Source organism: Pungitius pungitius, chromosome 20, assembly GCF_949316345.1.
Source record: "Pungitius pungitius chromosome 20, fPunPun2.1, whole genome shotgun sequence".
NCBI classification, from domain to species: Eukaryota; Metazoa; Chordata; class Actinopteri; order Perciformes; family Gasterosteidae; genus Pungitius; species Pungitius pungitius.
The window spans coordinates 14,025,370-14,097,458 of NC_084919.1; positions in this window are offsets into that span (position 1 = coordinate 14,025,370).

Here is a 72,089-nt window from a genome sequence, read left to right on the forward strand (position 1 = left end):
CAGCCCATAAAACGTGTGTGTCGGCGCTCGGCGCCACAAAACGGCACGACCGTTTTTACATAAAGTATCAAGCTGATGCAAAATTTCGAAGTGATTTTTAATTATCTTGAACATTTCTCTTAAAGGTCAAACAATAAAGTTATATTAATAGTTGTGAAAGGACACGTCATTCCATTTAGTCATTTGGAAAAGTTAAGTAAAAAAAATGTCAGTATCAAAGGTGAATTTAACTGGCTTCATAATTAGTGTGCATTGAGTGCTACAGCACTGAAGCCTAAAACAAAGTAAATAATCTGCATTTTTACACATCGTTTTAGTTGACATCACTTTTAAATGTGTTTATGGTTTTGTGCATGAAAAAGGCTCAGTGGTTAACTAAAGCTGAAGAGAATGCTGTTATTTGACATTAAATTCATTAGTAATTATCTCAAACAAGAATTTAGAAGTATTGAGGTGACTTAACAAAAGCGTCTCCTAACGAGTGGCTCCATGTGACTAGAACATCATAACGCCGATTTCCTTCTTCTCACCTTCTGTAATTTGTTTAAAGCCATTGTCTTTTTACTTCTGCTGATGGCATTCAAATTTCCTTAAAATACCTAAAAGGGGTTTATCAGTGAAGATGATCTTACTAAACAAAACAAGTTTATTTCATGCAATAATCCAATGAAAAAATCCTATCGACTGTTTGACAGATTGAACCAGTGTGTATTGGTGAATCATTTAGAACACAACCAAAGCGTTACAACGCTGGTGACCAGTGAATGGTTGATGGGTTTCTCTGTGGCTACTGCTCCACCCGGCTCAGTGAACCCAGTCGGTCCAGACTCACAGCTACATGGGAGAAGAGTCCCTGAGACTCTTTTCAAGTGACAGGAGCGAAGGGGCTCTAAGGAGAGCATTGCTGCTGAGGGTGAAGGGGTCTCGAGAAGAAGTAGACACAGAGATTTTGGGCTTTCTCGGAAGAGTGAATTGCAGTTTTTTTTTTTTTTACCACACCATCAAAGCAGTGAACCTGCAGTAAAACTGCTCTGTGCACAAGTATGCAGTGAAATGTTGAAATTGCTCCATGAAATGTTGTTTTCAAAGAACACAACATTTACTGAATAAATTACTATAAAAAGTTAAAAAGCACTAAAAAACACCATCAGCAAGATAGTATTTTACAAATAGATGTCTCGACAACTACAGCAGTGCCAGAAGAACAGAAACAGTAACGAGCCTAAGGCTTAAAGGGATGTTACAAATCTGAAATGCATCCATCAAATGTAGGGATTTGCAAACACACACACATACACAACCTCAGACCTAATTGTGTTAGCTGTGCCAAACACTACCACCCCACGCTGTAAATGGAACAATTAATCAGTCAAGACATGCCAAATGGGCCAGCTCACATTAGCTGCTTTACACACTGTTAACTTACTAACTCAAGTAACTGCACAATTATGATGGACATTCTCAACTATTTGATAGATGGTTTCATAACTCATATTAAAAAAAAATGTTTTCAACCAGTTGTGTGTTTCTTGTAAATAGAATGTCAAAAGTTTGACCTCCCTCTCTCTCTATCTCTCTCTCATAAAATGATCTTATTTATATTTATTTATTTATCATCCTGTAACTTACTAAATTTTGCCTAGTTGATGTAATCATTTGCATGATATCTGGTAAAAGGGTGGGTTTCTGTTCACAGCTAATGCTTAGTCTATTCTCGCAGTAGTCAAGCGGCATACGACTCCGTGGTTACCGTGGGTGGCGCTGAGCGGCTTCATTCCACCTCCAGACATGAGCGACTTGTGGCGAGGTCACTCAGCAGCGCCACGTTTTTCATATCAGTCCTCGTGTTTTCCTACTCACGTGTCTGAAAATAATCTGATAATGACTGGACTCCAAATGTCCGGGTATTATCCTTAGAACATATACACTGGCAGCATTCCTTCTGAACTATTGACTGTGTTTATTTTAGAGGAATCAAAGCACTATTGGCAGAACGTAGGTTGACGTCCAGATGTATATTTAAATATAGGGTCCTTTCTTTATAGACACTTAACTCCAATTAACCTTCATTCTCCCATGCGCCTGTAATCACATTATCCTCTGGCATTTTCAGTCTATTTTTCTTTCATCCAAGAGAGGCCGCGTCCTCCTGCTATGCCCAGAGAACGCAGAGGCAGTCAAGAACAAGCTTCTACTTGTGCTGGTTCTCCCAGCCTATGGTGCACTTTCCCTCACTCTTTCTCTCCCTGAATTTTCCCCTCCTCCTCCTGCGATCTTTCTCAATGCCCTCCTCACGCTCCCTTGCAGCAAATCTGAGTTATGCCCCCAGGCCATGTCCAGCATCAGACAACGTCCGATTCATGATGTCTGGGCCGGTAAAGGCATGGAGCACTTTAGGGCTGTTTAGGGCTGCCCTAAAGTGCCCCACAGTAGGTCTATAGGCCTGTAGGACTAAACTACTGTAGTAGGTCTATAGGCCTGTAGGACTAAACTACTGTAGTAGGTCTATAGGCCTGAATTAGCTCTATATGTCGTCATTGACATCCTGCAGACAGTTGACAAATCAGAAAAAAGGAAGGGTAAAGGAATGGTAACATAAGCTGATTGTGGGTACCCCGATATCCTGTTATATTACAGGAGAGACCTTGCACTTTTCAAAAACAGGATACAATCATATGTTGTTTTTTTTTTTACAACACAGTGCATTATAGTCAAGACTTTACCTTGACTAAATCACTAAGAAATTGTAGCACTTAATTTGTACTTGTAATGGCACATATCTATAACAAGTTGCAAATTGGCTCATTTGATAAAATTGCACTTTTGTTTCTAGTTCTGAGTTTGTATCCTTATGGTTAAAATGCACTTATTGTAAGTCACTTTCGATAAAAGCTTCAGCTAAATGACATGTGTAATGTCATAGTGTAGCCTTATTGTATGGCTTAACAACTCACTGCTACTCAACATTAAGCTGTTTGAATGAGCTTGAGGACAGGGGGTCTTGCCGTGGGACGGTTCCCTCAGCAGGGAGGTATGATGATCCAGCCAACAAGCTGTCAATGTACCGCTGGAAGCGGCAGTCGTGCATACCCAGATCCTGTAGAAGTTGGTGAAATTCACCGAGCTGTCTGCAGCTACGGGTGCTACTTTGTACCAAAAAACGACAGTGTTTGGTGGTCCCATGTGAGAAGCCCCCTCTCCGCCAAGTCTCCCACGTTTGGCATACTTCAGAATGTAATCTGGACTTTAAGCCTTTCCGAAGTTTTTAAAACAGTATACTATTATATTATACAATTTTAAATGATAATGTGTACTCAACCTTTTGTTTTGTGCCTTCTGTAGGCCACCCATTAAAATCCTCACGCTGTTTAAAGATGTGCTTCAGAGGGATTTGTCAACCAAAGGGTTGACAAGACAAGTGCACAAGGTCAGAGAGAGACACGGCGAACAACAGGCAGTAAACTAGAAAGAAACACGGCGTCCATGAATAATGCATTGCTAAAAGGTTTATCTAATGGCACTCTTTAAACTTTTAGAAGTTGATTTTCACTTCCAGCTGGAGATGCTATTGGTTTAAAAGTTCCCTTTTTTTCCATCTGACTGCAGTCATCCTCCAAACTCAGCTTGAGAGAGAGACACTGATTGGTTTAATTATGTTTGCGGTGATTATGCGTCTTAATGGTACTCATCACAATACGAGATGTGAATTATAATGATTTTGTGATGAAATTTGAGCTGCAGCACTGGAAAACAGTATATTTTTATTTTATTTTTCTACTGCAGTTCTTCTTTTTTTTTACCGACATATTTTAACATACAGAAATAGCCACACAAATGATGCACACACACAAAAACTGGCAGACAATTTTAAAGAAGAAGGGACACTGACCGTCTTTGGGCGCTCGGTGGTCATGGCAGGGTCAGGGCAGAGCAGAGACAGAGAGCGCGACCTCTCAGCGTTACACCCCCATCCCGGGCCCGGCTCACGGACCTCAAGGGCAACACCAACGGGGCTCGTTAACTTGAAAGCGCCGGCGGAAGGCGGCGGAGCGTGTCGACAGGAAACTGCTGGCAGCAAACAATCAGGCCGCCAAGAGGCAGCGCGAGGAGGAAAACGAGACAGACAAAAGCAGAGCCGAGTCCAAGACGCAAGCACTTTCGTCTTCCTCTTCCTCCTCGCTCTCTCCGTTGTAATTTAACCTCCCCCCCCCCCGAGGAGAGTCGGTACGCAGACGCACACAGGACCAGTTCCAGACCTGTGCTGCACGCCCCCCTTCTCTCTCTGTTCTCTCTTCCCCGTCTCAGTTTTTCGGTATCATGTAGCTCCAGATTCGGCGGGGCTGGTGATGAGCTCACAGAGGGGCTCAGGTTTCAGCTCCTTCACTGGAATGTGGGGGCAGCCACGCGGAGATGCAGAGGTGCTGGGAAGGTCAAAGGCCACCGGGCTGGTGTGATGGAACAGAGAGGAGAGGAGTGTCTGTCATCTAGGGGAGTTCCAGTGGAAGGATATCTGAGGGGCCTGGAGTGCCGAGAACAAAACAGGAGTCACGGGGGTCATGGGTTACGGATGTCTCAGGGCCGGGAAACATTTGACAGCTCTGGAGGCGATGGGTTTGAGGACACGGAGTACATTTACATTCCCAAAGACACACACACACACACACACTACTTCTCCTAAGTGCTAGATTTATTGCTCACTTAGAGAGCGGTGTGTTTTCCTCTGGGAGAAAAGCTTTTTTTTTCCCCTTTTGTGGAGTTTTCACATTTTTAGCAGTCAGCGTACATGACTACAGAGGGTGAACACAGGCACAGGCATACTAATACTTGTATTTGCATGGAGCCGATTTAGCACAGAGGTAGTAGCGGCTTTGCCTTGATGATACAACTGCAGGGAAATGGATAATTAGATTTAATGCAATTGTGAAAAGAGACTAATAGGTTTTGAGTCAAAGAATTTGTCAAGGACAACAGCAAAAGTGCCTTGAAGGAAGACAGAGGGGGTTCTACACGATTCATTCATAAAGAGAGCTGGATACAGCGGTGCACGGGGGGAGGGGGCACTCTTTGATTTTCCTCAGTGGAGCATTAAGGCTGAAATCATTGCTGGGTTGTGTATAAAATCAGCCGGACCTTGCTCACCCGTAATGCCCTGAGAACTACGTGGACCTGCTACATAGTGTAAGAAGTGTTGAACACACTGGGAAAACTTTTCCTAGAGACAGTGGGCTCTGTTTTGTATTCAGGGGGACACTGGCACCAATGGATAGGGCTGTTCCTGTTCCATTTTCTAATTCAATGTTTCAAAGCTTTGAGCGCAACAAACACAATGTCAATGGCATTCGGAGTAAGAAGTGTGCGACGTGGATATCCACTGACATTTGCCCTTTTGAAGTGGCCCCTTTATTTTGCTATTGGAGCTTTTGTGTTGTTTTGTCAGCACTGCATTGTGTTGGAGGTGTTCCGGGTGGTCTACTGTACACGCAGCCACTCGTTATGAATTAGGTCCCGACTGACAATATTTTTAAAGAAATCCCAACAACTTTAAGCAGGCTGTTTCCGCGTTTGAAACAATTTTCAGGATTCTTCTTTGGCATTTCTGCTTCATTTGATATTAGACAGACGGACAGGAGAGGGGAGAAAATGCAGGAACAGGCTCGCGACCGACTCTTATCCAGAAAACATATCCTATACAGAGATTTGTATGTTATACCGAAAGCCTGATTCTATATTGGTTTTCCTACAATGGTCCAACAACCGGATTCCTCTCGTCACATGCACACAGTATATTCAAAAGAAACATCCACTGGGATCAACTTTGTTGTTGTCTTTAAGGGGTTTTGCGGCCATTTTACTCTGGCTCATGATTACGTCGAATACAAATTTATTTTGTATTCGTATCTACTAATTACAGTTTATTTAGGTACAGCTACGAACTGCTGACCATGCAGTTTCACATCGATTTGTGGGTTGTTATTTAAATGTTTAACTGGTCACTCACACCTGATTAGAGTTGTTCTCCTCCACCATGAAGCACTGCAAAACCACTGAAGGAACACTCCGGACTAGTTTTATGCTGTCTGTGCAGCAGAGGTGTGAGGAGCGATGCTAATCCCACCGATGGCCACATTGACAATCAAGTCATTTCACCCTCCCAAAAGGCAGAAAACAGAGCCATGCCTTTGAAGATGCCAATGGCAAACAGACTTTCCCTCTCTCTAACTAAACATTTGTTTGCTTATCGACCAGCCGGTCGACTTCCTGCTTCTTCCCCTCTCCTCTCTGCTGGCCCGCCACGGCTCCAGCCGCTGGCGATGTGTGGTCTTTATTAAGGGGTGGAAGTGAGTGAATGAGCACTGCAGGCCCAACATCTCAGGAATCTTGATCCTTTTTCCCCTCGTGGCATTTTTCACAAGCGGAGCCAGCTAATCGCTTACACTGATAGCAGGGTTCTGCATGAGGCCCCAGGTCTCTGAGAAAGAGAAACTCCTCCGTTTACCCACCTTCTGGTTAGGGCAGCCTGCTGGGGATCGGCTTACATAGTGTTTATGCAGATGAGTGTTGGAGCAGGCACACCCTCTGCGGGCCTGTTCCCATGGGAACGGCTGTGATAGCGAACAGCTTGTTTTTGTGTTTTTTGGCAATGTTGGCACTACTGGAATTCTGACAGGCACTGGGGAGGTCTGATGTGCAAAAGCGTTGCCAGGTAGACTTAATATGAGAAGAATGTTTCGTTTCGTCCACGCTGAGCTATTTGGTCCTACAGCTCCAGTGGAATGCACCTATCTGTGTGGATCAAGGCGAGTTTTGGTTTCCATGCCACAAGCCGACAGGCTGAACTTGTTCTTAAGGGTTCACAATCCTCTGGTGGATCACTAGATCCGTTTTAGTCAAACGACTTCAGGTTAGTATTACACGTCTCTGCACGCTTGGCCCACAGACACTTGGCTTTGCTTTTGACCCTTTGCGTCTCCGAGGGAAATCCACGCCGGCTAAACAGGAAAATACTTTTTTTCCAATCGCCCCTTCCCAGCAAAATTCAATTGATAACATCTCTCTATGGGATAGCCGACTTTGTTAGCATACTTGTAATTGTAAACCTCATGTCCTTGACTTTAAAAGAAAGGCTCCTTGATGGGTGCAGAGCAGTGTAGTTTTGTATTGACATTGGACACTCGTTATGCTGTGAACAAGCAATGTGTGCGATTCAAGATGCTGATCTAAAACTGTGAGAAATGCCTAAGTATGCTGCCAAAGCTTTATACAAACAAAGAAAAGTGAACTAATGTGTAACACCCCCTGCCGCCCTTCATACATCAAAGAGAACCTTGTCATATTTTTCTCTGTTTTGTTTTCATACATTTTAGACACAGGGCATGGGAAGCCCGATACAAAATGAAAATCCACATTTATTGTGCAAACAACTAACTGACTTTATGGTGTTTGGACTCCTGAATGAAAACACACTTCAGGAAATCAGTCACAGGCTTCTCGCTGAGAGAGCAGACCCCCCCCCACTGCCCTCTCGCCTGGGACGCCGGGGTAATTACATCATTTGGAGACGGAATGAAAGCACTTTACAAGCGAAAGTACGCGAAATGCTTTATTGCTCATGGAATTGGCAATTAAAAAGCAGCACCTGGAACGCACAGGCTCAGCTGAAAAGGGTCCTATCCCACACCGTGGCAGGCTTGGAACCAGTCACCCCCATCCCCTCACACCGCCTCAACCACCGCTCCACAGAGGCCCCTGGAGAATGTTTTTCTTTCCATCTTTTTTTTTCTTTATTTGTGAAAAGTTGCTGACAATGCACCTTCACATTGGTTCACTTAGCCCATAAGTCACCGGAGCCTGACGTGCCCTTAAACATATTAATAAAGCCCATTTCCTACAAAGCATATGGCGAGGCTATAACATCAACCTGCACGGGCCACGCTACCGAAAAAGAAAACAGTCATGATTCTCTCCAGCACCCAGTCCATACTACAGTATGGGCCCCTCATCCAACACATTTAGACCCGTCTGGACTTGGCTCTTCAGTTCCAGATGTGTCCTACGCTCGGTTTCCCCCAGGAGACAGAAGCAAACCAAACTGAACAAACAGAAAGGTGGAAGGAGAAAGAAAGACTTGTTTCATATTCTGACACTGCTCTTACACAACACCATTTGACGACCATCAAAGCGTTACAAGGGACTCTTGTCCTATGATACCATGTTATACCTCTGGATGAATAACATTAGTTAGAGGCTCCTGCAGGACCCAAGCAGACATTTAGTCCATCTTTGCTGGTGCTCTTTCCAACAGGTTGTTTTAGTTTGAGAACATAATCAGACCAACTTGGACATCTGACCAACTTCGACATCTAAAGAAGTACAGCTAAAAAGGAAAATAAATCTGTGAATTATACATTTTTTGTTTTAACAAAAAAAACCTTTTTTTTCAAATATCCGGGGTCTGTCCTGGTCCTCTGCCTAAACAGTAGCCGACTGAAATGTTACCACACCCCTTGCCCCACTCTGCCTGACCACAAACTGTCCCACCCGCAGAAGAGATTAACATCAGCCCACACTTCCATGACAACACCAGCAACAATAAAGCCAACGAGCAGTACCATGGCGACAGCAGTCCCTGGCGCATGTTCGTGGTGTCAGAAAGGAGGCCTTATTTGCTTTGCAGATGTCGTTACGAGCGGCTCTGGCTTAATGCTTTTGAGCCTGACTCACAAAGTCATCTGGAAAATAAATTGGCAGAACCCCTCTTAATGCCTGGCAAATTACTCACAATGCTGGTTGAGTCCCTGAGGAGAGACTTGAAGAGAGATGGATACGCGACAAGAACACGTAGTGTTATAAATGAGAGTCAAGGGGATGTATGAAACACTGAGCGAGGCAAGGATATCGTGCCACTAATATCCAAATTATGGCTGCTGTGCTTTGCACATGCCTATGAGATCCTTGCTACACAGTTTAGTCCAATGTTCTCACTTGTTAAGCCTGCGTGGATTTGGGGAATTTATACAAAAGACTAGTTACGTTTCCTCCTTTACCTAATGTCTTCGGGGGAAGAAGTAAACGCTTTTATGTGTGTTTTTTTATGCAAGTATTTGTACAGCAACTGGTTCAAGGCAATTTCTGTCTTCTGCTTTCGAATTGTGGGAAGAAAGGTCTCAACTGGAATACAGGAATTGAAAGAGGAGCTTATCTGTCGATGAGCCATATGAGGACTCGATTCCCTAGAACCCCCTGGGTGACACACAAGCAGCTGGTGCAAGGATGTGAGTAACCTGCCGTCTAGCTTCAAGTCGGCGTCAGCGCACTGGCTATACCATAGTTTAATCATACATAAGCAGGGGGGCTCAGGGATGGGATTTTGAGTGTGTAGTGACACGAGGACAAACCATATTAACATGCTGCAATTGCGGGCCGTGGCTAACTGGGGGGGGGGGGGGGGGGGGACACAAATGCTCATTCATGCAAAGCAATACTGTGCTAACATTAAGCTAAACTTAATAGCTAGTCCAGATCCATCTGTTTATAAACATAAGCAAACGTGAAATGGTGTAAACCAAATGAGGGTGTCATGGAGATGAATATACATGTGGAAGCTGCCGTCAACCTTCAAAGTTCTCTTTAACTGCAATCGAATCTTTTTGGTGTGACTTCTGACTGATCAGAAGAGAAAAGGGCCTCAGGTGACCCAGGCCTGTAACGTTTCGATACATTACCCCTGAGCTCAGAGAAAGCCTGGCACTAATACCACACCTGTAGCTCGTGGCCTGTGCCAGCAGGTGTGACGCAGCAGTAATATCCATCCTGACTTGCTGAAAAATTCATTGGCACACCTTGGGTGCACCAGGGGAGGTGTATAGTGTGTCAAAAAATGAAATGGCAGCAGCATTCGTGGAAATGCAGGCTAATCGCAGTGAACCATCGTAAAAGTGAGCTCACACTGTGTCATCACTACAAATGAAGAAAATAGGGAGGAATTTGATTGAGCTGCAGACTCTTTTGTTACGGGCTGTTTGAACCCCAAATCAAAAGATTTTGGATGGATTTAATTGCCATGAACAGCCCAAATGGATGCAAAATTGTATTAAGACTGAATTCCTGTTGCGTTGGTTCTCTCTGCAGGGTGAGCAAATAAGCAAATAATTTTTTAATGACATGTTTTCTCAAGGGAGTGCGCATCGATCGGTGCAGCAAGACGGCAGAGTAAATAAGACTAATCTTTCAGGCGATTTGAAAAATGTCAACGCTGTCAATGCAAAATGTCTTTTCACTGACTTTGCATGTAATTTGTGAGAAAGATCTAAGACCTACTATATCTGGTCTTATCTGTTCTATGCCTAGCCAAGCACAAGTAAAAACGTAAAAACTAAGTTAAATGTATTTTGAAATGTATGCATAGAATGAGTGGAATGGGGGAGACCGACTGTGGGGGCAACAGCAATACATATTTTAGTCATCCAAAAGTCTTAACCTTTTCACAGCATCATCTCACCAGCAGACAAACCTCTCTGACAGGGAAGTGAACTAAAAGGGGACACAAGGGGTTACCAAAGTTCTGAAAAGGAACTAGGCATGTGATGAGCATAAAGTTGTTAAGCCGTCCGTGTCACGTCTTTGACACGTCCATGACACATCCCAGACACGTCTTTGACATGACCATGACGCGTCAAAGAACCACTGACTGAAATAGTTAATGAGTTAGAAGCAACAACCCCTAGAAAAAAACCTAGATCACAGAGATTCATTTCTGGGTAAATAATACTAGTTGCATATTGAATTATTGTGTTTTGTAGGATTTCACCGAGATATATTGCAAAAGTCTGTCCATCTTTGAGTTTTTAATAGTTATCTGGCCGTGGATGATAAGAGAAACCATCAACTCTCTCTTTCCTACTTTTGCTTTGTGTGTCTGTTGAATTGTTCTTCATCAATATCATTAAGGTTCCTGATAATATGTCTAAATGTTTCACTCAACACCTTTTCAACACCAGGCGGTTCTTCCATGCTTGGCCTCTTCCCCTCTTACATAATACTGCCGTGCAAAGGAGTGTAACTTATTCACTTGCCTTTTATCACATATTTCTTTGCAAAGTTGCTTCACTACCTTTCTGATCATCTGACTACCTCTCGCCTTGATGCGTCAGATTTAATTGTAGATGATCTGTTATCATGGATAAAAGTGATGAACAAAAGTACACAAGTGCTTTTAGCAGGGGGCATGACACATTGAACAACAAGTAACGTATGTGGGTACTTAAAAGAAGCTAATTCCTTCTGCTACTTAATTTGACATTTGAAAAGTGATGTTTGTGCACCTTTTTTTAATTGTTGGTTTGTGTAGCTACATTAGGATTGGACTTGGCCTCCGATTATCAATCATTCAGACACATGTGTGTGATTCAGCCATGGCACACATGTGTATTTGACCATATAAATGTGTCCCAGTCAGATTGGTCACAGTTCTGACTGGATACCACTCGGCATCCACCTGGCATGTGCTGTCCAAATGTTGATCTCTTTCTTTGTTCAGCTGTCTTGTCGTCCCTGCAGAGTGTCCGTACTTACACACACACACACACACACACACACACACACACACACGGTGCAATGGGTACACTGAGCTTCTGATGTGTGAGGAGAGATGGCATCTCAAGCAGACAGCAGGATGATTTACACAGTGTTGTGCCTGAACGCGTTCATTGAACAACAGTTCATGAACTCGTTCATATTTTGGGCAAACGTGAAATGAACGTACTGTATTAACGCCCGATGAACGTTACTGTGAACTCGTTCATTCTGGTGTCTGTGAACGGCACGTTCTGTCAGGTTAACATCGTTCAATGGGGTGCCAGATTTCTATAGAAAAAACACTGTAAACGCGCCTTAATAAGTAGCGGGAAAAAACACCCGATCTGGCAACACCAGCCACCAGCGTCGCACCGCGCATGCGTCATCAAAAAAAAAGAAATGCATGGAGGCGACATCTGCGTGTAGCAAAGAGGCAGCGTATAATAATTCAAATGAGTTTTATGAAGTAACTGACAAGGTCGGTGAGGATGGGAGGAATCTGACCTTTCTTTGCAAACCTTTGCACCTTAATGATAACTGTCCTGTTTTTCTTTTAATAATTCCTTATTTAATAAAGACCATTGAAGCAGCATGTTTGAGAATGAACTGTAGGGGTGAACGCTGCATCTGCTGCTGGTGTGGAGTGAATGGACAGCAACATTAAAGCAACAATGTGGAAATGCTGTCCCCTCAATGCTAATGTAAACCCTGGTTGGATAAGGATTCAAAATTGATATAAAGATTAAATCTGATGCATAGCTTCAGTGTTAAAACTGATAAAATAATTGCTGTGATTCTGTGATTCTATATGGGCTGTGGCAATCATTTTGAAAAGTAATAGCTTGCAGCAACATATGGAAAAAAGAACTGAACTAGTTGGAACTGTGAACTTAGTTCAAATATTTTGAAGTTTGAACTATGAACTGAACTAGTTCATTTTAAAATTTGTGAACTGAACTTTGAACTAGTTAATGTAGAAAGTGAACTTTCCCAACACTGGATTTACATGTGAGTAAAACAGCTCTTTAGGAAACTCCGTCTTCACATGACATACTCTGTACTTAAACTCAACCGAACCAAAGCTTTGTGCACAACGCAACACTCCAAAAAGCACTGGAGAGGAGAGGGGTTAGAACATCTGGCTGTGGAGGAGTGTCTTCATTACAGAGTCCCCGTGAAGAGCATGCAAGAGGTTTAAGGTCTTTTAAGACAAAGGTCATTTCCCTCTCTCATGTCCTCTGGTGTCTATAAACATTCAGAGAGCATGCAGCTTTCCATCACCTGGCGAGGCTGGGGTCAATATTATGTGAACACAACAAGGAACTGTAAGAAAAAAAGGGATACCGTCCACTTTTTCTTTTTTTAGGTGCTGTGTAGTAAAGCATGAACACCTGAAAACAGAGCAATGAACCGAAGTTGGCTTGTCGTCTCCTTCCTAAAACCTAGAGTATGTGTTTGATGTTTTCTTCTGCTATGCATTATACCAGTGGTTCTCACCTGGTCTGGCTCCGGGACCCACCATCACCCCTTAATGACAAGACGCGGCCCAAATCGATCGGTCAAGGGGGGGGGTGTGCTAGCGGTGTCGGTCGCGACCCACCAGTTGAGAATCACTGCATTATACAGTAGTTTGACCAAGATGGGACGCTGCTAGCTGTGCCTCAAATGGGATTTCAGGTTAGGTTGACAATGAACGATGACGGACCCTTGAGCACCGTTTTTGACTGCGTGCCTGTTTTTCCAGATATGCGCCGTGTCCCGTGTTTCCGCGGCCCGATAGACAGACGACCTCGCTGCTCCACACCCCTCCCACGTCCAACCTGGGCTTGGCACCACCAGCTGTTGAATGCATCAGACCCCAAAATGGCTCCTCAGCTGTCGCTGCTGTGCAGGGAGAAAAGTCGGACGGACGGAGCAGCTGCGGGGCTGATACAATGCAAGGTCACCCTCAGAATGCAGCACATTGCTACTACCTGCTCAAATCATCACATTGTTTTTTTTATATTTTCAGACTGCAATCTAAGGATAACTTAGGATCCCAATCACTACGTCTTGAGCTCATCAATCGTGTCACAAGTATGTTGCAAAGAATCTTTGTGGCCCTTTTGTTGTAATATGATTAGCATGATTTCTAATGAGATTGATGTGATTACTTTTGCTTCTAGCTACCCTCCAACCCCATTTGGCCTCAGCGGCAGTGCAGAGAGGAAGAGCGGGCAGCTGATTTATTGTTGCTGTTCACACAGTGAATGTTGCCCTGCGGCAGCGTACAACTGCATCATCCCATATTAAAGTCTTAAGACACAGCTGTGTCTAATAAACCAATCAATGGTGTCAAGTTATTGGAACATGTGGCAAGAAGTGATTTGATGATCACTGAGCTACGCACAGGGTGAGGCTGAGTGTCAGATTCAGTTTACTCAGTTGGTGGATAGATTAGTGAGGGAAGGCTTAAGGCAAGGAGTAAGGTGTTAAATACTTCAACAATAAAAAATCATATAGAAAGTATGAATTGATTGGATTTGGAAAATTAACATACTTACCAAAATAATGGGTCATTAGTTAGAATGCTTAGCCATAAGAAGGGGGGAATTTGCTGTAATAATATAACTAAATAATTAGTGAATGGTAGAATAGCTAAAAGACTGGGTACATGGTTGAAATAAATAGCTTCAGTAATAGATTGATACAAGTTAGTACAAGAAATACCTGAGTTAACTTAGCTGGGCATAAGTATAAGTAAGTAAAGCTTTAGACCGACTGACCCAGTTATTAACGAACACCAAAAAGTATTCCTCGGAAAGGCCTAATCCTTGGTAAGTCCCTTTGATTGACTTCAACAGCCCTTCCCACCCATCCACTCCAACACTAAAAGGCTGTTTCCTGACAAGTGAGGTTGTTTTACATTTACACGTTAAAGTTTTAAGGCCAAGGCTTAAGTTCAAAATGTATTGGCTGTTGTATAATGTTTCATGCAAGAGTCAAGGCGACTTTGCCTTGTGTTTAGCCCTCGGCCTGCTCTCAGGAAAAGGCTGATGTATTTTGATAGCAGTGAGAGTTGAAGCTGTCAAAGACTCAGCCTGAGGGAAGCTCACCTTTTGCATTTCTGACTGATTACGTAAACGTCTGTCACACAACAAAAGCGGCTCTGTGAGGTCCTGCGGTGGGCTCTATAATTAACTCTGACTTTGCCCGGGCAGATTATTTTAACATGAGATTTTTACAAGTTCGCAATTTACAGGACATTATGTCTCACGGTGCAAATGAACACGTACAATTTATGTTCTTGCACGTCACACCAACCTATTGAGGTTGGGGGGAAGTTAGTGAAATCATCTTAGTCGTCCTTCAGGGCTTTAGATGGCAAAGACAAGCTGGAAGCCGCAGTTTGCATGACTCTTACTTTAATAAAGATATTTGATTGAATCTTTTGATTTGGCGGCATGGACAGGTATGAGCAATGCAGGAATGTGAATGGCTGTTCTGTTACTCTATTGTCCCCTCCGGCCCCCACCATGTTGCTGAGGATGTGTGCGTGCTGTTATCGCCTCCTTGGCCTTGTTCAACAGGTTCACGTTGGCTCTGATAAGTATTTCATCTGGATGTACTTATACAGTACTTGTTTTCTATCGGTGCTCCTATCTTCTCCACAGAGTATTTCCTTTCACTCTGACTTCTGACAACTTCTCCCCCTTTGTTCCCATCACTCTCCTCCATCTCACTCCCAGCAGAGCTCACCAGGGGGAACTATGAGAAAGTGCCCTGCAGCTTTTCCTGTCTATGCATTCTCGCAATAAACTCTCAATGTCAGTGTTAACAAAAAGTCCACAAACATTCACCCGTCCATCACAGACAGACACTCAGTACGAACACAGCTTGACCTCCTGATCCAGCGTGACGCAATGGTGACTCACATGGGCGGCGGTTTGTGTGTCACCACCAATTAGTTGAGTCAGGAAAACACCTCTTGTTAAAGTCGGATGAAATAGAGATTCAAGTCTCCCCCGGTCACACCATCTAGATAACCAGGAAATCAGCTTCTGTGGTTTCAGAAAATGTGGAACGAAGCCCAGCTGATCTGTAATTTTGTTTTATGCAGCGCTGCACAAGGCTCTCCGCCAGACGCCCATTTTGGTTTTTGTAGGCCTTAGACTTTGTTTTACAAGCTCCCTGCTTCATTTTTGGCATTCAGGTCTACTTGCAGATTTTCTTGTATTATTTTATTACTGTCACCCTTCATAGCTGAGTTCTGCATTTTGCACTTTTGGCACTCTGATAAACCATTTAAAAAGCTTTGATCTGCAACACACACAGACATACCCACAGACACACACAGGATAAAGTTACATGTGTGCATGCTCCTGTGTACGCACTTTTGACAGTTTTTACATTGTAAACTTTTTGTTGTTGATTCGGATAGAGGTTTCTGCTGCTAAGTGCTTCTTTGTGAGAGAAAGAAGTAAATAACATTGGTCTATTAGAAAAGCAGGTACAAAAAGTTAGGATCATGACAGATTTTTTTTACAATCAGATTCCAACTTTGGACACAAACAGTTGTCTGTTTCTTAACGCTTCTCAGCTTCTCTCCTTACCTCATCCCAGCCAACTCACTCTTACATCCCAGCAGGTTGCACCGCCTCCCACAGATGGAGAAGAAATGCTGAGACAGGTCGTAGCAACTGGGGGCCCTGAGTCACACGCAGAGCTTCCAAAAGCAGCATCATTACGGTCGGTAACCCACCGTTAAGCAGACCCACCGTGTGTATCCTGTTCCTGATGATGGGCAACGTTGTGAGGCTGAACCATCCCAGAGATGGTGCACGGGCTCAGCGCTCAGTGCCGGGCGGGGAACCCGTCCACCATCGCTGCACTGCAAGTTTGTGGAAAATGTGAATGATACAACGTTGGAGGGTAACATGCACTGGAGGGTGTCCCTGGTGATGCCCTCCAGTTGGGCAAAGTCATATCATGTAAAAGCCCATGGGCTTTCCAGCTTATAACATCTTTAGAATTCTGTTTTTTTCCCAGCCAGAGATAAATAAGAAATAAAGAAGAAGGCACACAATTTGCTGTGCTTGCGTTCAGTGTAGTTTAAAGGTTGACTCACAAATAAAACCTCCTCTGCCACTGATTCGTGCTAACTTCATAATGTTAGCTTGCTAACATACCCAGACTTTTCAAATGCAAAACATAATAATAATAATAATTGTTGGACGTTTATGAGTGAAATTCAATTCAGACAACACTCACTCTCCTACCATCGAGTCACCCGTTAACCCATTGGATGCCAAACCTCTTCTGATGAAGGCCCCTGGTGCCCCCAAGTAATTAGTCTTAGAGGACTATATACACACTAAATACAGTTTGAGTAATGCTTGTTTGATGTGATCCAGCCAGATATACATTAGCAAAATGATACATGCTAAATACTCCCAGGGTAACATTTTAATCAGGACCTTCAAACAAGTCCAAAGTGAAAGCAATGGGGAGTCCTTTATTCTCGGAACTACCCCCTTACTTTGAAAAGGCCTTATTATTAATTCATCAACCTGCCAGGCTGGTTTTCAACATTAATACGTTTTGAGATCGATATATCTTAAGATTTTGAATGATAAATAATTCAGGAGAGGTGAGGGCATCATCTTGGTCCACTACACTCTCTAGTCGGAGAGGAGGTAGGGGGCTGTAAGAATATGAACCCATGGAAATAGTGATTTACAATTTCAAATGATTTGAACATTTTGTAAGTTTATTTGTACAAACCTGGACGTGCTGGGTGATAGAGCCCTGGGACAAAGCATCATGGGAAAGTAGAGGTGACTACAGTAGGACGACTGGGGCTGCTGTATAAAGTAGTGCGTCTTTGACAATGCCGCAGAATCAAATTTGGTTGCAAAGGCTTCTGAGCTGTAGAGTAACTTTAACCAGGTGGATGGAGAGGGAGACAAAAGCCCTCCGAGACAAGGTACAATAAAACAAACAGGTATTAACACGCAAATAAACAGCGAACGAGTGCTTTCGCAGATTACTTGATCACAAGTCTGCAAAACATTTATTGTTTTATCTCACATGCAGCACACAGGGCTGTCCTTACACTGGAAGCAACCATACCTCCTCACTCTGAACTTTATAGACAAAAGTTAAAAAAAAGACATTCTGAAGGTCGTTGTGTAACAGGCTAGGTGATAACGGTGGTCTTGGCGCGTGTGTCTGACGCCCGGGCTTTCATCTCAGGTGATGTGATCCCTTCATCCTGCTCAGCCCCTATGTGGCTAACCCTCCACCTGTTCTTTGATGTCCTCATGTGTCGGCAACTGTCAAAAAAGAACTCAGGCAGCCATGTTCCCAGTTTTGTGAGTCACCTTAAGAGAGACAATTCCAAGACATGTAAGCTTCTGGTAAAGTGTGTGTGTGTTTTTTTTATTGGTTATATTTTCAACAGCACACCTGAAGAAGAGCTTGTCATTGGAAAATGTCAAAGCCGAGAGCAGACTGAGCTTAGTCTTAAAGCAACAAGCTGAGACTCGCCCTCCGGTTTTTAGTTTCACAAAAAACTCAATGTTCTCGAAGCTCTGAAGTGCCAAGCTGACAGAGTTGATGTAAAGTACAAGTCCAAACAGAAGACCAGAGGTGATTTAACACAGTGCCTGAGATCGGTTAGAATTTGACATTCACAATCCACTTGAAGCTTTCACCTGTGCCTGAACCTCACATCACTCTTGTGCAATATTCCAGGCCCTTGAACTTGTTTCAATAGGTCTCATAATTCTCAGGCCTTTAGCAATCAGAGTTGTAAAGTAAATTTGGTATTGCATATTTCTGTCCTTTTTTAAGAACTGGGACAAAAGCTTAGTCTGTATGAAATGTGTGAAAAGTTAAATTCATGAGAATTAAAACTATAATACATAAACATTTAGAATAATAGTTTATGGTCCCAATCTATAGTCTCAAGTCTTCTTCAATACAACATGATGCTCATTTAATAAGTTATCCTCTAAGAAGACTATGCTTTACGGTTCGGTCTCACCCACTGTGTGGAATTGTCTTTGCATACAACCCTTCAGTTTTTTTCACTTAATGAAAAAATTGTAACACTGTGTGGAATTGTCTTTGCAAATACTGTTGAAATCTGTCATTCACAATTCGACAAGGGATGTTGCAGGGTCTGTCCGTTTATTAATCATAACTACAATGTACAGTGGCTTGCATAAGTATTCACCCCGTTGGACTTTTTCCCATTTTGTTCTGTTACAAACTGGAATTTAAATAGACGTTTCCCCACCTGATCAACACAACGTAGAAGATGCAAAACAAATTTTATTGTGACACAAACAATACTGTAATAATAATAATAATAATTTTATTTTATTCCAATACCTGGTAGAATTCCCTGTTGCTGAATTTACAGCTGCAAGCCTTTTGGGGTATGTCTCCAACGGCTTTATACATCTAGACATGGAAATGTTCATCCAAAAAAGCTCGAGCTCGGTTAGATTAGATGGACACTGTCTTTAAAAAGAAATTTTCAAATCCTGCCATAGATTCTCAATTGAATTGAGGTGTGGGCATTGACTGGGCCATTTTAAAATATTAACATGCTTCGATCCAAACCCTTCCAATGTAGCTCTGGCTGTGTGTTTATTATATTATAAATTATAAATAATAATCTAAAATCAAATGGGAAAAGCACTGTGTCCGAGACATTTACTGCCAAAATACACTCACCTAAAGAATTATTAGGAACACCATACTATTACTGTGTTTGTCCCCCTTTCGCCTTCAGAACTGCGTTAATTCTACGTGGCATTGATTTATTAAGGTGCTGAAAGCATTCTTTAGAAATGTTGGCCCATATTGATAGGATAGTATCTTGCAGTTAATGTTGATTTGTGGGATGCACATCCAGGGCACGAAGCTCCCATTCCACCAAATCCCAAAGATGCTCTATTGGGTTGAGATCTGGTGACTGTGGGGGCCATTTGAGTACAGCGAACTCATTGTCATGTTCAAGAAACCAATTTCAAATGATTCAAGCTATGTGACATGGTGCATTATCCTGCTGGAATTAGCCATCAGAGGATGGTTATATGGTGGCTATAAAGGGATGGACATGGTCAGAAACAATGCTCAGGTAGGCCGTGGCATTTAAACGATGCCCAATTGGCACTAAAGGGCGTAAAGTGTGCCAAGAAAACATCCCCCACACCATTACACCACCACCACCAGCCTGCACAGTGGTAACAAGGCATGATGGATCCATGTTCTCATTCTGTTTATGTCAAATTCTGACTCTACCATCTGAACAGAAATCGAGACTCATCAGACCAGGCAACATTTTTCCAGTCTTCAGTTGTCCAATTTTGGTGAGCTGTTGCAAATTGTAGCCTCTTTTTCCTATTTGTAGTGGAGATGAGTGGTACCCGGTGGGGTCTTCTGCTGTTTTAACCTATCCGGGTTGTGGCTTCACAAATGCTTTGCTGCATACCTCGGTTGTAACGAGTGTTTATTTCAGTCAAAGTAGCTCCTCTATCAGCTTGAATCAGTCGGCCTATTCTCCTCTTACCTCTAGCATCAACAAGGCATTTTCGCCCACAGGACTGCCGCATACTGGATGTTTTTCCCTTTTCACACCATTCTTTGCAAACCCTAGAAATGTGGCTTAAGCCAACCAGTCGGGCTCTTTTGCCTCCTAGGTATTTACGCTATCAGCTGATTGGGGGCGTGCATATTTTAGTAACCAATCAGATTCTACAACTGTTCCCTGGAGCCAATCACGTTTTTGCTGTCAAACGTTTAAAAGTGTTCTCCTCCCTGTTGGCTGTCAGCTGTCATTTTCAGTGTGTAGCTGAGGCGTCTGGCACCCACAACCATGCCACGCTCAAAATTGCTTAAATCACCTTTCTTTCCCATTCTGACATTCAGTTTGGAGTTCAGGAGATACCTCTAAATGCATTGAAGCAATTGCCATGTTGATTAGATAATTGCATTAATGTGAAATTGAACAGGTGGTCCTAATAATCCTGGTGAGTGTATGTTAGACATGGGAGTAGGGTTGGGTATCGAGAATCGAGAATCGATTGGAATCGGGACTCGCTTTGCGATTTACCCGGTATCGTTCAAAATTTTAAAATTCGATTCCTAGTTTCGATTCTCAGTCCGCCGGCGCCGACCGGATATAGAAACCGCTGAACACCAATGAAGAAGCGTATTTCCTTCAGAAAGAACCTTGGTTAGCTAGCTCATTTAAAATATCTTAAACTTAAACTTTTTTTACCCTGCCTCTTAAATGAATCGGAATCGAGAATCGCTGGGAACCGAAATCGAAACCAGGAAGAATCAGAATCGTTCAAATACAAACGATACCCAACCCTACATGGGAGGAATTTGACATTCTATCAAGCTGACTACAGCAATGTTAACTCTTCCGTTTTGTCCAACTAATATAATTCTTTCGGCATTCAGGGAATTGGTGGCGATAGCGGCAGTAGAGAATATCAAAGCATTTATTGTATTTGCAATAATAGTGATGTATCTCCTAATTGTACGGGTCAAGTGTACAGTCCGGCACACAAACTAAGAGAAAAAACTCTCTTAAGATGAAGTATCACATGGCATCTCGACTAACTTTAACGTAGTACTATATCCTTCAGGGTGCAATAACTTCAGTCACTGTGCCAAGCGATCCTCTTGACACCTAATTAAAACACTATTTCATGTCCTCCACGACATACAGTCTATTGCAGTGGTGTGCTTATGGCCCTGACTGCCACAGAGTTTATTCTGTTCTTAGTGGTAATTAGCTGTTCAGTGTATATGCAGCAGGGCATATGTTGGAGGAAATGAATCGCTTTTTGCTTTTATAAGAATTTATAGTGTTTAAGGAACAAGCTAGAAAATATTGTCATGGTTTTGTCATATTGCTGACCTTTCTAAGACATATCCAAGATATAAAGCCATGATAATGAGCTGCTGATAATACAAAGCACAAACCTAACGTAGATATAGTTGACAACTAAGACTAATGGTGAGTTCACACTGTAAGCAAAGCAAATTTTCGCGCCGTTTTACTGGCGCGAGTTTACTTCCCCACTAGTTGTAGTTATTTCGCTTCATTTACGTCCCCTTCATTCGCGCTGAAAAGCACAAGACAGTTATCATTTTTCAGCACTGAAATAACCACTATTTCTGCTCAGTGCTTGTTGTGGAAATTAAACAAATGTTGGAACCGCAAACGCTGTTGTGTTAGGGTTCATGACATCATCGGTCGTCGCACGCAGCTTGGTAATTTTCACCATCTTCTCCAGGAAGTGCGTTTGGATGAATGCCACTACTTCTGGCTAACCAATGGACCGATGGATGACCTCCGTGAGTTCATCCTCAGACACCAACTTCTAGACGTTCAATCTGAGCTGCGGCGTGCCAGTCTCTTTTTCCGGTGAGTGGCAGTTTCATAAAGTAAATCCATGTTTGCGGTGATCCCAGGCGGAGCATATCGACGCTGATTGGCTTTGTACGAATTTTTCAGCCGAAATTTTTTTGCTTCAACCGCAACCATTAAAGTCTGTGCATTAACCTTGTATGGAATCTACTAAATATTTTACTTCGCTTTTGGTATTAACGTACCATTAACACATATTAATGTTCTAACCTTCTCTTTAACTTGTTTTTGACATCGTGGTAGTATTTCTAGTTTTTTTCCACTGTCAGGAGGCAGTTTATGTCTCCAAAATAACAGCAGTAATTCCAGAGCAAGCTCGCCTGCTTAATAAGAGACTAATCATCCTGCCCTTTTGGGCTGTCAGTCTATACAGATGAGCTAGCAGGTCAGGGAGATTCATCAAGCAGGACCTCTGGTTACTGTTGTACGGGTTCCTCCGAACTACTCCTTAATCAACCCTGAATGTTTGTAACATATCATACATATTAACAATAGATCAAATTACTATCTAGGCAGCCGTGGCCCAGCAATAAGTATTGCTTGAAAAAGCATATTTTGTGCGTTTCACGTTTTTTTAAAAGGGCAATGGACGCGGAACGGACGGCTTCATTTATTTTTTCAAAGCCTCTTTTTGATGTGCTCAACTATTGTATAGAGCTAAGAGTGAGAGACTAAATTTGTGAGAGAGGTGTGTTGACCATACTTATTGACCCATAATCCTGTCAATTAAAAATTATCCAATTCTAGTGCTTCACATAAACCCATTAAAACAATTTGGTCTTGCCATACACTTGGCTTACTACTCGCAATTATTGGAATCATCTTTGTTATAGGAACTGAATGTATTGTACATATTTTACATTGTTCATTCAACACACATGACATCCATTGTAGTCTGTCCATCTTGGGAGAGGGATCCCTCCTCTGACGTTCTCTCCAAGGTTTCTTCCCTTTTTTCCACAAGGAAGGGTTTTTTTTTTTGGTAAGGGTTTCGGGATGTAGCATGTGTACAGACTGTAAAGCCCTCTGAAAATTTTATTTAGCCATTTTGGCCTATGCAAAATAAAGTTAAGTGAATTGAATATAATTATTGAACCTTTGTTTGGTATTACGGTCCCCTGGCGGTAAAGTTATAGATCTGTGCATCATCGGGATATTTATGACAGTTTACATTGCTTCCATAATCTGTGCTAACAAAAGCATATAGATGATGAACTGGAGAGGCCCAAGAATCAGTGGCGGCTGGTGCCATTTATTTTTGGGTAGGGCCAGCCAATCAGTTTCAGCAAACATCCCAGTATGATTTAATGCAAAAAATCAACATTCATTACTTTGCAATTTAAATATTTAATACAGATATTTATTCCAACAGTTTAACATAATCAGGACATCTTATTTATAGAAGTGTGTCTATGTTGAGATATATACTGTATATATATATATATATATATATATATTAGGGCCGGGACTCGATTAAAAATATTAATCTAATTAATTAGAGGCTTTAATTAATTAATCAAAATTAATCGCGTTTTAATTGCATAAATATTTGACCTGAGAACAGTGAGAAGTAATTTTTTTCACATGGATTTTTATTTTTGTTCAACCAATTTCATTAGAAGTATATGTTCCATATGTTAAAACCACACATATTGACTATTTGTATATTATATTATATTATCATATAATAAAATAATATGTAATCTTTATTTTCATATTTTTGTGGCTCAAGGTGCGGCCATGGCCCTCTATGGGCTAGCAGCCACTGCTCAGAATTGATCCTCAGGGAGTTACATGTGTAATTTTAAGCCGCTCTGATTAGAAATTAGCTACAAAACAAAGTATTCTCAGTCCTTCAAATAGGATTCAAACCAGTTCAGTGCCGTGCTGGAAAGTCTCACCAGGATGTTCAGTCTGTCCAATGATATGTTGTGGTCAACCATGTTGAATGCAGCACTGAGATCCAGTAACAACAAGACCGTAGTTCTGCCACTTTCTGTGTTTAAGTAAAAGTAATTGAAAACTATAATATAGTGTTTTCAGAACCCTGGTGTTGTTGAGTTACGGCCAAAAAGTTGTTTAGCTGTGGAGAAAACTTATATATTTTACTTACTAAAGGTAAAGTCTCACATGCCAAAGGTACATGAATATTGCTTGGGCTTGTTTATTATAGGGTTGACTAAAGGTGCGTTCACACCAAACGCAACGCAAATTTTTCGTGCTACAGGATAACATTCAAAGTCCATTCACAAACGCTGGAGTGACCAAAATCTGCGTTTGTTTAAAGTTCAGGCGAAGTCGGCCAAAGTTGCGTCAAACACCAAAAGATGCTGTATGCGCTAGTTTGGTGGTACAAAAAATAATTTCAACAACTATTTGAGCTGTTTTCAGGGTGATAAGCCACGTCCCCTCTCCAGTGAAACATTTGCGTAGTGTTCAATGTGAACCATGACTATTATAATGTGAAATAAAGACAACAAAAGAAAAAAGAGAACTCAACTATTTCATTTTCATTCCTTTTTTCTACATTTTCTAAATTCCTTTTTGGAGTAAAAGAGTAGCAATCAACTATTATCGATATAAACATACAGAGCCAAAAATTCTAGCAGCAGCCGAGAATTGAGTCTCAATTTGAAGGCAGCTTTCTAATGCGGCGAACAAAAAATGAAAAATTGCCTTCCCAAATAAACAGCACTAGAGATAGGTCATAATATGCAATATTTTATTGTATTTTATTCTTCTTCTTTATTTGACATAACTCTGTGCTTTGCGCTTGTAAGCGTTTAGTAATATACTCAGCCGACATAAATCACCAGTGAGGCTAAAAGCACCAATTACTCGCTCGTGAAGTTGACAGACAATGACAATTGGTTGAAAAGGAAACTTAAGTATGGTTTGATTGTCAAAGGGATAATGTTTCTCTTCTGTCGCAGTGTACTGGGTGAACTCTCGACCCCCCCCCCCCTCCTCCTCCCTCTCCTAAATCAGTTGCTGTGATGTGGATCACATTCCTGGCTGTTTACATTATCCTCATAAGCTAGACCCTGCCGCCAGCCCTGCCTTTCACACCTGTCCGGTCAAGTCCTCGGAAGGGAAACTGTGATACATTTTGGGAACAGAAAGTCTTTTGTCTGTGTGTGCGTGTGAGTGATGTGTGTGTGTCTGCGCACAGACAGTCACAGAACTTCAGAATTGCACACATGTCAGGGCTTATACGCAGCTGAGAGATGGCCCACGCATATTCACGCAGAAACACACACTCATCGGGCTGTCAAAGTGTCAGAAGAGTGAGTTATGGAGCGGGTGGATGTGTGTGAACACAGAGGGGAAGACTCCATTGCTGTGAATAAGAGAGAAGTGAGACGTGGAAGGTCCTCTCTCCAAATGAAACGCCACAGTTTCTTAGCGGAAGGACCAGAGAGGCGGATATGTGCCGTCACCTCTGTGTCTTCTTTCATACACAGGTACAGAAGTTTAGAAAAATCTTGATTAATTCTTATTGCATCAAATACTTGAAAATTTGCTGTAACTGATCTCTTTCATGTTTGAAAGGCCTAGAAAATGTGCCTTGAAAGTTGGTGCTCTTGTACTGTGCGTATCCTTGAAATTCAATGGCTTGTCTACAAAAGGCTAAATAGCCATTTTGCGTCTAACTACAGTGAAGGTGTATTGATGTCTGAGAACTACCAAAAGTCAGGTACACTCAATACTGTGCCTCAGGCACAGACAGCCTGCAAGACCTTGTGTGACAAACAAGCACGATTAGGGGAAATCTGCATTTGACACTGCTGTAAGATTTACAGGAATAGGCTTCAGGTTTAGTGTTAATGAGTTAAAGTCAGCCTACTAGCAGACAAATCCAAAATGGTGAACAAACTTCAGTTGACGAATAAACCCCATCAGAACAAACCGCACACTTAACATTCTCAACAGATTTGGCATTGAATGCTACTTTGCATTTTAGCCAAGCTAAAGTGATCATGGTTACGTAGTTCAAAGACAGAACATGACAAATTAACACCCAACTTCTTCTCATGAGGATCATGAGATCCATTTGGTGTGAAATGTGGCTACGAATGAGTGTACACTGCTTTGAAAATGAAGTACCTGAGTATCCAGCACACCTGCAGCCTAGGGACAAAGTTTGCACATTGGTTTGGATGGGAATCGTATATATATTATATTAGGACGACACAATACAGTTGTGGTTGCTGCAGACACACCTTGCTTGAATCTGTATTCTACTTAGGGCACCTTTTAAGTTTAATTAAAGGGATTTCTTCTGATATCCCTCTCTGGACATCTTATACAGTTACACCACCAACTATTTCTGATTATCAGAAAAAATTGCATTGTTTGGTTTTCTTATATTTATTTACAGCTAAGCTTAGGCGCTATTACACTGTGTTTGCTTGTTTAGATCAGGCTTTCAGTTGAACCCTGGTGCTGACCTACCAAACACCTAGCGCAGAAAGTGGACTTTGTGATGCAGAGCAAATGTTTTAATCATTTGTAAATCAGGAATCAGGAATCATTTATTGCCATAATATGTCAGACATACAAGGAATTTGACTTGGCGGTTGGTGCCTGACGGCAAACAGTACGACAATGGACAACCAACAGTGTAGTGCAGGAATAAGATAAAAATAAAATATAATGAAATATATGCTATGGGTTACTAATCTAAAGCTATGGGTTAGTTAAGTTAAGAAATAAAGATACAATTAAAAATGAAAATAGAAATAAAGATAAAAATTAAACTAAAGTACACCAGCCAACAGAAAGTGTATGAACATGTGGAGTTTGAAGAAACAACGAACATTCGCATTGTGGAGATACTTTGATTCTTTGAACACCACCTGGGTCGTGATGATGCGGATAGTGAACACTAGAACCGACCGATCAAGGAGTCTCCTGTTTGTCTGTATATCTTCTTGTTTGCACCTCTTGGTGTCACGGTTTCGGTCTGCTTGTCTTATTTTGTAGCTTTCTTGTGTCTCGTGTCTCTGGGTAACTTCACTTCCTGTCCTGTGATTGCCTGATTGCTTCCACCTGTGTCCAATCACCTGCACCTCCCTTGTGTATTTAAGCCCTGTGTGCCAGTTGTCTTTTGTCGCGTCATTGTCCATGTCAGTCCTCGTTGGAGCACGTCTTTGGTTTGTTTAAGAATAAAGAGCACTTTGATTGGAAAAACTCTGCGCTTGAGTCCTCCCTGCAACCTGCTCCAGCCCGACACTCTGACAGAATGACGCGACCACGTAAGGACTCAGCAGACTCCTGGTGTGACTTGGGCCCGGACTACCTGGATGTGAGGAGCCCGTTTTTTCTTCGTAAGACTGATTTCATTTTTGGCCCTAGAAGTTATCAGAAGGCGTGCCTCGAGCTGCGGGACATCCTCAACCCGAGGAAAAAGAGCTCGGGGAGGAGGAGGACACAAACCCCTCCAGCCCCGGCTCCCGACTCGGCCCCAAGACGCCCGTTCCAGCCTGAGCGGGCCCCAAGACGCCCATTCCAGCCCGAGCGGCCCCCAAGACGTCCGTCCCAGCCCGAGTGGGCCCCCCGACGCCCGTCTTCGCCCGTTCCGGCCCCCAGAGTCTCGTCTTCGCCCGTTCCGGCCCCCAGAGTCTCGTCTTCGCCCGTTCCGGCCCCCCGTTCCGGCCCCCAGAGTCTCGTCTTCGCCCGTTCCGGCCCCCAGAGTCTCGTCTTCGCCCGTTCCGGCCCCCAGACGCCCGTCTTCGCCCGTTCCGGCCCCCAGACGCCCGTCTTCGCCCGTTCCGGCCCCCAGACGCCCGTCTTCGCCCGTTCCGGCCCCCAGACGCCCGTCTTCGCCCGTTCCGGCCCCCAGACGCCCGTCAGCGCCCGTTCCTGCCCCGAGAACCCCGTCAGCGCCCGTTCCTGCCCCGAGAACCCCGTCAGCGCCCGTTCCTGCCCCGAGAACCCCGTCAGCGCCCGTTCCTGCCCCGAGAACCCCGTCAGCGCCCGTTCCTGCCCCGAGAACCCCGTCAGCGCCCGTTCCTGCCCCGAGAACCCCGTCAGCGCCCGTTCCTGCCCCGAGAACCACGCCCCCGCCCGTTCCTGCCCCGAGAACCACGCCCCCGCCCGTTCCTGCCCCGAGAACCACGCCCCCGCCCGTTCCTGCCCCGAGAACCACGCCCCCTCCCGTTCCTGCCCCGAGAACCACGCCCCCTCCCGTTCCTGCCCCGAGAACCACGCCCCCTCCCGTTCCTGCCCCGAGAACCACGCCCCCTCCCGTTCCTGCCCCGAGAACCACGCCCCCTCCCTCCCACCCTCTTGGGACCGCCTGGAAGTCGGTCCTTGAAGGGGGGGTGGGGTCAGGGGTTGGCCCGGAGCCCCACGCCATGCAGCCGGAGCCGCACTGCTCGGCGCCCCCCGCCACGACGACGCCGGAGGCGCACTGCTCGGCGCCCCCCGCCACGACGACGCCGGAGCCGCACTGCTCGGCGCCCCCCGCCACGACGACGCCGCAGCCGCACTGCTCGGCGCCCCCCGCCACGACGACGCCGCAGCCGCACTGCTCGGCGCCCCCCGCCACGACGACGACGCCGCAGCCGCACAGCTCGGCGCCCCCCGCCACGACGACGCCGCAGCCGCACAGCTCGGCGCCCCCCGCCACGACGACGACGGAGCCGCGCCGACCCGGCAGGCCCCCCGAGACCCTGAGGCCCGGTCGCCGACCCGGCAGGCCCCCCGAGACCCTGAGGCCCGGTCGCCGACCCGGCAGGCCCCCCGAGACCCTGAGGCCCGGTCGCCGACCCGGCAGGCCCCCCGAGACCCTGAGGCCCGGTCGCCGACCCGGCAGGCCCCCCGAGACCCTGAGGCCCGGTCGCCGACCCGGCAGGCCCCCCGAGACCCTGAGGCCCGGTCGCCGACCCGGCAGGCCCCCCGAGACCCTGAGGCCCGGCCGCCGTAGCGGTCGGCCCCCCGAGACCCTGAGGTCCGGCGGTCATCCCGGCCGGAGGGACCCGACCCCGTGCCGCCGACCCTTGGAGTCCCCTGGGCGGCCGGGGGTTGTCGGGTTCCCCGCCCTCCCTCCCTTGTCTGTTTTTCTGGGTTCCACCCTCCTTTAGGACCGTCTGGAATTCGGTCCTTGAGGGGGGGGTTCTGTCACGGTTTCGGTCTGCTTGTCTTATTTTGTAGCTTTCTTGTGTCTCGTGTCTCTGGGTAACTTCACTTCCTGTCCTGTGATTGCCTGATTGCTTCCACCTGTGTCCAATCACCTGCACCTCCCTTGTGTATTTAAGCCCTGTGTGCCAGTTGTCCTTTGTCGCGTCATTGTCCATGTCAGTCCTCGTTGGAGCACGTCTTTGGTTTGTTTAAGAATAAAGAGCACTTTGATTGGAAAAACTCTGCGCTTGAGTCCTCCCTGCAACCTGCTCCAGCCCGACACTCTGACACTTGGTCGGTTTGTAAGACGTCAGTGGGGAGAGTAATCATACCAGAAGTAAAAAACAACAATGGATCACTCATTCCCTTGTGGCCAGAACAAGTGCCAAGACCGAACTAAAGGTGTGAAACCACCAAGACTACAGTATTCTCCATCTCTCTGTTTACCAACTGATGAATTGATGATAAAAATAATTTCCAAAGGAATTGGAATGTCCATCATGCAAGGCCGTAACCATGGTCTAGGTATTGGCGGTGTCCAAATGAATACTCTTCCCTTTTTCAAATTGTGTGGGTATTGGGCTGGTTTGGGTAGGTGTGGTGTAACAGTGATCTAGTGTGTTCTCTTTTATGGTTGGGCATTGGATAAACTGTTTGTACTTAGGAAGTTCATTGCAAAGATTTCCTTTGGTAAATTCCCCATGGACAATAACCAAGAAGTCCAGGTTGGTCCGCTCCACACGCGGTATCTGGTCGGCGAGAGTCCGCTGTGCATCCTGCACGTTGCCCGATGGTGGCATGTAATCACCGACGAGTATGAATGAAGGGAACTCACAGGGAGAAAAAGGGTTTACGGTTAATTATGAAAGATTCCAGATCAGGAGAACAGTGTTGTAGGATCACTGTTACGTCGTTGCACCAGCTGATGTTGGAGTAGAAGCTGATTCCTCAGCCCTTCGTCTTCTCAGAGCGTTCTGCGGTCTGCTCTGAGAAGCTGGAAGTCCGCCAGCTGGAGTGCGGGGTCCGGTATCGATTCACAAAGCCAGGTCTCCGTGAAGCGCAAATGTAGAAAAGTCTCTGTCTCTTCTCACCAGCAGCTGAAGTTAGTCCAGTTTGTTGCTCAATAAGCGCACGTTGGAAAGAAAGATGGCCAGCAGCGTTGTGAGAGAACCACACTGCGGAGTCGCACTAACGAGCCAAGAGACTGATCCATAGGTTTCATATATTTTACATATTTTCTGCTGTATTTTGGGGGGGACAGATTGGTATTTTCTCAATATTGGGGGGGACACGACCCCCCCAATGAATGTGTGGTTACGCCCTTGCCATCATGGCCCCAAGCATCCCTGCCTCCCCATAACTAAAATCCATTTCTGATGCAGAGAGCTTGTTTTCCCTGGAAAAAAGGCTTTTGTGAACTGGTGTAAGGCTTGGATTGTGGACTATTAAGGATTAAGGATCAAGAGTAGAAAAAGGTTTCAACATATAATCTTGGAAAAACTCCCCTATTATGTCCTACATATGTATGCCCACTGTGACATATATCTGGCTGACATGAAATACATCCTTTATATCATCACACAGCCTTTATTGGATCAGGTCTTTGTTATCTTGTTCTTTCTTCCTCTCCGTTCCTCTCTACAACTCATACTTCACAGCAATCCATTAAACCACACAATCATGGCTGCCCCTGCATACACACACGCTTTACAGCAGTGCACCCAGCCCACATCATCACCAATCCATTTCTCATGGTCCCCAATAGACACTGAGACATTGGACTAATGGGTCTGATAACACGCCCACTGCTATTGCAGTAATCCCTGGGTGAAGTGTTATAAAGGTTGATCGAAGTGGCAGGAGGAGGAAACTAAAAGACGAGGAGAAAGAGGAGGAAAAAGCAGATGGCGAGAGGAGGAGTAGACGGATGGAAGTGCCATGCGGGTACAGACTGACAGGAAGCACCAGCAGAAGGAAAACATGAAGAGTGCAGCCGCAGTCACACAGCGCTGCATATCTGTCAGCACCCTTGGGGTAAAATATAAACATCAGGAGCCTTTGATTGTGACATTTTTGGTTTCTTTTGTGCTTTTGGATGAGCTCAAAGTAAGTGCTGTTGGACAAAATAAAAAGCAGCTGACAGCAAAAAAACAAAAACACACTTGTCTGGTTGGACTTGAGGGTTCAGAAATGTGAATCCCAAAGCTTGAGTGATTTAAACACTGTCTTTCCCATGCTGTTATAACCGGGTCCATGGCCCTCAGGATGGCATCCGATTCTCCACACCTGACTTCTATTTCTGATACTCAGATGAGTTGACGGATTTATGTCTGCTGGGAATGAATTCTTTTAAATCCGTGCACATGAATACATTGTAGAAGGCTGTGATTGGATTACTGGAAAATGAAGTTTTGGCAAATGCAGTTATTGCTAAATAAAGTAGCGCAGCTAAAATTTCCTTTTGTTCTCTTGATTTAATAAATTGTAATTATTTTCAGGCATGTGTAATAAAAACAAATGTGCCGGTGGGTTTACGGATTGAGTCTTGGAAGTCGAATTATAGGAACATGTTTTTAAGGTTTTTTAGGGGGGAGGCAGGGGATATTGGAACCACAGAATTCTGTGACTGCTGATGAAAAAAAGTCCTCCACTGGTGGATAACAAAAATAGATTTGTTTATTTGGTGAACCTGCGAGGGTGACATTTTTTAATCTTCTTTCTATTTTTGAATGGGTCAGCGCAAACTTATAATTTGAATGTAAATTGTCTCGTTCTGACTCCCGGTCCCATTCATTAAAGCTTATTTCAGTTAAATCCCTTTGGTGGAAAAAAAGCACACAGGATTCAAGCTAATGCAACCAGAAAACATCTGCAGCTGTTTGTGATCTTTTTTAACTAAAGCAAAGAAAAAAAGAGAGACAAAACTGTTTAATGCCTGAATTATTCATGTCGGCCTGACTTGATTGCTGCAAGGGACAAACAGAGCAGTCTTTAAAATCTGAATTCTGGCATGTTTTCTCTTTTTCACCTCCAAAGTTTCGATATCAGCTTTAGCAAATGAGCTATGTTAGATCCCTTTAATTAGCCAGGCCTCTGTGTTTGGCTTCCATCACTTCCTAATTTTTTCTGTGTATTAACCATTCCTCCATAATAATGAACAAATCAACGTTTTGCAATTAAGAAGTGAGGTTCACAGATAGGAGTGATGAATTAACTCTACGAATTAAAACGTGTTTTGCAGGCTGCACTCAGAGTAAAGAGAGTTGCACCACAGGGTTTCTAGGGGTTTGAATGTTTGATTCTGTCTGTGTGTTTGTGGCATTTGCAAGTGCATGAGAGTGTTCATGCCTGTGTATAATTGGATTCATGTTGTCTTTGAAATCAATGTGGATAATTTTCAGTTATCCCTGCTAATGCTTTGCTAATATTTCCTAGTTTGATTCTGATGCGTGCGGGTAGATATATTTTACAGTTGTAGTCGTATTTGTTCACTCAGTGTTAAGCCTGGGGACTGAATAATATAATAGACTGAAAGGTTAGCGAGTGGAGCAGCCAGAGGCACTTGAGACTCTACCTTAAATTGCTGGTATTCATCAACTTAAGTGATGAGTCAGCGTGATGAATGGTCTCTCATTAATATCATTATGCCATTAGGCTGCGTCTCTCTCACCCCGCTCATCATAGAAGGTGCGTTTATCCACTTGCATTATCTGTCTTCTGTTTCGCGATGTGTCCTTTTGTCTCTGCATTATAATGTTCATCTCTTTTTGCTCTGCCAGAGCTAATCGATCCATGAATTGTACAACTCTAATGAGTAGGAATGTCATGTCCATGACCTCAATGAACACTTTTTTCTTGCACTGAAAAGAGTATTTAGCATGAGGAGCGATAACTCATTCTGAAGCAATATGAAAGAAAAGCAGCATTGATCGGTTTAGCTTGCTGCCACTAGCTTAAAGTGTTTATTTATAGACAGTGACTTCAAATGGGTGTCGAGAAGTTTCCTGTTATTGGGGTTGACTTATAACTTTCTGGTATCCTGTTAATGTTATAAAAAAGTGATGTGTAAAAGAATATTTCAACATTGCTGATATTACAAAAAATGACAACCTTTGATGCTTGCCTCTCTTAAACTCACTTTACAAGCTCTTACTTTATGTAAAGTACAATATATACAACATACAATATATAACATCAAGAGGGAGGCTCACGATACGTTGAGAGCTATTTCTGGAGGTGTGGTATTTAGTAGTCAAAGTGCCCTTGCGCAAAACACTGAGCCCTAAATACACAATATACAACACAACGTAAGGGTTTTTGATGCTGTCCATCATTCCACCAGTGGATTGCTCTGAAAGAAGCGCATTGGAACACATCTGGAACACTTTCCAGGGTGGAAGCTATTAAAAAGCCGGTGACCGTGTTGCAGGCTTCTGTTAACAGCCATTTGGGTTCTGTAACGACCATTCAAGGAGAGACACTAAATAAGAACAGATGTGTCAATATTCAGTATTGTGTCATTGCCAGTCAATTTGTCGACAACCTTTTAGAAGAAACTTGAATCCACAGGAAGACCCACTCAGGTGAAGAAATGCATTGTGCACCCTCTTACCCCTCACACACACAAACACACCTAATATACCTATCACAGATGTATTCCCTCCAGATTTACAACCTATAGACCTATTCAGCACCTGCCTCCTGCTGCTGAGCTCCAAGCAGATGTTCTTGAACCCTCACAGGTTGATGCCTTATAATTATGGATATAAACAGATTGTGCACATGGTTTAACCTGCCGTGAGTGATGAATGGCAGCCTGATCCTGCTGCATAAAGTGCCGGTGCCAGAAAAGAGTCCTCTTGGCCACACAGGGTCAAATGCATGAGGAGGATTTAATGAGGGGGGCCATCCAAACAGCTTGGGTGTCCATCTGTCTCCTCGCACTGCTTCTGCATGTCACACATTTGTGAAGCTGGTAGTGGCACTGGAGCAGTAAGTCTGCTCACTGAGGTGTGTAAAAGCATCACCCAACAGCTCCTTTTACCTGAGAAAGTCATGGTTAAAAATCAAACGAGTTTGGGAGAATAAACCAAGAAGAGAGAAAACTTTGAGGGGAGGCTTACTCAACCTGGTTTGCAGCGTGGATCGTTTTTCAGATCTAGACACAAGATCACTGATCAAAAAGGATGTATTTTTTGGTTCAATAGTCCCAAACCATGTAAGCTTCTGTTCATTTAGACAAATGACAGGTGAGACTTGGGGGAGAACGAACATCATGTAATGCAGCTGAGCATGTGTAAAGAAATTATTAAAAAGCTGTTATAAAGTATAAGTACAAATAGACGAATAGACAAATAGTACAAAGTTTGCGATTAAATGGAACTTCACATAGCAGTTCCCTATAGCAGTTACCCTAAACCACAATATTGGGACTGCACAACAAGCCACCCAGCTGTAACAATACCCAATGCACAAGCAGGTTAAATTCATCATTATCATCACCAACCAGTGAAAGCTGAGTTCTCCTGTCCCATACAAGGGAGTTAGCAGCCTTCCCATTGAGACTTCCCACAGTTACTCTGGAATCCTCGCTATTTAGAGTGTGATGATGTCATAGCTGCGATGCATTGTGTTCATGTCTATTAGTCGGCTGTTAAATGCTACAACAACTGAAGAACCAAGCCAAGTGGCTGTGTTTTGCTGGCCGAGGCTAGTGAAGGGGATAAGCCCTGAAGGTAGAAAAAATGCCCTAATCTAACTAGTGGTGGAGTGGCCTTTTAAGACGCACCAGCTATTCCACTTGTCTTACATTTACTATTCATTTGAACTGTTTAAGTGATGGCATTTATAGTTGATAAACATCCATATCCATCATGCATTGTTGATACACTGGCTACAGAAAATTGGCAGAAACCACTGTGGAACTGTAAATGCTCTGCAAACTGCAAACCATTAGTGCAACAGATGCATCACACATACTTGCACCTTTGTTATGGTATTATGAGCCATTAGGTTTTTCTTGCTGAAAATTGGAGGTGGCCGGAGTAAATGTGAAAACACTCAAAAATCAACATAGAGCCCTCAGGTGAACCCTTCATCACAAAGAATGACGATTACGGACGGAAACATTGTGATATCAGACATGATCAATATGTCTGGTGATGTGGATAGTCAGGAGGGATTGTGATGAATGGGGGTGTAATGGAAGTAACGCTGTTAGTAATAATGGCGGGGAACATTATTGCCCGTCTGCTCCGGCTGAGAGAGCCGTCTTTGTGGGTGCTGTGCGAGCAGCTACAACACGGCGAGCAAAGCTCCAGAAAATGCGGAAGGCAATGACACCATAACATAAACATAAAATGGATTTAGCTTTCCTAAAAACATAACTCCAAGTTGTTTAATGATATGTGAGCTGCTGCGGTTTTGTCTAAAAAATCCGCTGGCTTTAATCTCCACTGGGATCACACTGAAAACATTCAGGTTGAAGCCAACAGCATTGTGCGGCCTTTATCAACGGTCTGAGGATGGCCACTACGGTCGGACCAATGCTCCCCTACCTGTATTATTTTCAGACCGAGGATGTATGACATCCCTCGTGGGGATGTGCATGACATTTGGAGGTAGATGTGTAGTTCAGAGAGAATCGGCACACCAACGGGAGAATGATTTAATCTGAAGGGACAGAGATAGAAATAACATATATCGAGTTTTCTGTTTTTTTTAACTGCAAATGACAGTTCCACATACTAGGAATGTGCACAGAAGTCATTATGAAACTAAAGCCTGCTGTTGTTGTGCCTAAGATGAAATGTAGAACATCTTTGGGGCCCAATAGATTTACCCTCTCTCCAGAATCTGTCCAAGCATTTTTTGTGATTCGCTTAATAATTTTCCACCCATTTCCATGTGCCTGTGTTAAAGTATGTAAATGTGATTCTCAGTAATGGGCAGAAAAGACAATGGAGTCTTTGAGTTAGTGTGACTATATAACAAGACTTTCTACTTTTGGTAGCCTCTCCGTTGTCTTTGCTATGTTACCACCTTCCTTAAAAACACAGTTAATAGTGTTAACTGAGGAGGAAATAAAGGCCTCACTTCTGCAGACCGGCCGATCGACGGGGGGAGGGTGGGAAGGGGTTAGGGGTAGTAGTTGCGCACTCTCTGTCCACTCCTACCTTAGAGCACACAGAGCTGTAAGCGCCCTACACAATGCTGTTGTATGTAGCTTTCGATTATAGTCCTGTTCTTGTCATTTATGGCAGACTACAATTCTCATTGAGTAAAAAGCAATTGTTTTGTTTGTTGTAAACTGTCTTAAGTGCCTTCAAATTTGACAGATTAACGCTACGCTCCAGCAGTGCAGTTGGGGGAAAACAAGTACCCACATTAAAAATAAATTTATCTTAGTGGACAACCTCATCATTTCAATCAGGCTACACGAAAATATTGCTTAAGGAAACGATACAACACACATTTTATGCACAGACATGAAATAAAAGTCCAATTTGAATAAAGACCCAAGACTCAAATTATGTAACAAGAATGAATTATGGGGGAACTTGGGATGCTTTTTTGCTCCTGAGTTCTACTTGACAAGGCTACTCTAATGTCTTGCTCAATGTCCAGTGTGTGTCTTTCTTCCGTTTTCAGCTGACCCAGAACTGAGAAGCTACACTCAGGAAGAGGCAGAGGAAGGTTATGCGCTGATCACGTCGCTGCACATGAGGTGGAGAGTCTTACCTCTGTGAATACTTTTTTTTAACATTAGCATCCATTCGTAAATCCTTTAAAAAGGGTTATTTAATAACACAATTTTTGTGTTGATTAATTTAATTTTAAATTCTTTAGGCTATTCAATTTAATTATCCTAAAAACACCAGGCTCCCCCACACCTCGTACCAGGATGGTTTGAACCAACCAATATGCAAAAGGATATATAAGACAACTTACATGGAGTTGAGAAGAAGACTGTGCAAGCCCAGCTCAGCTGGACCCTGGATGCAGCTCGTTGGGAACATTGTGTGCCAGAAACGTGAACATAAAACATTGTGTTGTTTTTTTAACGTATCACTTAGTATATGGATTACTTGGTTAACTGAAGCCATGTTCATTTTAATACCAAGTTAATTGTATAAAGTAGGCTAGCCTTTGTGAGAGTAGGATGTATGTCCACAATAAAGTACACCACTTTCAGTTTCCCACCGCGTCCCCTCCCATCCCTGGAAACCTAGGGAAAATACTGACTGAAAGTAATTACTGCAAATCAAAGACTGAGCAGTAAAAACGTAATAAAAACTATATTTTAAAGATGTATGTAGCAATATGGTATGTTTCTCTGCAAAGGATGTAGCAACATATTGAAAACGATTTTTTCTCTCATCCTGACGTTAACATAGACCATGGCCCTATTCCTCATGCGTGCTTCAACTAAGTCGCATATCCGAGATATTATGTGTATTTGAATCATTTCTGTTGGATGAATTGCACGTATTGTACATATTTGATGTTGTCCATTCTGTACGTCCATCACAGTCTAATCACTTAAAGCAGTGAAAAATGGAACATTGAAAAGTTTATTAAGCGACGGCTCCAGAAGTTCTTCTTGTAAATACATGATTTCTTGTCTTCAGCATCGATGGCGCTCGTACAGGACGTTATCGTGATGTCATATCGGGTCTCTGTGATCTCGGAGAACTCTCTCCCTATAAAACATGAATCTAACTGATATTGCTCCTTCATCAGTGAAGAAGAGAGCTTGGATGGACGGTTTTACAATCTTTAAGACATTTATTTGTATCACTGCTTGAAGTTATGTCCTATTCAGCCAATTAGCTGTTCAGAATTCAAGGGCGCCAGGCGTACCAGTGTGGAGCAAGAGATTTAGAAAACGGAAGAAAAAAACAACACACCACAGTTTAGCGGACACGTACGGAACGTCGTTGTTTCACTGCTCTCCCTCAAATAGAAAAGAACTTTGTTTTGTTGCTAAAACCATAGCAAACAATGGCATACAGTAGGAGTGTGTGCTGCGTGTGGCTGTCCTTGGATTGACTGTGTGGGTGTTCCTGTATATTTACTGTACAGGTACTATGAAAGGCTGTGAAGGGCTGTTTGTGCAGCCTCATGTACTCCTATGTGTGAATGCACAAAGTGTAACGGATACAAATGTGCACATGTTGCTGTCAGTGGCAATTGATGGATAGGGTGGAACATCGTTTATTGACACAACACCTTTATGTTTCACAAGGCCATCAGTCATACAGAATGGCCATCTGCTGCTCCAGGCATGACCGGTAATTCACTCACACTCACACACGGAGCTGCTAAATGTTTTCATACAATTCCTCCCAGTAGTCATGACCTTCACCCGCTCCCCCATTCACTAGGAGAAAAGGTAGGCTCCCACAATAGAGGCCTTTGGGCTTAAAAGAAACCTCATGGGTATTTCCAAAGGACACTTACAGTTACCATCACCATATCAGTCTGGCAAGAACGTAAAATGCCAAAAGGACGTCCTGATCAAAAGAGTCATTTTTTTCAACACAACTTGAGGTCGTTGCTTCTTTTGTTGCCTTTCAATACAACTGTATTTCTTGTTTACTCTGATTTTCCTTTGGAGCCACACTAGTCAACATTTAATATTGACCATAGCTAAAATCACTGTGTTGAGTGAAAAAGGTCGCTTTTGATCCCCCGATGAGCGGTCAGAATGGGTTCTGCAATGACCAGGTTAGAAAGACGATTAGTTCTAATCATGGATTTGTGTTGCTTGGTTTTGTTTTGTGTTAGGTTTATTTAAATACCCTTTTTAATCATCAAAGTATATTAGATGTATGCATTTTTTTATTGTTTAAGTGTGATGATCAGGGGCGGATGGTGTATAGGGGCGATTTGGGCAACGCCCCACCAACTGGGAGAAAGAGTCGTTGTCCAATCAGATTCGTCAGATTCAGGTCACGTTTCAAATGGTCGCTCGCGCCCGCCGCGAGTCCCGCCTCTCTTGGGGCGAATTCATTGACGTGGAAAATTGCCCAAGGATTCACCCGTTGACTCTCATGTTAAAATGTTTTTTTTTAGAAAATCGAGCCTTCAATGCCTTTTCAATGAGGATATGGAGCTCGCACTTACGCGCTTGCGTCATACGTAACTGAGCAAAGAGTGCGAGGGGGATGGGGATATTTTCGATCAAATAGCTACTTAGAATTACATTCTGTTAACTTGTTAGAATGTTAACTTGTTTATAATTCCCAATTTCTATTGATGTATTTGCACTTCATCTTTCTAAATTCTACAAGGCAAAAAAATTAAGTTAAAACTTTTTCCTTGGCCCCATTTGCCTTTGAAAGATGTTCTATTTTGTCTTTATTATTTAGTCAGAATGCACCAGAATGCTTCGTTTGTATGTGAAAAAAAATCTTTATTTAGCCCCCCCTACAATAAAATTCACCAGCCGCCACTGATGGACATGGTAAGGTAGTTTATATTATAATGTTGAGGTAATACTTTGTCTCAATAAGTCCTTTACTGCAGAATGTCCCCCTATAAAATGTCCGGGTCTTGCCGTGGTCTGTGGTCACACTACTAATTGATCCGGTCATTTAAAAAAATGGTTGCAGCCACTCATAGCACCATGAGTTGTGTATCAATTGTAACCGCAAAGCACTCACACAAGCGGAATTAAACTTTGTTGTTAGAGTTTTATAAACCTGCAGCAAGTAAAAAAGACTGTGGGCATTTACATACAATGTAATTTGGTCAGGCAAGAACTATTTCAATGTAAATGCATGTTTTTCTGACTTTTTACCAACGAGGCTGATATAGATAGTTGACAACCTATTTTACATTAAATTACATTTAGCTGACGCGTTTATACAAAGCAACTTACATTGCATTTTGACCTATGATTTACATTTTGCCTGGGGAGCAAATAGGGGTCAGGTGTCTTGCTCAGGGACACTGAGACATGCAGGATTCGAGCCGCCTACTTTGCGGTTCCCAGCGCACCTTGCTACTCCATGCGCCATGCGCCACTGCCACTTTTGGATTTGTCAAACACATTGGAATTTGTATGAAGGTAGATTTGTGTCTTTATTATGCAAACAAACAAAAATGTTTGAGAGCAAATTTCTTGCATTGCAAGCAAAAATAAAGTTTTAAATAAAGATATATGAACTGAGAAATAATTATTTGTTAGTATTGCGTATGACACTAAATATAAATATGTTGGCAAGAGCGTGGTTCTGTGATATGTGTTGTTTTTCTATTCTTTAGTAAAACAAACAAAATGTTCCAAAATAATTTTATACTACAGCTTTTTATGCCACCTTATTACAACGCGAGTGAGAAAAATAAACACAAAACTATCTATTTACTGTGCTTTATTTGTGATTATTTAAAAGTGCATACAGAATCAACACATGAGATGTGCATCAATATGTCAATTGGAAATGTCATCCAAAAACGAAGCCTGTTGAAGGACATGCACGTTGAGAAGAGGAATCTACTGCAGCAGGACCTTCATGGCTGTGGATGAGCACTCAGGTTCCTCATCAAGTTCTGCCTGCAGCATCTGAGACCAAACACATTCATTATGATTATAGCAATTGCCTCATTTTTTCACATAATATAGAGTTTAGACAATCTAATATTAATATCTTCATTTAGGTTGGAGTGATATAGCGAATGAATGAATACCTCACGTCAAATTGCATTTCTTATTGTGCCATGTGTAAGGTACACACAGTACCTCCTGCAGATCTGGTTCTGGCACAGGTAAGTTCCCTGTAGCGTGCCAATCCTCCAAAGGTGACTCGTGTCGACAATAGTACCTCCGTCATAGTACCTCCGTCAGAGAGAACCAAGGATTTATTTAAATTTGTCATTGATGCGTAGCTAACGTGGACACATCCAGGTGTGTGTAACAACTGTTAGCCCACTGCGGGCTAACGTTACATGGACGTAGTAATTTATTCAGGACTGAGGCGGGTGATCCGACAGCGGGGAAGAGTTCACTTTTAAATGTAAGGTAAAGTAATAGAATTCACTTGAAAATCTACAAATACAAATCACATCTTAGTTCATGAAATGGCTTACGTTACGTGACGTTGGTAACCGATGATATTCAAATAAGACGCTAGAATGAACTGCTCTTAGTTATTACACTAACTTCTCCGACTTCATACAGCCCCTGACCCAGACTCTCACCTGAAACCCCCTGGGTCCATGTATTGTTCTTATGAACATCAATGATCAGACATACATTTTTAACAAATACACAAAGAACAAGACTGCTCGGTTCAGCCTATGCGGTTGTTTTTGAGCACCATGTGTACTGCTCAAATAAATAAACAAATTCAAATACAAGTTGTAGGACCTACTGACTGAGAGACAGCTACAGCTTGTGTGTGTAACTGGTTGCAGCCTTTGTCACTGGAAGCATCTCCACACCTGCTGGCAATCAACACTGCTTAAGAGCCCTAGTTTCCTATCCAGTCATCGCCAGATTATTTCGCCTGCTCAGTCGTATTTGAATCTCGGCCGCTCTATGTCGTACCTGATACATTTTTTTCTGACTTTCTAAACATTGCGGATCATATATATACCTTCTCCTTCCCGTTCCTAGGGACTCCCTTGCCGTAATTCAACCAGCGCCGCTCACACGACCTTCCTGCATTCCCTCTCCAACTCCACCGGACATGCCCCACTCCCTCTTCTCCCGCAAACCAACTCTACTGTCTCCATGTCTGCTCTTGGGTCCACCTTAACCGACCCTAACCACTTCCTGAATGTGGCAGTGTCTACTGCTTGGATTAGTTTGGCAGCTAGCAGACGTTTCCATACTTACTACATACTAGCTTCACTTACTAGAGCTTTGCCCTCTAACATGTTTCTTTAGTTTTCAGAGACTTTTCATTGTAAACGGGCGAAATGCCCGCTATTTCATGGTGTGTATTATTTCCTCAGTGAATTCATTACATCAAGAAGGATGGGCGAAATCACAGGGAATGAGCTTTTATTATTTCCAAAATGTTAGTTCTGTCTTTCATACAGACAGAGGACACAACATATTAATACCCTCCGAAGCCTGTATTTCTCTTTTGCCAGGTGTTTTGCAACTGTATGTTAATTAAACACAAGGTTCTTGTGTATAAATAACTCTGTTACCTGCGTAGTTCATTTCAAGAGTGCACCAAAAGAGACAAGTAAAGAGACGTTTTCCTTCACTAGTAAGCTAGCTTTAGTCTCACTAAATGTTGTCTAACTGTATGTATGTTTTGTGTTTTCTGACTCTGTAACACCTTGCATACAGTTTGATATGTTTTTAATATGTGCACTTTAGCAGCTAGTGATGTCTTTCATATCTTCTAAAAGCACGACATAACAAATTGGCCCTCATATTTTGAGTGACAGGTTATTTTTGGCTTGGAAGCAGCATCAAAGAGCCACACATAATCATTCATTAAGAGTAAACAAATGTATGAATTATGTTTTTTAAGTCTTAATCCCTAGACATTTCATACACAGTTAATGTTCACCGAAAAATGTGTCTATATTCAGGTTTCCATTTGCAAGTGTCTATTTGGTGTAAAAATTGTGTCTTCATTTCCAACATTAAAATGAATACAGTGATGCAGTCATCTCCGATTTGCTGTTTAAAATAATAGATTTCCCTTTTACTTTGATGACAAGTATTGTGATTACTACTATAAAAGAATGTATGATGCGCTGCTACAACGGTGCCAGTGACAGTGGTGGGCCTAGACGGACCAGACATCAGCAACAGATGCTGGTTCAGGGGACGTTGAAAATCACCTCTTTGGGGGGTAAGGAGCCAGAGCTTGTTTGGGGGGGGTGGAGAGCAATCAGTTAGAACTGGTGAGGCTTACCTTTACGCACAGCCTTGGCTCTTGAACCGTACTCCTGGATAGAATGTATACTATTGTTATGTTCTAGCTCCCTAGAAGGGAGGGGACCGCTGACACATCGCTGCTCAAGACCCAACTGTATCAATAATGGGGCATGGGGGTCGTGGTGCAAGTAGGACACAAGAGTTGGTTACCGTGTATAGATTATTTTATTTTTCTATAATCACACGGATTGCAGGGAGAAGGGCTGGGCAGAACCAAAGCAATGAAACAAAAATAGACACGCTAGTTCCTATACAGTGCTGTAGCTTTGGCACGCTAACCAAAAAATACAGGTGGTGGTCTGCCCAGTTCTAACCTAGTGTTCCTAGACAGAGACTCACTGTGGGTGATGTATGCCCATGGGCCTCTAGCCTAGCCACAACGGCTCCCTTCCCCCTGGGACGAAAAGGGAAAAGAAGAACATGGTAGTTAGCCCAAATGGATGCAACAATAAAGAAAACACACACCAAAAAAAACTAAAACACCCACAGATCAGTCGAACCACCCACAAGGCAAAACAAATGTCTAACCATAAAGTGTAACCAATGTGGAGCGAGAGCCTGGGGCCTGAAGACTGGCCTTTTGAGCTCCAGCTAGGTGCAGCCACTAACGATCGTGAGGTCTTCAGCCAATCAGGGGCGGGTCAATTTGAGAAGAAAGGGAGATGCACACACACACAAACAACCTCAACAAAACATGCACATACACACTTACAAGGCCCTGCTGTGGAACACAGGGCCGTAACAGCTATTGGAGTGGGCCAGAGTGTGAGGCGACAGGCGGGTGTAGCGAAACTGTTGGCGTTTACCCCCGGTGAAAAAAGAGTTGCCTACCTATGCCTTCGGGTTATGGGGGGGAAACTCTTACTGTTGTCTGAGCATTTGGAGCAAACAGCAGTTTGGGTTTGCTTGGGTCTCCAGTAGTGCACTCCACAGTCCGACTGGGAGACTTCAATGCACATGTGGGCAACAATGGAGATAACTGAAGAGGCAGGATTGGGAGGAACGGCATACTTGATCTGAACCCAAGCGGTCATTTGTTATTGGACTTCTGTGCCAGTCACAGATTGCCCATAATGATCACTAAGGATTTTCATTATTGCACATGGCACCACAGCACCCTAGGCCGATGATCGATTTTGTAATAGTATTGTCTAATCTGAGGTTGCATGATTTGGACCCTCGGGTAAGAGCTGGCAACTGATCATCATCTAGTGGTGAGCAGGGTCAGAGCACTGAACACTGCAGCGTTTTTCAGCTGAGTGTGAAGAAGTTGGAATGAGGATCAGAACCTCCAAATCGGAGGCCATGGTTCTCAGTAGGAAAATGGATTGCCTCTTCAGGGTAGGGACCACTTGTCCTTACCCCAAGTGGAGCAATTGAAGTACCTTGAGTCTGCATTTCGTTGTTTCAGTACCTGTACTCTGTGCAATGACAATATATATAAAATGAAGTTGAATCTAATCTAATATTAGTCTTGTCACAGTGTGGTATCATTGTATCTTCCGACTTCCGAGTGTCTGCTCACTTTTGCTAAAGACAATATTATCGAAACAGAAAAGCCAATATTGACAGCAAGATCAACAACTTAGCAGACTGCCGAGTGCTGTCTCTCTGCACTGCACACACAAGCCTGAAAGATTGGAGGAGAGGAGACACAAAAGTTTCTGCATTGATGCAGAATCCTTTACGTCTAAATCACAATGCATCAATTTCCACACCTGTAATAAATATATAACTCACACAAGCACAGCAATTTTGAGAACCACAAAATAGCAAGAAAGTTTGACTCCAGTTTTTTTCATTATTTTACAACCTTGGGAGATTTTCCCCAACCAATTACTGAGTAATTGTTGTTTCCTCCTTTTGTTTACTGCATATGTGAGAAAAAGACAGTATTACCTTGAATTCCTATGGAAAACTGAGTTGTACACAAATGTCCATTTTCAAGTATCATATTAACTGGTTGGTGGATTATCAAGATAATTTAAATATTTTTGGATGATCAGCTTGTTTTAAATACACAGTGTTATATTGTTTCAGATGGCTTATATATTGTTGCAGTAATGGTCTTTTTACATGGTTCTGCCGTAGTTTTACACGTTGGGGAGCCTTCGCAGCATTACGGTTCAAGAGATAGCTTCTGATCAATCAAAAGACTTATCAAAAATGAATGCCATTGCATCTCAATACTTCTCAATACTCATGCTTTTGGCAACATAGTTCTTTTTTATTTGGTGCAAAGGAAGAGAACAATCGTTTCCATTGCCATTTTACATAGATAGATAAGATCCAATGTAAACTTTCTGTTTTCATTGGCCTCCCTCTGTAGCTCACCTATCTCTGTATGAAATATACACTCCAAACATTGCCAAGGATACTGTCTTAGTTGCAAACACACAAATCAAAAAATGATTGTTCTTCTCTAAAAAAAGAGAGCGGGACCTTGCAGCCTGACTTGTTATAAGTTCTCGTGTGCCCTGCCAAGCTGCCATATCATATTGGGTACGTCACTTAGGTGCTGCATATCACAGTGGTGCAGTATCTAGACCAGTGGTGCCTGCACCTTTTCGGCTCATAAGCTACTTTTCGACAACAACGCTCTATACCACGAGGAGAGAGATACCGTAGTGTATATACTGTACTGTAGATAGTGTAGTTATCCAGCCCATCCCCGTAGACTGGTTCTAGCAACCCAGATGTAGCTTTTGCTATCCCTCCCCCGGGAATCCCAGAGGAGGGAGGCTGGGTGACTGTCCAAAGCAGGGGCGGGCAGCCATCTTTTTTTCCCCTGACATTTTTACTAGGATTTATGTTTTGCTGTTGTCTCGCACTTGAAAACGGCTTCGTCTGCAAGCAGGTGAGGAAAGTGTTGAGTAGACTAGAACAGTGGAGTCAAACTCAATCACAGAGAGCCAAAATTAAAAACTACCATAAATATGAAAATTCTGAACACCTCACTGTGAGCGTGCACTTGGCACGCCCTGCCTCCTTCTCCAGAAGATTTGTTGCGAGGAGCTGTGGCAGTGCCTTCTGGGACTTTTAGTATCATTTAGGGACACCTAAAACAAAGCTAGACTGACAGAGATGAAATGAGTAAAGAAGATGGAAACCATGAGTGTGAATACAGATCGCAAGGAGTAGTATAAACATCAGTCAGATTTAACCATTAAATTTAATGATGCTGTGAAGCAGAGAATGTTGTCAACACGCCGATGCTAGAGGGAGGGCCAGAAGGTGATGGAGGTGGGCCGGTGTTGGACTGGCCCAAAACCCTGTCGGCCCAATGGGGATTTGGTCCAATGTAACCGGAAGTCAAAGCACATGGATTCACCACCAACCAATTCACATTTCAAACCACTTCTCCCCACTCAGCGACACACCCGCAGAGAAGCCAACTGGTCATAGGTAGCTCCATTCTGAGCTCCACACTTGTTCAGTCAAAGGGGCAATAAAAACTCAGAATCGGTCTGTACATACGCTCGAACACTTTCTTAAACTGTAAAGGTACCATGGTCAATATTTCCCATTTCTATCTGAATTTTCAGTTCTTATCAAATGTATTCATAAAACAGGTACAATTTAAATATCAAAGGATAAGTGGTTGTCCACAATGATAGCCTTAGTACTGCATTTATCCCATTATTAGATTAAATTGCAATGGCGGCTGGTGGATTTTTTCTTTGGTAGGGCTTCAGTAAACTGTTTCAGTAAACATCCCGGTGTAATTCAATGCAAAAAAGGGTATCAAACATGCATTATTTCTTAATATTTAACATTTATTACATGATAAGGACATCTCATTCAAACAATTTAGCGCAGCGCAGAACGGCAAAGGGCAAGCCCAAATCTCAATCTATTTTAGGACGCTAAGATTATAATATCAGTCATTAACTTTATCAGTGATTGGCTAACTGCTTCTTAGACCCGCCCCTTTGGGACACGGCCTGAGCCCAGCTAAAACAAGCGGAGAGGACGTGCATATCTTAATTTACAAATGTTTCCGGGTACATAATGCACGTTTCAAAAGCACAAAAATTGACTATTTGTTCGATGTATTTTTTCTCGCTCATTGCCCTCTACGCATCAGCCGCAACTGTTCAATTGTCCGTAAGACCTCGGTAGTATTTACTTCGTATTTGTAGTATGAACTTCTTAATAATAAGATTCTAGATGTTAGTCTTTCTATTATAAATGTTTACCATGGCATGTAAAAAGGTAATTTTAAAGGTCCAATTAGTTTGTTTTGTTTTTGTTTCTTTATAGCGCCAGATTGGTAAACAGTTATGTTTACATTTCTTATATAACCTTGTTCTTTTATTAAATGAACCAAGTTATTAAAAGAGCCTTATGTTATTCATCTTATTTTCACAACAAAATGTAAATTTCTGTCCCTAAAGAAACCTAGGGAATGAATCGTTTATTTGAGGATTCTCCTTCAGGATTTAGAGTGCATCATAGCACAGAAACTTTATCATATTTATCGAACAAGCAAGATGAAGCCAATCAACTCGCTTAACTGCCATTGGAAAAAAAAATCCTGTTGGGTCACCATGCATGCATGGTCGACCGCGGGAGCTAACAGAAACTAATCCTAATTAGCGATCAATTCCGTTTGTGATGCTTCCCATCGCTTCTGACAGACCCCGCCACATCCGCGTCCCCCATCGGCCTGACCATCGCCTATGATTTTATTGGTCTGGCCCACTTGAAATACTGGATTTTCCACAACTTTCTGATGTTTAACTCAGACAATACAGATGTTGTTTGATTAGGCCCAGATCACCTCTTAAGATAGTTGTCTGGTGATATAGTTTCTCTGGATGGAATTGCTCTTGCATCCTTGACATCTTTCCTTTATTTCCTTTATGACCTGGCAACCAATATTAAAGCAACATGGTGGAGGGAGTGGTGGAGCCTGCGCCGCTGTGTGGTCTTGTGGTTGAAAAACAGACACACTTGGGTAGGAAATAGTGGAGGTATGACAGGGGAATGGGAAGAGTGCTGAGAACTGTCGTGTTTTCAAAGCCAGCATGTGTCGCCTTCCTTGGCTCTTCTTTCCTCGCTGCGGTGTCCTCATTACGGCTAATGTGAGGCTGGTGGCAGGGGGCCGCGGCGCTGCCTGGGGATCTCGAGGGAGTAATGATGGGGGCCAGTGGGCAAGGGCCCCGGGAGGGCGGTTTATTGGTGGTGATTCCCTCGTACTTGTGTAGAGGCCACGCAGGTCAACCTCACCCACCCGCACACACACACTCAGACAGCTGCAGCTCCCTCTACTCTCTGTTTGCCCTTGGGAGAAAAATAGGAAGAGGGAAGCAAACAGCGGGGAGTGTTTGCCCAGGCACACAAGACACCCCATCCATCTCCCTCACACACCACACCTCCCCCTACTTGCTGAGAGGACACAATCATTTCTCCCTCTCCTCCCTCTCTCCCAGCCCTTTCCTCCATCCCCTCGGGTGTATTGGTCCAGTCTCAAATATAATCCTTTAACGCCTCTAAATGATCCAGAGGTTGAGTGCTCCTCCTGGGTGCCAATGGGACCTGCTGAGCTCACACCTGCTGGAGCGGGTTAAGATAAATGCCAGCGGCCAGTCGGGCATCTGGCCCCGCATTAATATTTAACAGGCTGACTCTCATCTCCTTCGCGCTGAAGAGGCCAAACCCCAAAGACATATCGCAGCTTAATATGAGATTTGTGCAAACCGAAGAAATGGAAGTGCGGTGATAACACAGCGAGATCCAGACTGCATGTCAAGTGTGGTTGCCCACACGTACCTGGTTGAAATTTATTTCTGTGTGGCACTCAGGGGTAAATATTTAAGAATAATGTCTTTTTTTAACTGGAGACCGTCCAAATCTAGGATCAATTCAGACGGTGTCAGGTTTTTTTTTCAGTTTTTCAGATCATTAGCTTGTCAACAGCTGATGCAGAATATTTCACATGTGCCTGTGTCCAAAAACCAAAACCATGGCTTATGACATTTATCCTCCCAAGAATTAGAAAACTGTCAGCATTCCACGACTAACACAATGTGGAGCTCTAAGAATCCCTTCCGACAGTATTAGTGTAACCAAAGTCAGCTTGTCACTCTGATTCACCACATTGATGAATGTTCCTAATTGCCTCCAGAACATATGTTCATCTTTCTAAAGAGGTTGGAAAGAGGTACACCAGAGGTCACTAAGTCGCTGCCCGGGGTCCGGATCCGGACCCAGAGGCCGCTCCATCCGGACCCGGACAAAAAGACGGTTGTGATTTAGACAGCACGCTTTTAAGCAGCTTTACTCGTCTTTACGATAGTGGCTTAAAGCACAGGCCGATAGCATTGAGTTTAATCATCCCACATGATACCACTCGACCAATCGTTCCCATACTGCGGACAAATGAGAGAGGTAGCGGCAAATTAGAAATAAAAAGGAAGAAAATACATTTTAAAATGTATAAAAAACGAGGAACAAATGGACTGCGGAAGTAGAGCATTTAATCCATAATGGACGGACTGGTTTCTGGTCACACTTCCCACTGCAGCACTAAACCAGTGTCTCATGTGCTCAGAACCCGTTGAAACGACATCATCATGAGGCTCAATGAGCACGTGAGGAGGAGAACAGCCCTGATGCATTCAGGTATTCATTTAGCACGCACCAAAGGCGACCCGCCACCACCCCTGACACCTCCGATCTACAGCAGAACCTGGCACATCAGGAAATTGGAGCAACTTATCACCATCTACCACCATCACCAGTGTCTAGACTCCCAAAGGGGGGGATTTAGCTCGGCTCAGCATCCCGGCCCCTGTTCTATCCTATGGCAGGATGGAGTCCAAGCCACAAACACATTGCAATATATTTATGCATGTTATAATAAAGCAGTGTTCAGACTTCACAAGTCTCTCCGGATTGAAATATTGTCAAAGGAGTTTTAGAATCGTACTGAATTTATTTGATTTGTTGGTGCATTGATTACGTCCAGATGTTGATACAACTCTATTCCTCTATTTAATCACTAACTAACTTGTCACATTATGATCTTTGCTTCTGGAATTTTCACATTTTAGTTGAAGACCCCTGAGTAAAACGGTTCAAATAGTTTCCATACAACATCCCTGAGAAACAACAGTAAGGGTCGAGTTCTGTTGACCTGTAAACTTAACCCTTGTTAAGCCATGATGCAGCTTAACCAATTCAACCAATAATTTATTTCTCTATAGATGTAACACCAGCCCTTGGGATGTTATAACTGATGATCCCCTGAATTGTAAACAGTTTTTACTAATTAAGTGAAAATATTACAACAGGGATCAAATGTACTGGCTGAACATTTGCTGTCACAGATCTGCATTGTATAAGGGCAGAGTGATGAGTAGAGTAAGGAGTGATGCCGGATAGAGTCCTACAACACGGAAAATGAGTCAGCTTATTTGCCCTTCTGTGTGCCTCGTCTCTCCAATGTGTTTTGAGTTAGATGTCAGAAATAAGGTCTATGTTTAACACAACCTAAAGAGATTTTAACATTTTGGTAAAAGTCAGTAAACAGATTAAGTTTTGAAGCTGTCTCAAAAAAGGCAATCAGCGGCTAAACAAGACTTCGAAGCAGAATCTCCTGGTGGAGCTAGTGTTGTTTTTTTCTTACCTATTGTTATAACTTACATTGCAAAAAACATTATCAAGTATTCTTCAAATGTGTAGATTATCTTGCTGAACAAAAAATGGGTGCCTCGTTGGGTTGAAATTTTTGGTCCTTTTATTGGGATGGGACTTTTGGCTTCTAGGGTTTACAAACAAAAATACACTACTAGAGTCATACTTTAGTTCTTACTTGTGAAATAAATCGGTGTTTCTGTATGTTTTATATCAATAAATACACCATGCTCTTATTTACAACTGCTACAACAAGCTTTGTAGAAGACCAATTTCTCTTCAGTAGAGATGTCAAGTAAAATGTTATCATGATGGGATGTAAAATTGGCAAATTATAAGAAAGATATCTAGGATGATAAACCCTGCTATTTATTTCTTTTAATGTCTTTTCTTGCACCCCCTCAGCTGTCAAAAGACAATACGCTGTCAACCTGATAACATATGTGATGTGTCTTTGCTTCATATGTGATGTGTCTTTGCTTCAGCCTGATGTCACATGATAGCTGCTATCAGGTCCAATCTGGATAGATTAGGGTAGTTCAAGTGCCAGCAGGGTAAAAGCGGGTACGAGCAGTGTGAGTTAGATTTGACATCATATGGCCTCGCTACAGGGATCAGAGCGTGAAAACCCAGGCAAAAGCCATTTTCACACAGAGCTTGTCGTTTGTCGCTGTACATTACCTTAGACTGGAAAAAAAGGGAATGTTTAAAACCACAGCAGGTGAATTGGTGCTCTCTAAGCTGCACAAACAGCATCCAATCTGATCCAGGTTGATCATAGTTCAATCAAATAAGATTAGTCTTCTGAATAGAAATTGAGCTTTCTATGATTCATGCATATCTAGGCCGGGACCGAAGAGGGCACATTTAGTCTTTTTTATGTCAAAGCAATGTATTCCTTTCAGTCCAGCCGAGCTGATAGCGGAATCCTAAGGGGTGCCTTTTAGCACCATATGACAGTTTGGCGGCCTCTCTTGCAGCAGCATTATCAGCTCATCCTGGGCCAATGGGTGATGGCTTCAGAGGCGGCCGAGATCGAGATCCCTTTGAATTATTGATATCCATTCTTGACCATGGGATGGGACTCTAAACTGTCAACACAGCTGAGTATTCACACTGTAGCCGAGCCAGTGTCAACATTCGGAGTCAAGCTGGGCTCTTCCACACAGACACACACAAATTAGGCACTTGCATGGATGACCTTCCAAATCTAAATACAGACCGTGACGAATGCAAGTGCAAAGAGACGGCTGCGCTCACAAACACACTGACACGCAGGGTTTTTGTGTGCCCTCCCATCTGTGCACACAGCTCCGTTTCCTCAGCGCTGTGCCACCAATCCACAGACAAACCATGGAGGACAATTCAAACTGCAGCAGCAGGAAGCAGTCTCCTTCGTGGCTTTATGTGCTTTCATGTGACGGCCTCCCGCCGAATCAATCAGAGAGCGTCGGGATGATCATCAACTGCACTTGATTTGGAGCACACTCTTCTCTGTTGTCGTAAATGATGGAGTCGTCAAGCCGTTTATTCACCATTTCCTTCAGGTTTTAAACCTTGAGTGCACACCTGACATGTATATTGGGAGCATTTTCTCTCCACTCTACATGTCTCTCTGCTTGTTTAGGGAAAGTAGCCTTGGTTCTCATTACCTTTAATCTCGTTCAGGTATTTTATTGCTCTACTATACCAGGGTACATGCCTGCTGTAATAGCAACTGCCTTTGCACGGCTTCAGTCTCAAAGCATGAATACTGAATGCTGTTCTAAATAGCATGTGTAAAAGCACTGAAATACAAATGCAGATGTTTAGGATTCATGACTATTTCAAGCCATACACAGAATGATTCACTCACAGTGGAACATGCTCACTGTGTACATTATGTATGGCTCCATGATTTTATTTTGAGTTCTATCCCACGGCTGGAAAGCATGGACAGTGCACTGGGAGCTGTAGAGGTGGACATGCAGATGACATTGTGTGTGTATCATTGTGTGTGTGTGTGGGGGGGGGGGGGGGCAGGATGACGGTGCGGCCAGTAAGGGTTGCGTGGTCAGGATGTGTCCTGCTGGAGGAGGTTGGTTCTTTTTCTTTTTTCTTGTATGTCTGTCTTTCAGTGAGTGCACAAACAGATGGGGGTTGACATCCTAACATCAACAGGAAACACTCTCAGTTTATCCTCTACAGGGATATGACATCAACAGGCAGCAGGAAAACCCCGCTTCATCTCTCTCAGGACAAAGGGATGCAAATGAAGCCTGTCGCTAACCTGCACAGATTTGGAAATACAAAAGACGTAATCCCACAATTATGCTTGGACACAGGCTGCACCTTGAATCATGTGTAAACTCACTATCCCCTGTCAACTGTTTTCGTTTCATGTGTGATTGCTGATGATGATGATTATCGGTCTATCCAGCACAGTTGAGTTTTGTTTTTTGTTTGTTTTTGTGTTGGATTTTGCTACACAATAACCCTCACCAAAAATATACGTTATACATACAGATGTATGTATATTTACATAACATTAATGCCATAGCTGTGGTGGGTTAGTCTCTTGATATCCCTTAACAGGCTTCCCTTGTCTCTATCCCTGATGCTCAGTAGATGGTACCAATGATGTTCCGTTCTGTCAGTCCCTCGTATAGAGCCTCCGGTCCTGGACCCTGAACATCCCGTACCATTCTATTGCTGCTTCGTAGACGTTGACAAAAACGTGTTCCAGTCATTCAACAGTGCTGAACAGTGACAAGCTGTGAACACACTTCTAAATACAGGCAGCAGTTTTACCCCATGATGTACACAGTCACGTGATAGTAGTTTGACGAATCGGTGAAGGACACGTCACACTGCTAAGAACCAATTAAGCAGCCACCGCGGCAATTCAGTTTAATGCTTTTTATCTTTCTATTCTAGTATAATGCAAATCACGAACTTGTATTTTTTTTTAACAATTCAGACATAAACATTGGTTCCATATGGACTAGCTGCATCAGTAAAAAGTTTGTTACATATTATAGAAACAGCCTGAAATATACAATAGAACAAAACTTATTTTTGTTTAGAAGACCCCACGAGGCACATTTGAGTTTGCAGTGGGAGAGGAAGTGTGCAGCATAGCTGTTACCGCTGAATCTCCTGGGACAGCTTTAATGACTCTGCCTGCCATGTGGCAATATGCTATCAGCAGTCATTCCATCACAGGTCTTGGCACGCCAGATGGTATCACCTATGATAAGGCTGATACACTGCCTGGTACTGCAGAAAGTTTGCAGCTTTGGGATGACTATGAAACAAACTTAAAGCACCATTTACAAGCCGGAAAAAATAGAGCGGCCTGTGTTTCTGCTCTTTTTCGGTGCCTTTGTTTGTGAGCCAGGACTTTTGAGTAATCTTGAAGTTGCACCAAAGAGACATCGAGACTCAGTGTGCAGCTCCTAAACACAGCCTCACAGGACAGATTCCCATCGTGGAGCCGTGGGCGGTAGTAGATTGACACACAGTGTTCTCTCCTGCTGGTTAATTGTACTGATCTGAGCGGATGAAGGGGTGGGGTGGGGGGGGGGTTTACAACTGTATTTTCCAGGACATTAATTCTGTGGATTTTGTGTTGTACAGTGGAGACCAGGCACGTGTGCTGGCCTGTGTGAAAGTCATTTGCTAATGAGAGCTCCCAAATAACCCGGATGTAAAGGACAAGAGTTATTTTGGCTGTAGATACATTTATAAAGCTCGCTGGTTAGAATACATTTGACCCACTCAGATGTATTTAAATCCTTTGTGTGTTCATATGATTAGTTTTTTAGAGGTTAAGTCTCATCAGGTTGTAAGATGAATGAATAAGTGGTCCCAATGCACTCTGGTACTACCAGGGTGAGTGCCGCTAGTTACCAGTATGAATGTGTTTTATTTCAGGAGGAGAAACACAAAACGTGTACCATGGTGGAAACATGAAAAACACAGCAGAGTTTTGTTTTTCTGCGTGTCTTACAAACACTTATTTCCAAGGGACATCTCTGAAGGGCACGATAGAGTAATGTTCTCCCTGGTATCTGTCATGTCGTAGCGTCATCAACGATGAAAAGAAGCTGTGAAAACAAACAGCAACTTACAGACTGTCGCGTCTGACAGTGATCCTACCGCCCCTGTGGAGCATCCGCAAATCCAATTCTTTCCAGAGGAAAAGGGGGGGATTTTGCAAAGGCCCGGAGCAAAAGGAAATTCCAGCGCCAATAAAGACACATTGCAGACCCAATGTCAATAACATTACAGTCTTGTGCTTTTCTATACATAATCCAGGAGTCATTTTTCCTTTCTGCTGGAACAGAGCCAAGTGCATGTTTCAAATGTACAGCTTTTATACTTTGGGTCATTTAGTCTTCATGGTTGAGCAAATTTCCTTAAACGGGCATCCTGGAAGCGCTTCAACGAGCCCCGCTCAGCGAGACAGTTCGCTGTGAGAGTTGGGGGCCACGCCTGCACCGGTTCTCATGTGTCTGGCATCCAGGAGGCTTTGAAAATGCCAATCACTGGAAAGGTAATCCCTCGAGAGGTAATTAAATTTGCCCATATGCAGTCGTATTTGCACAGAGCTGGCCAAGCCACTGAAAGGTTTTCATGATATAAGTATAAATGTCTTGTTCTGGAGTACAACGACTCTAAGCTCACACTCCCAATAATCTCCTTTATGTGTTCTGTCTTTGGTGACATTAAGAGCCCGACTTTGTTCAATTTTTATCTCACTTGTTATGCGGCTACTCACACAGGGTGTCACTGTCTGTTATATTTGTTCGGGGACAAACTTAACATTCAAGTAGTGTCGGAGAAATGGAGAACGGTGGACGGTGGGCATAAAAGATGTTCCTCCTATAAATTACAATGTGACAAAACACTATCAAATAAAGGCAATGTATCACAACAACTGATATCAATTTATTTAAACTCAAAATGCAAATTTTTTATTTGTAATTTACGTGCCGTTAGTGAATAATGGAAGTCAAGCGAAGAAGACTCATCTTCTATTTTGTTCTCATTGGGATCTAATAAAAAAATCTGCTTTTTGAATATCTTTATATTTTTTCTTTCTTTGGTAAAAATGGAAATGACCAGTGAAATAACTGTTTTTTCATTCTGTAGTACCCTGGGAGAATTCCATCACTGTGATGTAAAGAGCACACAAGCAAAATGCTTAAAGTTGAAGCAGAAAGGGTGGAACTAGATTAAAAAATGATCTTCCTATAGAACACTAGCAGCAGATGAACATCCCATGAGAGCTGTGGCTCGTTACTTACTCTATGACATACACTCACCTGAAGGATTACTAGGAACAACATACTAATACTGTGTTTGTCCCCCTTTCGCCTTCAGAACTGCCTTAATTCTACTTGGCATTGATTCAACAAGGTGTTGAAAGCATTCTTTAGAAATGTTGGCCCATTGATAGGATAGTATCTTAAAGTTGATGGAGATTTGTGGGATGCACATCCAGGGCACGAAGCTCCCATTCCATCACATCCCAAAGATGCTCTATTGGTTTGAGATCTGGTGACTGTGGGGGGCATTTTAGTACAGTGAACTCATTGTCATGTTCAAGAAGCCAATTTGAAAGGATTCAAGCTTTGTGACATGGTGCATTATCCTGCTGGAAGTAGCCATCACAGGATGGGTACATGGTGGCCATAAAGGGATGGACATGGTCAGAAATAATGCTCAGGTAGGACGTGGCATTTAAACGATGCCCAATTGGCACTAAGGGGCCTAAAGTGTGCCAAGAAAACATCCCTCACAGCATTACACCACCAGCACCAGCCTGCACAGTGATAACAAGGCCTGATGGATCCATGTTCTCATTCTGTTTAGGCCAAATTCTGACTCTACCATCTGAATGTCTCAGCAGAAATCGAGACTCATCAGACCAGGCAACCTTTTTCCAGTCTTCAACTGTCCAATTTTGGTGAGCTCTTGCAAATTATAGCCTCTTTTTCCTATTTGTAGTGGAGATGAGTGGTACCCGGTGGGGTCTTCTGCTGTTGTAGCCCATCCGCCTCAAGGTTTTGCGTGTTGTGGCTTCACAAATTCTTTGCTGCATACCTTGGTTGTAACGAGTGTTTATTTCAGTCAAAGTAGCTCCTCTATCAGCTTGAATCAGTCGGCCCTTTCTCCTCTGACCTCTAGCATCAACAAGGGATTTTCTCTCAAAGGACTGCCGCATACTGGATGTTTTTCCCTTTTCGCACCAATCTTTGTAAATCCTAGAAATGGTTGTTTGTAAAAATCCCAGTAACAGATGTGTAAAATACTCAACCATGCCACGCTCAAAATTGCTTAAATCACCTTTCTTTCTCATTCTGACATTCAGTTTGGAGTTCAGGAGAACACCCCTAAATGCATCGAAGCAAATGCAATGTGATTGGTTGATTGGATAATTGCATTAATGAGAAATTGAACAGGTGTTCCTAATAATCCTTTAGGTGGGTGTAAGTACACTTGTGTTAGACCATGCAAACAAAAATTCAGAAACTAGAATGATGCACAACAGGCAAGTGAATCATTGGCTTCTTCTCTACCTCTGAATAGCAGTCAGATTCAGCTCATTTTTATGCATTTATGACTTATACGTTGTTGTGTTTCAACTTGTTTTGGCCATTTTCGGTTTGTTCCATTCTCATGTTTGCGTTATCTCAGGAACACCTTGCGGAAATCGATTCAAGTCAAGGTTAAACTAATTCCAATTTTGTAATTCAAAATCACTGTAACATGCTGTTCATCCATTCTTGCCAAGACAATTTCCATGTATGTACAACATATTATGGCAATAAACGTTTCCTGATTCCTGATTCCTGAGAGCCCTGAATCTAAGAAACACCTCGATCAAATTTCGTCAAACCATGCAACCTCACCAAACATTTTCCTCAGAATTTGTGCTTATTTAAATGATTTCACACAAATATGTACTAAAATAAACGCACAAACATACACATGTACGTGAACATTCCTGGTTGACTGTAATTCATGGAGGGGACTTTTTTTCTGCAAACTGTGTGCTGGTCTGCAGTGCTTTAAGCTGTCAGTGCCGCTGACAGCTTAAAGCACTGTAAATAAATAGCAGATACACGTTGAAGCATGGACCTTCTAACGTCAACCGTGTATTGAAATTGATGGATTCAACACAGACAAGGGTGTAAAACTGTTTGAAGACCCACCTTTTTTTTAATCTTATCACGTTTCAAGGTTGTCGGAGGAGCCCATAAAAATTATTGATATACTGTAAGTGTGTAACCTTGTGAAAGTGACATACATGTGGCTGCATGATATTTCATACATGCCAAAGGGCATCAAATGCATAAACATCTCCCTCTAACTGTTCTACATGCACAATCTCTAACTGTGATTTGCTGTTTTTTGCACAATACCTGGTTGAGTCACATGCCACAGTGGCAGGCCTCACATTCCCTGAAGCGAGGAAATTCAACGTGCTGCATTAAGAGAATGCGAGGCAGTGCTTATTATCTATGGCCAAACAGTGTTCCGCCCCAATGCCTGCCCCCCAGACGACCACGCCTGTTTTGTCCGTCACCCTCGATGACAGCCTCGTATCTCGCCCATTCAGCCGCCCTCTCTCCCTGCTGTGCTTCTTAGAGAGAGGTGATGAAGACAGCTCTCCGCCCCGGCGAGTCATATCACACTAAGTGGCATTTTAGCTTGATACTTGATGAGCCAAATATCAGTGTGAGCTTTCCCATCTCATCCATAATTCACCTGCGGGGGAGTCAGCTAAGAATAGAAGGCTCTCTTACAACAGAGCAGCGAGAGACGCAGAGAGGCAGCAAGGACGGAGATGACATGACGTGGATATGGAATGGCTACATTGTAATATGGGGGTTCTATATGGTAGGTAACACAAAGTTTTAAATACATGTAAAATGTAAATGTTAAATGTTTTACATAAGTGTTAAATCAAAATACAAATGTTAAATGTTCAGTCTACATGTCAAACATGATGACTGAACATTATAATACTTACGGTAATTGGCGATTGAAAGGTTGCTGCCATGAGAGGAGCATACTGCGTCTGAATGTAACTCCTCTAAATCCTAATTATGGTAACTATTACAACAAAAAACGCACGCCGGCGTCTGTAGTCTGAGATGGTGAGGTAAAGGCTTCAAAACTGTTTCAGAAACCAATTGATGACGTCACCATCACTATATCTACGTCTTACACAGTTTATGATTGTTACATCCCTAAAATATCCCAGCCAGCATATATCCTCATTCTTATTCATTGTACAAAGACAGCCAGCTGATCATGTTATACTTTTTCCAAAAGAGAAAAGTGTGTTGTAAACTAAACACATGTCTGCCATCTTGGCCTTCCCATTGTGTCATGCATTGGCTTCATCACTCAGGAAAGAAACAATTAGACAAATATAGATGAATCAAATTCATTTTTTGCACTCATGACATTGTTCTGTCCTTTCTCGCCACATGGTCCCATTGCTCAGCTGAGCCAATTTCAAATCTTGCACACACATTGTCCTGCAGGATGCGACATTTGTGAACTCTGAAGTATACAGAGTGATTGTTTGTCCAGCTAAAAAGTCCACATCAGCCGCCAAGAACTGCAGACATGAGAGCCCACACAATGAGACGGGGAGAGACAGCTCATTCCCCGAGGGTCGCTCTGCTCGTCTCCACTCTTCCACTCCCTTTCCAAGGTGACGATATGGACATATCTTACTATTAATCTGTTTGGACGAGATGTCAGTCTAAGCATGACACATGGCTCTACTTCTCAGGAAATTCTGACCACACAAGAGCTCTCACACTCCCAGATGTCTATGGCCTTTTCCTTGGTGCGTCCAGGGGACACGGTGACCTTTTATTTTTGAACCACACAAGCTCTATTCTTAGAGGATGACATTCGACCTGAATAAAAATGCATATCTGCTCCAGTGTTGGCTGAGGATGTCACTCGCTCTGTAGAACCCTTTCACCGTCTCGCAATGTCGAAATGGCAAAATCTCATGGACTAACCACATTACTCTCCAAATGCAATTCTTAAATTCCATCAGTTAAGGATTGAAAGTGTCCGATTGTCCCGCATGCAAATGGGACAAAAAGTAAGAAGAGAGTCTGTGAAATGGTCCGCCTATCCTTCCTGGTGACAACTAAATAACAAGAATTAAGGTTTTCAGAGTAAGTTAGCCAGGGAGGGCTGATAGTTACCCAGTCACTTCCTAATTCATGCATACCAGTGACATAATGTGACAGTAATGTAATTTGTTCTTGGCCAAAAGCCCAGCTGCGCTTATCAAGCAGTTACAGCCCTGATTTGTCTTCTTACTCCTCCTCTCAGGCCACTGTGCTCTAAAGAGGTTCAGAAGACGGTGCCCTTATTAGATGTGACTGCATGATAATGAAGCGGCGTAATGCAATGTCAGAGCGGTTGACACGACACAAAGGGCTAAGGCTGGTGAAATTCCTAATCAGCTGAAAATGTCACAGGGCTCACCTTGGTTTGGAATCGCAGCCATGGGTAGATTAGTTCTCCGCATCGACGTCAGCCTCAAGGATGCCTACCCTGTCTCAAAGAGCCAAAGTCACTTGGACTCAAGTCTAACTCCTTCTCTTTCTGTCTGCCACTTTATTCTGATTTGAGCTGCAAAGATAAAGAGCCTGACATTTAATAGATGAAGTAGACATCCAGAAGCCTTGATGCTCAAACTTTCTTCTTGATCTTTATATGAAAAAAGACCTTAATCTGAACAGCACGGCAACATCTAAACCACTTAGCTTTTTCTGTCCCGCTCAAGCGCATAATCTAAACAGTATGTGAGTTCTATGTGAGTATCTAAAAAATTTGAAAAAACAATATATTGATATCATACAGGATAAGCAGGTTTCTTATTTTTAGCTAGCAAATGAAAGTTCATCCATCTGAAATTAAAACTATTGCTTAAATATTATTTAACGTGCTTTAGCTAGCAAGTTAGCTTGATTAAATGGCTTAATTGATTAAACCCTGCCAAAATAAGAATCAGATCAGATGAAAATCCTCTTTATTTGCTGTGCATGCATTGAATTTGACTCAAGTTATATATGCTCTCTGTTAGAAAAAACACGGTACATACAAAAACAAAGGATATAGGCAATACAAATTTAGAAAAGGAAACATGTATTAGATAAATAGACAACCGTCTAGTCAACAGTCTCTGACGCTGATGGTTCTCTGCAGACCTGATGATCCGTTGGTTTTTTCGTGTTCTGTTTAGTGGCTCAATAAAATCCCACAGCAATCAACCTTTTCTCCATTATTCCGTTCTACTTCACAGGGGCTAGTCTAGGATTTGCGTGGCCAGACTGAAAAAAAAATCATAATGCCCCTCTGGTATTGTTGAGGGGGCCGGGCCAAATGTGGAGGCGGGCCGTAGCCGGCCCGCGGGCCTTAGTTTGGGGACCACTGGTTTAAAGAGTCAAATGTCATGATAGTAATAACCTTGTTTTATACAGGCTAGGTTTTTGAGATCCACTGAATACCTTCTGGACATTGAATTCTCCCTGACAAGGGAGATGGCGAGCCACCACTGAACCCGATCATCTCCTTACACTGAGAAGTTGGACCGAGATGTTTCCTGTTGCTAAGGAGAGGACAGCTACTTCTTCAGTCCTCATCACCTGAGTGCACCAGTGTGGTAGGACAAAAAGAGCACCAGACCTCACGACTGACTAAGTCTTGATTCCTTTGAATTAAATTGACTTTGACTTTTGATCAAGCCATGGGAAAGAAAACAAGCAATAACTTGAACTTAAGGGAAATTGGTCCTAGAGCAGTGTTTCTCAACTGGTGGGTCCCGACCCACCAGTTGAGAAACCCGTTTGTAGTGGGTCGCGGGCCTTTGCATGGCGGCTCGCCCGTCCATGTTTTCAGTCAGCGCGGCAATTAGAACGCGAAGGCACCACCTGTCAACACCGCTAGCACCCCCTCCCCCCCGTCGACGCCGCTAGCGCAACCCCCCCCCCGTTGACCGAACGATTTGGCTTGCGGCTTGTCATTAAGGGGTGATGGGTGGGTCCCGGAGCCAGACAAGTTGAGAACCACTGTCCTAGAGGATCCAATTGAAAGAACACTGAGACAATTCAAGAACACAGCTACCATCTCAACAGAGCGGGGTGGATAATTTCTCAATAAGAAAAATAGTCAATATTGTGCAGGATTTTGAAAGTTGTTTTCTTGTGTGTATGTGACTCAATTTAATCTTTGAAGTCAAACCCTTCAGTGGCTCCATTTCATCTTGTTGTGTCATAGTCTTATCCTCTCACCTCTCCCAACGAACCTAGATTGTGGCCCAATAACATCCCGTGGATACGACGCGGGTTACAAATATAATATAAATAAATACTAATATAAATATGTGTTTTCTTGCCATACAAAATTTGCCTTCAGGATTTTTTCAGCTCGTACATATCCCCCACAAACTCCACTTCTACATTGAAAACCCCTGTGGAGAGAAATACTTTTATCAATATTTAATAATAGATCTTTATGATCGGCATGCTAAATAAATACCATACAATCTACCATGGATACGTCCATGGAGGCCAGTTTATTTTGGACTGCTCTAATCTAACAGAAGATTGGGTTATTACACTACTTGAGCATGGTCTGTTTATTTCATTCCACCCTCAGACCCGATTCATGTCCACAGTCTTGATGCAGCGCTACATCACACCTCATTTAGTACCAAATCTGGATCTGGTTATTTGTCTGGCTACACTTCTGTGCCTGGGCTGCTCACTCTGTAGCAGAACAACAGCCAGCTCACTTTGCACGTCTCCAGCAGTGGCTTCACCAGCCCATTGGTCACTGCAAAGGTAGTATAATGGTTAGTTTCAAGACAACATCTTTTTTCATTTGGGAAAAAAGGACTGACACTTCTGCTTTTTCAAAAACTGAAGGTTATTTTAGTCAAACCGTGGGCATCTCCTAATTAAAGAGGAGAGAACGACCGAACTAAACAATGAAAAAAGAGCTTCTTCTGTGGATGTCGCCTCTTTTCAATTTCTTCATGAGTGGAAAATGTTCTTTTAGCGGATATTACAGTAATGCTCTTTTGCATAAGAAATCCTTTTGTAAAGAATCGCAAGGACATCTTCAAAGTCGACTAAAGCTATCCAAAATCAATACAATAAGAGGCAAGGTGACCACAGAAAATTGTTAAATGCAAAAGAGATTTGGCTCGATGCCTCCTATTTGACACACTAAATAAACCACAGTCTGCTTTCCACTAGAGCCTCACCTAGGACAGAATCTGTGGAAGTTAGAATTCCAGGTGAATGAAAAGTATCAGCGATAAAGTATTATGAGTCAATGTTAGGTCCTCATTACATTTTAAAAGTCATTCTTAACAGGTTTGTAAAACTTTTAATAATCATCTTTTTTTTTAAACTGACCTATAAATGTGCCTTGCTGGTTCTCACATCTGTACTGTGATTTGACTTCCTGTTTTCAGTCCAACCAGCCTGCAATCTTTAGAGTTGCACAAAAATTATTCCTTGAAAATCTTTAAAAAATAAGATAATCATGAATGCAATGTTATGCAAGCTAAATGCTTTTCAATATGTTGAGATGATGCTGTTTAAACTCTGTAGTCTTCCCATTTTGCTTCATTAGAAAGAAAAAAAGTATGCAAACGTGTATTAATATATATATATATATATATATATATATATATAGAGAGGTATACAGTTTCTCAATATATATGTTATATGGAAGGTGAGCATGAGTTCAGGAGTTTCCCAGCCTGCTAGTCCAGCAGCTGATGCTTGTATACTGTACTTCTGCTCACACGGCAGCAGAGTGTACAGACGCTGGCTGTGGAGGCTTAGTCTCCGATATCTCTTTAGCCCTTAGCAGGCTCCTGGTCTCTATCCCATATGCTCAGTAGATGCTACCAATGATGTTCTGTTCTGTTTATCCCTCGCTGTAAAGCCTCCTGTCGTGGACCCTGATTATCAGACCAGTGTGTGATGTGTGTGGCCCAGTCATTTTACCTTTTACCGTGTAAACTGTTATTTGTTTGTAACAGTTTTCCTTTTCCACTCTTTTTATGTCACTGTTTTTGATAAATCCTTCCTATGACAGGTTTTAGTAAGCCTCCACTACAAACACCATATGCATTAGAAACACATTTTTATGTTTTCTTCCTTTAATGTATCCCTAACTATTGAAAAATATCCGATGAAATGAACAGTTCTCTACCGAATGAATGTGGAAATTGATGATACAATTTTGTAGAAGATTTACAGGAGAAAAAAGACTTCAAAGTAATACGTTATCAAATGTGCCTTTGATGTTGCTTTAGTGGAAACAGCACACTCTTCTTTCTCATATGGTTACTCGCCGATGTCATCTTCAATGGCGTCTCTCTCTCCTTCTCACCTCATCCAAGAATCAGTCTCATTAATGGATGGCTCATCATGCCTGAATAATAGACACATATTTCAGCAATGATCTATTCTATGTCTAAAAATAACTGCTAAGACACTACTCGTAGCCCATCTAAACAGAATAATTAAATACCATCCATGCAAGCACATCACCAGGAACCTGTGCACAAAGCAGCAGTACAGTCTCAGTGAGAACACTGAAATCATAGTAAAAAGGGAAATATGTCAAGCTATGTGACACTCTTCCTCCGATACTGAAATAGTTCTTAAACATGCTAATGTGATGCAGAGAGGGTGAGTCAAAAATGTGTGGTGGAGGCTGAGCTGAACAGAATGGCTGGGATGTGACAGGAAGTGTACAGTAGGGAGCTTCATTCCACAATGCACTGGCCTCACAGTGCCTCCCCTATGTCATCATGAAATGTAAATATATATATAAATATATGTATGTGAGCTGTGACTGGGGGATCCCAACGCGTTCCCAGGCCAGTGTGGAGATATAATCTCTCCACCTGGTCCTTGGTCTTCCTCGGGGCCTCTCCCCAGCTGGACGTGCCTGGAACACCTCCCTAGGGAGGCGTCCAGGGGGCATCCTTAGCAGATGCCCGAACCACCTCAACTGGGAGAGGCAGTACTTTATCGTAAATAATGGGTTAATAAGGGTGTTTTTTTCAAACCTTTTTGCTTTTATGATATGGTTGTTCGTGACATTATAAGTTAACAGCTGCCTTTTACCACAACTTAAGTTATAGACACTAAACTTGTGAATCGCATTTCAGCAGCCTACAGAAAATTGGTTGCTGTTTAGCAAGGAGATTGGCATTCATTAGCAAGGAGATTGACATTAATTTTTATTTTAAATTTGATCACCGCACTGAAACAGGTACATTATGGCTCAATTCACTACACCCTGTGACTCACTCTCAACCAATCAGAACGTTGGCTTTCATCTACCCGTATTATAAAAGAATACACGATACGGCATATGAAACATAACCAGTAGTCAACGTTCAAGCAGCCAGTTGATGGGTGAATTTATGCTACTTTGTTGAATTTGTAAATGTGACTTTGAAAGAGTCAGTGCCTCCCCAACCACCAACCTCACCGCACGTCACTGATATCTTCATACATATACTGAATACTTAGTACGGGTCCTCCGGTTTGCTGATGTCCACGATGGCTGAAGCCTCGGCTACAGCTATAGGAAGAAAGGGCTACAACATGTCGAATGAACATGTAAGTCTACTACTGACTGCTCTCTTATTGCTAAGTCCTGGCCAAGCCGGCTGAGCTCCCCTTTCTCCCTTCACAATGTTCGGTTTCAACCGAAATCCTGCTGTCCATCCTGCCGACATCTCCGTGTTTAGGTATGTTTTCACAAAGCTTTAAGTGTGTGTATGAGTGTGTGTCAGTGTAGGTGTGCGCGTGTGTGTAGAGCTATGTTTGAATCTTGGTATCCTCCCTCTGCAAACAGGGCCCTCTAACACAGCGGCATGTGTTCCTGATTACCGTCTCGCATTCCTCTCTCGCTCTTCGCGGTTACTGACTTGAGCGTCACATCTCTCCACAACTTGTGGTGATGATGCCGTGTCCCATGAAGCCACAGCGCATGATACAGCTTCCCATGCCCGTGTCTATTCATCTATCGCGGGAACCTCCATTGTTAAAAGATGGCAATGTAATGGCCTGACCCCTTGACCCAAAAGTAGCTGCCATGCAACCTCCTTTTTATGCCGGATGATATGTTAAGTGTGTCTACGACAGCTTGTCAACAAACACATGGGGGAAGCCAATAAACGGCGTGCGCTGCGGTTTTTTTAACCCCACTAGGGCAAAGCACATTAATCACAGTTGAAGCAGCGGCGATGATGAGGTGTTTGGTGGTCGGGCTCCAAATAGCCGGTAATGGAGCTGCAGCGTCTGACTGTTAATTCTATTTTGGAACGCAAATAATTGTCGAGCAGAGGCACCCAAGAGTCTATGGCCACAGCTCTGCTACGCCATAGCAGTGCTTGATGCTCAATGCCGCCTTCGGACTGACAACTTTCTTAAAGTAACAATGCTAACACGCTGACATTAAAGGGGCACAGCCCCGATGTTTGCTTGTTGTTTGCTTGTCCCGAGGAGCTGTTCTTCTGGTGAGTTCACACCGAACGTGACGCAAATGTTTTGCCATGATCAGTCCCCAGTCCCTGCACGTCATACTTCTCTGCCAAGGGAACTGTCCCATGGCAAGACACTGCTTATGCACATCCAAACCGCTCTATTAAGAGGCAACACACCATATTGAACAAATATGACTTAATATTGAGTAGCAGTGTGCCGTTAAACCATACAATTATCCTACACTGCAATGTACTTCAGTGCAGTGATGGGATGTTGTAAAAAAGGCACAAGTGATTGTACCCGGTTCAAAAAGCAACTGTCCGCAGTACGTCAGTGACGACAAGTAGCATTTCAACACTGAAGGGCTATTGTGCTGCAGCATCATGCTTTTTTGTCACTAAAATGAACTAATATGAATTTTCACCTTTCCTGCCTTTTACCTTTTCAATCCCAGATTTGCGTGGCAACCAGGTTCATTGACTAAATTTAAGCCTTAACATTGTGTTTGATGTGAGCACACAATTAGCCTGTGAAAAGGATAGCATGACATTTTAAATTGATCTCAACTTGAGTTTAAAGTGCAATGTTTTAATAGACATTGTGTTTAATCCTGAAAGAAGCAAGCATGTAGGAAACAGGTCTCCTGAAAGATGCTATTTACCTGCATCTGTGCACGCTGCATGGTGCCAAGGGCAGGTGTCGTCCACACACACCAGCCTGTCTTTCTACAAAAAGACAACAGAGTTTATTTAATTTCATTGTGAATTTCCCTTCTACTAATGAAACAAAGAAGCCTGTGCTCCATCGGCAAATAAGAACAGTTGCAGAATTCTACACTGTATACTTTATTATAGGATTATCCATATTTAGCTGAGAAACCAGTTGCCTACTCCCCCTTTCGGATACAATAACTGCAGTGACATTTAGGGGAGCAGTTATCTTCCAATCTACCATTAACGGGTGCAGCTGTAATGCAAATACACAATCGAAATGCCAGCACTGTCCAATATTTAATATTTAAGTCGCACCACAGTGATGAACCGTTGCGAACACTTCAATGGCGCAGGTGTCTTGGGAGGCACACACACACAAAAACATGCAGATATTATTTTGCTTTTCTCTAAAACAATAGCTCCCAGGGTCACACGCTGCCGGCAATGTTTGGCATTCCAGGCAAGGCCAGACTGCCCTACTAGGCCGAGCAGATCCGCCGCAAGGCTGATGCACGGGGGCGATCAGTTTCACGGTGAATACCAAATGTAGGAGCGCATCGAAACCCTGAGAGATGAGACGGGACATTAAAGCTACAGTCCCCAGAGGAAAAAGGAGGGTGAAGACGGCTCGGAGGAAAGAGCACCCGAGAGGGGAAAAAACAGGTGGCAGAACTTCAAAGCTGGAGAGGTTTATGAATTATGGGAGATAATGTGACTGGTGACTTCTATAGGAGGTCCCAGCAGTGCTGGGTATCATTCGTTAGGGACCGAATAACTTTCCTTCCACCTATTTCCTCTCGTTTCTGGAAATGAATAATTGACATTTCCACACTGTTTGATGAGCAAAAATAACGGCCTGGAATCATTCCTGCAATGATCTCTGTGCATGATTTGTCATTTTTAAAGACTATTAAATTAAATTGTCTAAAAAAATGACAAATCATGCACAATCTCATCTTGACCAGCAGCCAAAGATAATTAAGTCATATTCTTCAGATAAGTGTACAATCAAACGCCATAAATGAATACACAAACATACAGTAAATTCACTGAATTTCTTCTTTTGAAATAATGAATTAATATATTTTACATGCTGATGTTTTGTAGCTCTTGTTTTCTTATACTCAAAGGACATTAGCAATCTTAACACACACTATACAGAGTTTGTTCTGTAGCACTTTGTGGATAGTTAAATTACCGATTTTAGGCAGATATGAAGAGGCAGCGTGACAAATGAGACAAGTTGCTTTAATGGTGAAACAAGATGAAAAAATGATCTGTTTAATAATCTTAATGGAATAATATAATTATGAATACATTCATAATGTAAACCAAGGTTGGTCATAAACGCTGAAGTCATTGGCTGCAGAAAATAGCTGATGCTATTATCCAAAACCAAATACAATACGTAGTAGTACAGTAGATATGTTCAGATAATGTTTAAATGCTTTAAGATAATTATGAATTAATTTTCTGTTTTGATTTATACTGCCATTTCTTATTGCATTGATTTGTTAGTGTATTTGTTTTGTGTGTCTTGTACAGTTGTTTAAGATTTACCATCCTCTACTGTAAAGTGGGAACCCTCCATTATGATGTCAAATGAAAAATTATCGACTAAATAACAGGTAGAGCACCTTTCATTTTGATAGTTCTCGTTGACCTATTCTGCATATTTGGGGTATTGACGTCTTCATTAAAAAAGGACTAAACTACGTTTATTTTTAAACAAATTAGACTAATTTAAATGTTGACATGGGGATGGCATTACATAACAAGATTGTCCACAAAGTCCACAAAAACTACAAATGTTAGAACCACCTTGCTTCATAATCTAGCTACCCATGTGGGGACCATTCATTGAAAAAATAAACAAACAAATGGCAAAGCAATTCTTTGTGGCCCATGGATTTAACCATTAGCGTCAAATGAGGGAAACACACGTTGGCAGCGGCAATAGTGACCACAAGTGGAAAACCATCCAGCTGTCATCGAGACTAAAATGTCACATAACATTGATGAAAAGTCAAAGGATCAGAAAAATTATTAGGATTTTACCTCTTAGCATCTTTTATGTCTGCACAAAATATTTTCCATTCAAACTTTAAGTGCTAAACGAAGAGTCAAAAGGATCACCAAAGCTGGTAGGAATCACTGTCTAGGCACCATATCCCTGCACTAAAATCATTGCAATCCATCTAATAGTTATAGAGACGTGGTGTCTCTAGAGCACATGTGTCAAACTCAAGGCCCGCGGGCCACATCCGGCCGGTGAATGAATTATCTTTGGCCCGCATGATCAAATCTATTTACTATTAGAGCTGGCCCGCCCGTATATCACACGCATCACCTTAATACTACAAATCCCACAATGCACTCTCCGTGTGTCGTCGCGCATTCTTCGTTTAGAACCAAAAAACGAGACAGACTGACAACTTTTTACTGCCTTAATCCCTTTTGTGTTTTTTCCCATAAAACAAAAATACGAAGCGTAGCTAAACCGGATGTACGTAGATTTTCACAGTAAGAATCAACACAACCATCTGCAATGACAGCGTTTACCAGAGTAACATGAGAAGAAAATTATTGTCCACAAATTGTTTTGCTTCAGTGAGCAAAGCAGAGACAGTTTTAGGAGATTGAAGGTGTCCGGCTGTACGTCCAGTGCGGTCCGCCGTCAGCGAACCGTCGTCGGACCGCCAGCGCCCCCCCGTCAGCCATTTGCGCCGATCGTCAGTGGCCCGCGTTCGCTCGAAGTGGGCAGTACCTGGCCCGAACCTGAAATCAGTTCGACAACCCTGCTCTAAAAGGAAGGTTAAGGGATTACTGCAAGCAATAGGTTTTGATCTTTTGGGTCCAAGATTTGTCCAACCAATACATTCAACAGTTGCAGGTGGTGAATCAATCAAAACAATGGATTGTCTGGAATTAAGTCAACTACTTTACATGAGCATTCAGTTCTATCCAAATATTATAAGTACTACAATTACAATACCCATCAATTCTCAGTTGGAACTTGGAGTTCAGTCATACCGTTGAGTCATCACACAACAACATTTCAATGGCTTTTTAAATCCGTCCGTTTCCAGGTTTCAACGACACTTTGGCAGCCCGTTCTCAAGGAATTCCAGGACCAATTTGGCCGTCAGAAAATAAGTGGCCCATCTATTGTTTTTGGAAACCTGAGGCAAGTTTTCTGACAACATTGGTTAATTTGGTTCCATTGATTGTTCCTCATTGCCTCACAAGTCTGCTAGTCCCTCCTGCTCCTCTCCACAGCATGACGCTTCAACCACCGTGCTTCGCAGTAGGGGTGCTATTAGATGGCTAATGAGCTGTGCCCAGTTTCCGCCTGACAGAGAGCTTGGTTTTAGAGTACAGTTTATTTTTAAACACAAAAGACCTTTCTGCCTCTTGCTTTCCTCAAGAGTATTTGAGGTACCTTTTTGTCAAGTCCAGTAAAAGTCCATGTCATGTACCTCTGAGCAAGGAAGTTGTACAGCCTAGACTCATGAAGTGACACGCTCACTGTGGTTCTTCCAGCAACAACTCCCATCGCAGCCAAGCTGCTCTGTAGTACTGTCAGTAAACTCTTTGGATTCTTTGGTTACCTTTCTTGGCGACTTGCTCATGTTGGATTGGACTACCAAAAAGAGCTTTGTTAATTCCGACTTTTCCATTTCCAACTGTCTGATATGCCTGGTTCTTCTGAAATACTGACACAGAAAGTGTTAGCGGCCTTTCCCTAGGTGGTCTGTGGCGCTTTACAGTTCTGCCTCTGAACCATTTAATCATTTTTCATGGTAGAAATATCTCCTTTGACATTAGTTTATTGAAAATTATGTCGGCAGAGAAGTTGGACATCATCACAGCCTCTAGGGGAATCCCTCACAGCATTGGCATGTAGCTTACCAACAACAAAATGAATCTGTTCCAATTTCCGACCTTAAGATAACAAAATTGTTGGTCAGTTATTTCGGTGCTGTTCAGACAAAACATGTGATTTTTCCAGACAAGCTTGGACCAACCATGATTCCAAATAGGAGTCAGCTCTGGACGCTCTGTTGAAGCAATTATGAACCAATGAACTTAAAACAATGACCCCCACTTATAGGGCCGAAAAATTCCATTTTGGATTACAATATTGTGTTCACGCATTTTTACAGATGTTATTAAAACAGTATTTATGCATTGCATTGTGTGTTAATGTGTTCTCATTACAAAGAATAGACAAGGTGTTGGGTAAGGCCTGAGCTGCAGGTTTCTGATATTCATTTTTTTTCAACTTAATGGCTCCAGAGAGTCCTTCAGATATGCACATCCTCTCTCACTCAGGAGCAGGGAGAATTCAAATTAATTAGAAAAGTCAGAAGACCATGAAGACCATGTCCACAAGAAGACATATGCATATGGTTTCTAATAATGTATAGCCTACAAGAAGCAAGTTCTGCTGATGCGGTCAAAGCAGACTTCTACTACTCAGGTGTACTCAAGCATACTTCCTAATTGTACTAAAAAAAGTGTGTGTGTGTCTGTGTGTGTGTGTGGGATTAGTAGGCTGGTTGTACCAGGTGTGCAGTCATGCACAGTTTTTGCAGTCATGGGTCTGTGAGATTGCAGGTAGACACCCCTTCTACCTCCCACTGGGAAACAATTGTTTGCACCTCCCACGACACCCTCCAGGAATTTTGTGTGTTTTGTTTTTGTCAGTAGTAACTGGTAGTAGTGGTCCAGCAGTACAAGGAAGAAAGTGTTGGTTTACATGTGTGTACATGTGTCGTGCGTGTGTGTCTGTGAACTGGAGGGAGCCCCTGAGGCTTTTACAAGGTCAGCTTCCTGCAGAGTGGAACAGTTAGCTGGAGATAATAATAGCCAGGTCAAGATTCAATTATTAGCCTGGGGATTAACCTTATGGGGTCTTTCAGGAAGGTCAGTGGGTGGTGAGGGGGGGGGGAAGTCTTCTGAAACAGAAGCCCCTACAAAGCGCTTTTATTATTGTTAAGTATTGTGATCATAAAGATCTGTAGGCCGTGACAAAAGGGCTGGGCTGTTGGTCCAGTTGGCTAAGGTTTATTTTTGTTGAACATCGATAGTAACTGTGGAGCACCAGTTCAAAAGATTTTAGCGATGGAAAA